The sequence below is a fragment of the Chenopodium album genome, chromosome 22 (assembly GCF_948465745.1).
Source record: "Chenopodium album chromosome 22, dcCheAlbu1.1, whole genome shotgun sequence".
NCBI classification, from domain to species: Eukaryota; Viridiplantae; Streptophyta; class Magnoliopsida; order Caryophyllales; family Amaranthaceae; genus Chenopodium; species Chenopodium album.
Window position 1 is genome coordinate 19,140,085 of NC_137855.1, and position 72,089 is coordinate 19,212,173.

The 72,089-nt window shown below is 37.6% G+C and overlaps 1 protein-coding gene, 1 long non-coding RNA gene and 1 other non-coding gene across 3 annotated transcripts; 2 read left to right on the forward strand and 1 right to left on the reverse strand.

The window, feature by feature from the left end:
• Positions 1–6,091: 6,091 nt before the first annotated feature.
• On the reverse strand, positions 6,092–6,199 carry LOC145606387 (small nucleolar RNA R71). Its single transcript, XR_014105277.1, has one exon. It is a non-coding gene; the product is annotated as a small nucleolar RNA R71 (small nucleolar RNA).
• Positions 6,200–22,966: 16,767 nt separating this feature from the next.
• LOC145603604 (uncharacterized) lies at positions 22,967–23,829 on the forward strand. Its single transcript, XR_014104881.1, has 3 exons — positions 22,967–23,073; positions 23,167–23,531; positions 23,651–23,829. It is a non-coding gene; the product is annotated as an uncharacterized LOC145603604 (long non-coding RNA).
• Positions 23,830–30,789: 6,960 nt separating this feature from the next.
• On the forward strand, positions 30,790–35,965 carry LOC145604835 (uncharacterized). Its single transcript, XM_081660806.1, has 5 exons — positions 30,790–31,041; positions 31,334–31,451; positions 31,528–31,964; positions 33,067–33,406; positions 34,756–35,965. Exons 1-5 carry the CDS (start codon positions 30,998–31,000, stop codon positions 35,758–35,760), a joined length of 1,944 nt encoding a protein of 647 aa, XP_081516932.1. The 5' UTR covers positions 30,790–30,997; the 3' UTR covers positions 35,761–35,965.
• The last annotated feature ends 36,124 nt before the right edge of the window (positions 35,966–72,089 follow it).

Genomic DNA, 72,089 nt, shown 5'->3' on the forward strand with positions numbered 1-72,089 from the left:
TGGTGAAAAAATGTGACAAGTGCCAAAAATTTGGCAAGCTCATCCATCGTCCGGCTACAGACCTGACGGCCATCCACAGCCCAATACCCTTTGCCAAGTGGGGCATGGTTATACTAGGGCCATACACAGACGCACCAGGCGGCAAGCGCTATATATTGGTGGTTGTGGATTACTTTACCAAGTGGGTAGAGGCGGAGGCGGTCAAAAACATCAAGACCAAAGATGTCATTTCCTTCATCTGGAGGAACATTATCACTCGTTTCGGGGTGCCTATGTCTATGGTTTTTGACAATGGTCCTCAATTTGAGACGCCTCAACTCAAGACTTGGTTGGGAGACCAAGGGGTCTCAACCTTCTTTGCATCAGTCGGCCGGCCTCAAGCAAAAGGCCAGGTCGAAGCCTTCAACAAGTTAATCTCAGACGGGATTAAGAAGAAAATTGAATGAGCTAGCGGCCTTTGGGAGGATGAATTACCACACGTCCTCTGGTCCATCAGAACGACTGCTAAAGGGGCGACTAGAGAAACCCCATTCCTTATGGTGTATGGTGCAGAAGCTGTCCTGCCCATTGAACACTATGAACCGACTCTTCGAATCATGTTGTATGACGAAGAGGCGAACTGGGAGGCCATGCGTCTAGCATTTGACTCACTTCTAGAGCGCAAGGGCAACGCTGCCTTGCGCCATGACATATACCGTCTGAGAATGACTCGGCCTTACAACAAAATAGTACACAAGCGTCCTCTCAAAGTGAGGGACTTTGTTCTTCGGAAAATGGAGGCAGTCGGTAGGGCGAATGAGCAGGGTTAGCTAACCCCAAATTGGGAAGGCCCCTACCGAATCTATGAGGAAGTAAGCGACGGCACCTATCGCCTGGAAGAACCAGACGGCAGGCAGCTACCTAGAACTTGGAATGTAAACAACTTGAAAAAGTACTACTTCTAAGTACGAATGTAAATTCCTCAAATTTTGTTATCTCAAGTTTTGTTAATGAGAATACGCCTTCATTTCCCAACTTCTCTTTTTTATTTAAGTTTTTTAGCGTCGCCTGTACAAAATACAGACGACCAATGCATTTGGAAAACGTCTGTCCCAACAGCAGACGCTCCAATCTGTCTGAATGAGCCGATTGTTTTAAAACAGTCGTTCCTACGAAATTCATTAAGTTTATGTCAACACTTAACGAATATTTACTTGATAATTTAAGAGGCCTATGGCCAGATAAAAATCATGATGAGGCCAATGGCCGGATATTAATAAACGAAAAGAGACCAAATGGTCACAGTCTGCTCCAACATGAGTATGACCGTCTGCTCTAACATGAATCAGATAACCGGCGACGTCGATTCGGGCGAATTCGTCGAAGAGAAGCATCTCCCATTTGGGTGGCACATTGTTATACGAATACATCAAGCGACCCTACCGAATGCTAAGGCAACATTCGCAGTCGTTTGTTTTAATCGAAGGTGAAATCTAAAAGGCCATAATTTTCTAACTGTTCTAGCACAGTCTAAAAAGGGTCAATGTTTCATAAGTAGAGGCTATTGAGGCATTAAGCCGGATGCGCCTGTTTTTGCTCTGGGGCAAGGCAAGCGGAAAATTCTTGTTAATTTACGAGTTAAGTTAACTACTTAGCACCTAATGAGGCCTTTGGCCAGATGACGCCTGTTTCTGCTCAGGCACGGAGCAGGCGGACTAACGTACGAAGAAAACTTGCTAAAACACTTAGCAAACTAAAGAGAGACCTGTGGGTCGAATGTGCCTGCTCCTTGCTCTTGAAGCAAGACACGCGGACAATTCTTCTTAAGCAAATTGGCTAAGTTACAAACTTAGCATCTTATCTCAACGAGGCCTATGGCCGGATGCGCCTGTTTTTAGCTCATGGAGCAAAACAGGCGGAGGGTTTCCCCTTAGCAAAATTTGCTAAGTTAAAAATTTGAGTTTTGTTTGTGCCAATGGCCGAATGAAAGCAATAATTTGCCAATTCTGGATGGCCGTCTGTCGTGTGGTTTGGGGCAATCACCATAGTGATTTATTGACTTAAAAACCATGCATACTCTTCTAAGTATCAATAATTTCTAAGTCAATCAATCCAATCAACCGACACCACTCGACATCTGTCCAGGGGCAAGAACATTCGCATGGTATACAGGTTATAATACTTAGCCAAAAAACATGCAACAAAAAAATTCAAAGGACAGCAATATGAATAATTTCAGCCAAACGGCCGAATGATTTCAAATTAAAAGCCCAATTGCCACCAGACGATTGGGTAAGATTATTTGTTGGCAAAGCCGGAGAAATTGTCAAATTACCCGACCCCTCGGTCGGTAAAGATACATAAATACTCGGCACACAGGCCGAAAAAGCAAATACATGGCCATTCGGCTGCAGAAACAGACATTAAGCTTAAATGATCAGGGGAGGTTCTCAGCATTAGCAGCCGGCCTGTTATCCTTCGGCTGCTTTTCATCATTCTTCTCCACCTCCTCCGCCTGATCTCCTTCCTCCCCACTGGAGGACGACTCCCTAGAAGAGTCGGACCCGGAACCTTCCTCGTCCTCAGCAGTAGCATTAGCCGCATTCTCAGCCTCTTCAATTAGGCGAGCGTCAAACTCCTTGCTAGCCTCGTCAAACTTGGACTTCCAAGCCTAATAGTCCGAGTCCGGCTGTACAGCCGCCCAAGTTGCCCGCATGATGGCATCGTAGTCACTCATCATTTCTTGAACAAGGGTTTCTCTCTCTTGATCAGCTAGGGACTCATACTTGTTCTTCAGCTGCTTCTCCTTGTTGGACAGGCACTGCTCCAGGCGGGTCACCCTCTGCTTGGCCTTCTCGGAATCCTTCTTGGCCTCTTGAAGAGGCTCAAGCTTATCCTTAAGACCTTTGATTTCAGTCTTAAGGGCAGTGATTTGCAGCCGGGCCGAGTCCAAGTCCTTCTTCACCTGCATATTGGCTTTCGCCTGGGAATACATCATATCAAGCGTTAGAAGCTCATTCTGAGCAATATCAAATTGAGCTCGATCCAAGACGGACTCGACTCGAGCATTAGCGGCTGTTACCTCTTTGGATTTATCCTTGAGGGGCTTCCTGAGCCCATGAACGCGCATCACGAAAGAGCCGAATGGTTAAAACCAGGCGGATAAAAACTTGAGCAAAAAAAAATGCTTAAGTTAAACTTTGTACCTCGTAGAGGTTCCCCAAGATGCCATCCAAGTCTAGCGTGTCGACTCCTCTAACAGCCGCCCTATCATCAGGATCAACTGCCCTCAGCATGGACCTGGCAATCTAGATTACAGTCGGCCTCTGCACAGGGACTGAAGGAGGAAAAAAGTTAGAAAAATAATACAAGTCTATCTAAATGGAAGGACAAAGAAGGCGAATGGTTTTTACCGTCGCACTGTACTTCTTCCTCTTTTTCCAAACTCCTCCTCTCTCTTGCTGAGCCGACAGCAGTGGTGGGTTGCTTGAATCCACCCTTCGATGTCCTCTGGACATCCGGTTTGCTGATCTCCCTATCAGCTTCGAGAGAAGAGGTATCTGGGCCTCTCTTTGGCTAGTGAGCTATTTGTATCCGGCCCTTGCCGGATGCGCTCACATCACCCGCCCTAGTGTTCTGAAGTTTAGGGTCGGATGGTTTGGAAGTAGATTTGGTAGGGGAACCCTACATCAACACAAAAGAGAAAAGATGTCAGAAACCATGAGGACAAATTTAGCATTAGTAAAAAATGCTAAGTATAGCAAGTCTTTACCTTGGGGGTGATCAGTGACATTTATGGCACTCATTTGATTTCTTTTTGGATGAATTTCATTTCATTTTATAACTCTTTTCTTTAGTTTTCTTTAGTTTTACTCTTGATTTCTTCATTTTATGCTTTTCGTAGTTAGTTTCTTTATTTTGTGCATTTTCTAGTTTATTTGTTGTTTTCCTCTATTATTTGCTTTTTCTCCTTTGTTTATAGGTTATGATCGTTTTTCCAAGGATTCTCGAGCTTCCTTTCAACGGTTATCATTGCCTTTGATGCCTTATGCTAGTGCCAAGAGCTCCAAGTCTAGAGGGACTCGATGAGCAAGCTTCAAGACCTTGTGTGTGCACCATTCATGCCTTGTGTTCACCAAAAATGCCAAGAAAGTTGCTGCCTAATTTGTTCCCCATCACCATCACCAATGGTGTGTGCACCGGATGAGCTAGGACGAAGAAAGCAGGGGAGTTCACCCACATAGGTGCGGGCGCACACGAGGGATGTGCGGCCGCACAGGTGGCGCGTGCGGCCGCACATCAGGCGCGTGCGGGCGCACCTAGCTGGGTATGTTCCGTGCGCGCCTTTCTCTCTCCTACGAGCGGCCGCACTGGCGTGGGTCTATTTTTGGACGTCATAACCGACTTCTCCTTTGTATATATAGTTATTTCCTTCTATTTTTGGCTAAGTTTTTTATTAAGTATTACATTAGATTTCATTTGCTTAGTTTTAGATTAGAATTTTAGAGAGAGAAACTCAACATTGAAGAGAGAGAAACTCATGGTTTTTGGTTGATGATTCAAGAATTCTCCATTGTAATTGATCTTTTGATCAAGTTTGTAAGGATCTCTCATCTTTGATTTCAATATAAGTTTGTTTTTAGTTGATTTCATTTGTTTTTCATATGATTGTTGATTGTTTGATGTTTGATTGAAGTTTGATTGAAGTTTGATTGATTTTTTATTTGATCTTTTGATTTCTAATATGTTGATGATGAAATTGATGATTAGTGTAGTTTTGATCTTAATTTCTATGGATAGTGAGTAGTTTACTTGCTAGGGTAATGGTGAAGCATGTATGCGTGATGGATTAGAGTAATTTGGGGATAATTAATGGAGTTGATGATGTGATTAAACTTGGTTGATGATTCATGTGCATGTGTGTAAGTGATTGAAGCTTGGCCATCTTTGATTGTTGCACTAGATTACATTATAGGCTCACATTGATGCGGACCATTGATTTGTGCCTTTTAATTTCACGATTGAGGTATCTTGTGAAGTTTGCTAGTTAGTGTTTAGCGTAGTTGGCGCTAGTTAGACCTCTAGGAGAATAACTTGGTATGCTCTTTTGGATGCATGTTTGATCTTCCCTCATATCAATTGACTTAGTTAGTTTGACCTCCCCCAATTACCCTTCTCTATTGCAATTACATGTGGATCCATTCCCCTAGTGCCTATTACATTTGATTTTATACAAGTTCATTTGCATTATTAGCTTTAGCCTTAGTTCTTGCTATAAACCCCGCTCTTGACTTCGAAGTAGCTTAACATTAGACAATAGACATTCAATTTCCATTCCCTTGGGTTCGACCTCGACTTACTACTATACTCATATAGGGGTTTGTTGAGTTTATAAATATTGTTTGATTGGGTGGGGAAGGTAGCCCAACGACCTACCGTTTCGTCTCCCGTCAAAATGGCGCCGTTGCCGGGGAATGGTGTCTTGATTGTGTATTGTTGTTGAGTCTATTCCACTTTATTTAAAAAATACAAAAAGATTTTACTCTTTAGGCTACACTTGTAGCCGTGCTACTAATATTTTCTTTGAGTTTTTCATGCATAGATCCCGAGATCGTTCCATTGTTCCCCTTGATCCGGAAATTGAGATAACTCTCTCAAGGAGGAGAGTAGCTAACAAGTCATTGGGTTATAGTTCTTCAAGCGAAGAAGAGATTGAAGAAGAGCAAGTCATGGGAGAAAATCCAAGAGTTGCCTTGAAGGAGCTAGGAGTGCCCGGTGCATACAGGTTTGAAAGCGGCATAGCTCCACCTACAACACCGGCAAACGACTTTGAAATTCGGCTGACCATGATCACCTTAATTGAGAGGAGACAATATAGTGGGGCTAAGAATGAGATCCCATTGAACCATCTTAAAGAGTTTGAAAAATATTACAACACTATCAAAGTCAATGGAGTTTCTCAAGAGTTTATCCGCCTCAAGTTGTTCCCCTTCTCTCTCATAGGAAGATCTTTAAAGTGGCTAGACAAAGAAGTGAAGCACAATTCCTTGAGAACATGGGATGATGTCACAAAATCTTTCTTGTCCCGTTTCTACCCTCAAAAGAAGACGGCGGAGGCAAGAGCTTTAATTCAAGGTTTCAAGAAAAAGCCAAATGAAAGCCTCTATGAAGCATGGGAGAGATTTAAAGAGTATCAAAGGGAGTGCCCTCACCTCGGAATCCCAACATACCAAGTGATCCAAATCTTCTATGGTGGTTTGAGTCCTCAAGGCAAGTCATGCCTTGATGGAGGGGCCAATGGTCCTATCATGAACAAGACCGAAGAAGAAGTGGTGGACATTATTGAGGATGTCGTGACCTATTATAGAGATTGGCAAGATGGAGAGAGGGACTCTTCAAGCAAGCAATCTTCATTGTATTCGGTGGACCATCTAAATGCGATCAACAACCTTTCCTCCCAAATGACAAACTTGGGAAAGGAGGTGACCGCAATCAAAGTCAAGTTAGAGAGCGTTTCTTCCTCTTCTCAAGCTTCGAATCTGCCCTCCCAATTTAAGGGGAGAGGTACTCCTTCTAACTCTCAACCCCTTCCACTTCACATAATATGCCTATGGGTTGTTTGTTTTGTGATGCATGTGGATCGTATGATCATGATTCTAGTAATTGTCATAATGAATGTGTTAATGAGCTTGATAACAATGAATGTGAGCATGTGAATTATGTGTCAAACAACAATGTTCAAAGGTTTGATAATCAAAGAGGTTAATGGAATAGGAATTACCAAAACCAAGGCAATTTTGACAACTATAATCATGGTGGTGGTTATAGAAACCAAGGGAACCAAGGTTCTCGTGGTAGCCATAATAACCAAGGTTATAGTGGCCAAAATCAAAGCCAAAATTATGGTAATCAAAACCAAGGTTATGGAAATCATAATCAAGGTAGTGGTAATCATAATCAAGGTGGTGGTAACCATAATCAAGGTTATGGTCAAAATCAAAATAGGGGTACTTGGAACAATCAAGGAAGGGGCAATTTTCAAAATAATGCTCAAAGAGGTCCCCCACCCAGATTCGTTCCAAAGACTCAAGGTGAAAATCCCTATTCACAACTCTTCACCTAGGACTAATTTGGAAGAATTGATTGACAATCAAACTAAGATCATTAACACCTACATGGCGGTTAGTGATAAGAACTTCAATGAGATGATGACTCACAATAAGATGCTTGAGACTCAAATAACCCAACTAGCAAACATCCTCAAGGATTATTCTAGTCCTTCTTCTTTACCTTCCCAAGGAGTGACCTTCGTGAGGGAGTTTCTTGTTCAATGGAGGGAAAAGATGAGAGGAGTGCTTTGGAGAATGAAGTTGAGAGGGTTGAGTTCAAGGAAGTCTATTGTGAGGATGAGGAAAAAGAAGAGAATGTTGTTGAAAAGATTTGTGAGGAGGAGAGATTTCCCGATCTACCTTACCCCCAAAAATTCTTAAGGTTTAAAATGGAAGAGCAATTTGGGAAATTCCTTGAAGTTCTTAAGGAAGTTCATGTTTCCACACCCTCTACCGAGGCAATTCCCGAAATGCCTAGGTACTCCAAGTTTCTTAGGGAGATTCTAGAGGAGAAGGAAGAATGTAATGAGGGAAAATTGGTGGAAGGAGGGAAATGTTTTAGTGCTCTTATCCATGGTGAGCTTCCGGAGAAAATGGAGGATCCGGGAAACTTTTCAATTCCTTGCAAGATCAAGAAAATGATGTTTGAGAATGCTCTATGTGATCTAGGAGCTAGTGTGAGTATCATGCCTTATTCGGTTTTCAAAAGACTTGATTTAGGTGAGCTTCTACCATCCAATATAACCCTTCAATTGGTCGATCGATCTATCAAGATTCCTAAGGGGAGAGTTGATGATGTCCCACTTAAGATTGGAGAGTTTGTTTTTCCCGTAGATTTTGTGGTGTTGGAGATCGAGGAAGATGAACATATTCCTATCATCTTAGGGAGACCTTTCTTAGCTAACTCGGGAGCTTTGATAGATGTGAAAGGAGGCCGCATTACTTTGAGATGTGGTAAACAAGAGGAGAGTTTTAAGTTGAAACCAATGCATGAGTCTCTATCTTTTGTGCAAGATATGGCATGTGCTAGTTTCTCTCGTTCTATTGACAATGTATGCATGATTGATTCTTCTACTAACAATGCTCTTGAGAATTTTGATGATGTTCTTGCAAGTTTTGATAGCATGAAGGTTAGTGAAGAAGAAATTGTGATTCCCAAGCCAAAGGATGAGGAGGAAGTTGAGATTCCAAGTTTGTTTGAGCTTATTTCTCAAGAAGAAGAGAAAGTTTCTATGGTTGTGGATGTTGAAGTTCCATCTTCATCGAACAAAAAGCCGAAGAAGAATGCTTGTGATTCAAAGAAGTTGAGAAAAAGAAAGAAGTTGAGAAAAGAAAAATGTGAATTCGAGAAGAATTCCATGGAGGTTTCTTCAAGCAACAATGGGAGGTTGCTTAAAAATGAAGAGGATTTTGCTCTCTCTACTACCTTGAAGAATGTGGTGTTCTTTGACCCTCCATGATTTGGAGGAATGGTCGAGCTTAGGACCTTAAGCAAGTGCTTCCCGGGAGGCAACCCGGAGTTTCTAACCTTTCTTTTTGATTTTTGAATTTTTCTTGTTTCTCTTTCTTTTATTACCTTTTCTTTTCTTTCACTTTTCTACTTGTTTGGATTTTTAGGATGAACTTTTCGGGATTGAATTTCTTCAAGATAGCATGATGAATGGAAGGTTTTTGCGGCACTTATCATGGTTGTGTTCGATCCCTATCGAAATTTGAGGTAAAAGGGGTAAGAATTTTAGGGAGGTAAGTTAGGAAATTCATGTTTTGAAAGTTGGAAGAAGTTGATGCCTAGTGAGTTTTTGTGGTGGGTACATGAATCTTTAACTTTGAGCTCACTAAAAATGTTTTTAGCTACTGCCTATGTTGTTGCTCATCACCGTCATGATTCATGTGCGCACCCAAGTGGTCAGTAAGCATCAAAAAACGAAGAAAAAAAGAAGTGAAAGAGGAGCAGGCATGTGCGGGCGCACACGCACATGGTGCGGCCGCACATCATCAGGTGCGGGCGCACATAAGGTGAGTGCGGTTGCACCCCTGCTGGCCGTGCTCCCCTTATTTCCCCTTCTTCTTCCTCTTTCATTTCCCTCATTCTTCCTTCAAAGCTCACGCATACCCCTCCTCTCAAACCCTTATGTGCGCACCACCTTCATCACCATTCACCATCAAAACTTCTTCAAATATTCATCAAATTCACTCCATTTTCATCTATTATCACTCACAAACCTTCCTACTCATCAAATTCCACACAATTTGACCCAAATAAACCCTCATTCTCTCTCCTCCATTGTTGGGTATAAATTGGGGCTTTTGTGTGTGCTTGCAATTGGAGGCTCTAACTTGGTCAATCTTGCTTTTTGTATGGTATAATCATCTTTCCTTACTTCAATTTTGTTAATTATATCATATATTTGCTAGATTGGATTTTTTGTATGAGCATGAATAGTATTAGTATGGGTTTTGTGATTTTTGATGATTGATTTTGATTTTGGATGTGAATTTGTGATGTTTGATGATTGAAATTGCACAACATTGTGTTGTTTGTTGATCTTGTAGCTCTTGTCATCATTATTGGTTGATAATTTTTTAGATTGAAATTTGGAATTTGGGTAGTAAGTTGTTGAAGTTGGTATTGGTTATTTGGTTGTTCTTTGGATTGTTGAAGGAGGTTGTTCTTGGTTATTCGGTGTATTTGGTTTGATTGGAATTGATTTTGGTTGAAGAAACTGTGAGTTTGTGTATTGAAAATCTTGGTAGTAAGGTGTGACTCTTGGTGTGGTGTTCTTTGGAATATTGGAATTGTTCTTGGTTGTTTGATTTGGTGATTTTCCCTAGCCTCAAAATGTCTAAAATCTTCAAGAAATTCACCAAAAAGCGAAAAACCGATGTTTCCATCGAGGAACCCCACCCTAGTACATCTTCCCGGCCTAGCACTTCTTCTAGGCCAAGCACATCTTCCAACCCCTCCTCTCAAACACGACCACCAACCCCACTACCTAAAAAGAAAAACCTCACCCCCGATCAAAAAACCATTTACCAACAACTCAAGGAAGAAAGAACCCTAAAACCGACCCGCCACTATCTCCAACGTGACATGACAAGTTTGGGGATAGATGAGGATGTGAGGTCTTTGTTCCGAAATTTGAGAATGGGGTCTTTCATCAACAGTGCCTACCGCACCTACAAGGAGCCAACATTGGAGTTCTTGGCTACCTTGGACCTTGTGCCCATGGGAGGGCAATACCGGGTGCGATTCCAAATTTTCAACCATTGCATCCTTTTGATCATTCGTTGGAAGAATTCAATGCGGCGTTGGATTTTGACCCTCATGGGGATATTTTGAATGTGGGGCCGTATATCTTCCCGGAGTATGATCACAACTCTTTGTGGGAGGATATTTCGGGTGGTAGTGAATTCATCACTAACAAGGCCAAGATTTCATCGGTGTACCAAACTTGTCTTCGGGTAGTACACCGCCTTTTGGGGTACGTTGTGTTTCCCAAACAAGAGTTGGGAAAAATGAGCAAATTAGAGCTCAAAGTGCTTTGGTTGGCCACCCGCCCAAGTATCGTGGCCGATTGAACTTGGGGTACATTTTTGCCCAATATTGTGTTGATTTGAGGGGCCGGTGCATGGGAGAGATACCATGCGGGGCATGGTAACAAGGCTTTTGACTTGTCTCCGCCTAGAACACTATCTACCCTTTTGCAAGGAGGTTGGAGATAACACTACCCTATATCTTGACTTGAAACAATTGGGGCAAATTCAATTTATCTCCAAGAGCTATGAAGATGGAAGGTATGAGTGGTTGAGGAACAACGAGCATTGGTGCTTCTTGCCCAACCCCGAGTTGACTTCTTTGAACCAGATCAACACCGAGAACATTTGGCATGTTCCTAGGTCCTTTCGGCGCCCCAACTTTGATTCCGAAGAGGATGATGATGATGAGGAGGAGGAGTTCCAACGAGTCCAACAACGTCAACAACAACAACAAATTCCACAACAACAAGTTCCACAAGAACAAGAACAACAAGGGCAACATGCTTATGAGAATGCCGACATGAAGGCTCTTAGTGAGCAAATGAGCGGATTGCAAATCCGTTTAGATGGCATGTATGATCAAGATTTCGATGCCGTCTACAACCAATTAAGAGGTATCTCGGAGATGCAACAAGGTATGTTTGCACAACAACAACAACTCTATGATGCGGAAGTTAACCTCGGGAACATTGTTCCCCGGTTAACTATCCTTACTTCCCGCCCCAACAAGGTCCTATACTTTCTTACGGGCATCCATATTGGCCGGGTCCTTCCGACCCCGATACCGAGCGTCGCTTCTACCTGGATGAGCAAGGTAATTACGATTACAAGGCTTCCGGTGGATGTGACTATAGGGGAGATCCTAACTACCCCTATGTCCATGAAAACCACCCCTACGAACTACGTTTGACCGACAACTTCACCGCTCTTGCTCCTTGGCAACAAGATCTTTTCAAGGGGCATTATGGGTGGCCCGAGGGTTTCAGCGGAGGATGGGAGCCTTATCCACCTCCATCCTTCGATGACCCTGTGGGCAACATTGACCCCAATGGGGCCGGGCCTAGTGGTAGTGGTAGTGGTAGTGGTGGTGGTGATAGTAGTAGTCATTAGTTCCCTTATGCTTTTTGTGCTTTTTGCCTCCATCCCTTATATTTTTTATGCTTGTTTTGTATTGCTTGGGATGTTGAGATGTATCTTTATCTAGCTTGGGGGAACTAAGGCTATGCTCGGTGGCCAATACTTGTTGTTGTGTACATACCTTGGTTGCTTGCTTGTTTAATTTGCTCCTCTTGTTTGGTTTCCTCTTTTTCTTGATCTCTATGCTACTTTCCTTGTAGCTTGTATGCTTGCCCGGTTTGCTTGGTAACTTGTTGTTGTGATGATGCTTTGCCTATGATGTTGTTGTTGTGGTTGCTCCCTTATATCCAAATCCATTTAATCCAAAACCCTTTGATCCAAATCCCTAAAATCCAAATCTTGTAGTTTAGCTTAGTTCTTTAGTAAGTTAGTTACTTTCTTGCTTTCCTAGATTTTCTTTCCTTTATTTCTTTTATTCTTTGATAGTTTAGCTTTTATTTTACTTAGTTGTTTATACTCTTTTTGCTTAGTTTACTTTCCTTTTATTTGTTATTTTCTTTCCTTTGTTTTGAAGTTACTAACCATTTTCTTTGTTTATAGCTTCTTTTATTTTTCTTTTTTTCACTTGGTCTCTTGAAGATGCTTTTGGTCATGTAATGCAACGAAGGTGGTTTCTACTTGCTTCGTTTATTTTTGCTAAGCTTGGAGCCCGGTGAGATCTTTCTTATTTTTCTCTTTATTTTTCTTTAATTGCATAGAATAGGATTAGTTTAGGGGAAGTTGAATGGTATGAGGATGAATGCTTGTTAACACGTAATGTGTTTGGGATCGATGACGATGATGTCGATCGATCACTTGTTTGTCGATTAGGACTTTTATGTGTTTAACTTGCTTTTTAGTCCACTTCATATTATTTCTCCTATTTTCCTTTTTCTATGTTTCCAACTCTTTTCTCTTATTGTATTTTATTTTTCTTTTCTTTTCTTTTCTTTTATTTTTCTTTTCTTATTTGTTGTATGATTTTGAGGCTTTATTTTTCATTTTTTTTTTCTTTTGAATTGGACTTTGTACATTGGACTTTGTCTTTTGCATGATTTTCTTCCTAGGTGGTAAATGTATGCACGGTTTGAGACTATGTTCGGTTGACTCTAGGATAGGTGTATGCTAGGGTAGTTGGTTTGAACTAGGAGGATCATGAAGCCGGATTCTACTTGTTTGTGGCATGCTTGGTAGTTGCTCCCTATAGTCAATTTGACACCATTAGTGAGTTTTTGCTACATCCATGTGAGGTTCATTATTTTTCAAGCCTTCAACCTTCTTTGTATGAGCGGCGTGGATCCTTGACTATGCAAACCTAATCTATAAAGCTTGATGTATGATTCTTAAACCCGAGACCGAGCTATCTAGGGAGGACAAAGGCACATTTTTCGGGGTGGTATTTTTTTTCATTTTTGATATAGTTTGTTATTTTCTTTGTTTTTGGGTTTACATTTGCCTCCTTGCAACCATTTGAGCCTATTACCTTCTTTTCAAGCCACATCTTTAGTTCTTTGACCTTTTGTTTCATTTTCTTTTTATTTGGTTTTTGTGAAGCACATTGATCATTTATGATGGAGTTTGTGGTGGATGAGTTGGTTTTTATGAGTGCAAGTTTGTGATAATGTTTTTCTTTGTGAATAATGGCATATGTTTGTGAAAAAGCCGTCCTACTTCATAAAAAGGCATGGACTAATAAATTGCATTATAGAAAAAGCCGTCCAAATTTAGCAAAAGGCAAGGACATTGCAAGTTCAAATAAAAAAAAAACAAAAAAAAATTGAAAAAAGTGAAAATTCAAAAATATTTTGATGTATTCCTTTCTCCTTCTAAGCATTGAGGACAATGCTTCATTTTAGCTTGGGGGAGAAGCGTTTACGCTTTTTGTATATATTTCTTTGTGAGTATAGCTCCAAGTAAGCTTGGGGATGTTGTTTTTGTTTGGTAATTTCTTGATTGTGGTGTTAAGGACTGATCACCCTTTTGCTTCACTTTTTAGGAAAATCACCAAATTTTAAATTTTTGCCTACCTTCACCCTTTATGCCTTACGTTACAACCTTGGGGAAAGATCTTTTGACCTAGATAGTTGAGTCACTATTCGGGGGAGGGCATCATGGGTCATTGCCTAAGGAAAGGGAATGCATAGTCGAGATTGTCGAGTAGCCTAAATAAATCTCTTTTTCCGGTTCCTTCGAGGGGAGATTTGAGACTAGTGGGGAGAACGCGGTAAGATTGTTTGGGATGAACGTGGTTTGTGATGTCTAGTTCCTATGCCTAGCATACCCTATGTTTCAATCAACCTTAGATATCTTGAAAAGTGCATACCTTAATTACTTGAGAAAGATTTTCATTCATTTGCATTATAATTTCTATGTAAGTCCATTTCGCAAAGGTTTTGTTTTCATTTTTTTCCTTTTCTTTTCATGGTTTTGCCACATGGATGTTTAGTGGAGAGTTATGGTTCAAACTCTTAGGACACCCTTACGAGACCTCACTAATCCTCATAGGCGACTTTGGGGTTTAAAGGGCTTGTTGTAGCTAAAAGCAACCGTGATTCCTACGACAGTGAGTCTTAGTGTACATTCTTATCTTGAGTCTTTCTTTTTCATTTTCAATAAATTTTTCATCCTTGATCTTTCTTGCTTTGTTTAGCTCGAGGACGAGCAAAAGTTTATCTTGGGGGAATTTGATGAGTGACATTTATGGCACTCATTTGATCTCTTTTTGGATGAATTTCATTTCATTTTATAACTCTTTTCTTTAGTTTTCTTTAGTTTTACTCTTGATTTCTTCATTTTATGCTCTTCATAGTTAATTTCTTTATTTTGTGCATTTTCTAGTTTATTTGTTGTTTTTCTCTATTATTTTCTTTTTCTCCTTTGTTTATAGGTTATGATCGTTTGTCCAAGGATTCCCGAGCTTCCTTTCAACGGTTATCATTGCCTTTGATGCCTTATGCTAGTGCAAACAGCTTCAAGTCAAGAGGGACTCGATGAGCAAGCTTCAAGACCTTGTGTGTGCACCATTCATGCCTTGTGTTCACCAAAAATGCCAAGAAAGTTGCTGCCTACTTCGTTCCCCATCACCATCACCAATGGTATGTGCACCGGATGAGCTAGGACGAAGAAAGAAGGGGATTTCACCCACATAGGTGCGAGGGCACAAAAGGGATGTGCGGCCGCACAGGTGGCGCGTGCGGCCGCACCTAGCTGGGTATGTTCCGTGCGCGCCTTTCTCACTCCTACGAGCGGCCGCACCGGCGTGGGTCTATTTTTGGACGTCATAACCGACTTCTCCTTTGTATATATAGTTATTTACTTCTATTTTTTGCTAAGTTTTTCATTAAGCATTACATTAGATTTCATTTGATTAGTTTTAGATTAGAATTTTAGAGAGAGAAACTTAAGATTGAAGAGAGAGAAACTCATGGTTTTTGGTTGATGATTCAAGAATTCTCCATTGTAATTGATCTTTTGATCAAGTTTGTAAGGATCTCTCATCTTTGATTTCAATATAAGTTTGTTTTTAGTTGATTTCATTTGTTTTTCATATGATTGTTGATTGTTTGATGTTTGATTGAAGTTTGATTGAAGTTTGATTGATTTTTTATTTGATCTTTTGATTTCTAATATGTTGATGATGAAATTGATGATTAGTGTAGTTTTGATCTTAATTTCTATGGATAGTGAGTAGTTTACTTGCTAGGGTAATGGTGAAGCATGTATGCGTGATGGATTAGAGTAATTTGGGGATAATTAATGGAGTTGATGATGTGATTAAACTTGGTTGATGATTCATGTGCATGTGTGTAAGTGATTGAAGCTTGGCCATCTTTGATTGTTGCACTAGATTACATTGTAGGCTCACATTGATACGGACCATTGATTTGTGACTTGCAATTTCACGATTGAGGTATCTTGTGAAGTTTGCTAGTTAGTGTTTAGCGTAGTTGGCGCTAGTTAGACCTCTAGGAGAATAACTTGGTATGCTCTTTTGGATGCATGTTTGATCTTCCCTCATATCAATTGACTTAGTTAGTTTGACCTCCCCAATTACCCTTCTCTATTGCAATTACATGTGGATCCATTCCCCTAGTGCCTATTACATTTGATTTCATACAAGTTCATTTGCATTATTAGCTTTAACCTTAGTTCTTGCTATAAACCCCGCTCTTGACTTCGGAGTAGCTTAACATTAGACAATAGCCATTCAACTTCCATTCCCTTGGGTTCGACCTCGACTTACTACTATACTCATATAGGTACTACAACAAAAGCACTTTTGTGCCACGGAATTAGCCACGGGAAATTAGATATTTGTGGCACAAGTATTTTCTGTAGCCATAAGAATATTAGTGGCAAACTTTACAATACAATTTTATAAAGTTTTAGCCACAGTCAATTTATCCCGTGGGTACATTTTAGCCAAACAAGCCCACCAAAAATGTAGCGGGAATTTTCCCTCCTATACGCAAGTGATTATTTTGGAGGAAAATTTTCAATATTGATAAAACTCATCACTTAAAAGCTTATTCTTGATAAAGTGATGTTTTTTAAGGACATATATTCTCTCACATATAAAACCTAACTTTCTTATTATATTTTTTAGGATACTCATACTCTAGAAATTTCCCACTCTTCCTCACTTGCCGCCATGGATATAGCTCCAATTTCCTCCTAGCTTGTAAAATCCTTTCCCTTTTGCTTGAATTAAGAAACAAACTTCACATAATTAGTGGTTCATTTCTTCAATTTTGGGAAATTCTATAAAAATTGACGGTTTAGGTTAATTTTGTACGCCGTCCACCGAGTGACGTTGGCTCAGATTTTCAATTCATTTCTTCCTTTAATCTGGTGAGTTGTTCATCTTCCCCCTAACTTTAGTTTCTATGTTAAAAAAAAAAAAAAAAACCTTACTTTTGAATTTCTAGGTATTTCATTTTAGATTGAATTGGGAACATGGTTAATCATTATTATTGTCAAGTTTGATGGGGTTTGTTTGATATGGGGTATTTAAAATTAAGAATTTTTCATGGATTATTATACAAGGGGCTTATCTCAAATCCCACTGTTAGTTAGAGGCTATATTATACTAGTTTTTTTTTAAAAGAAAAAAAATAATTTTTTTTAAACATGATCTATTAAATCTAATTCTAATAAATTGCAACATGCACTACATAATCAATAAATGCTCTTTCATTTTGGTTTTGTTTATTATAAAATTTGCTTCATTGTAATTGGAATTGTTATAAATTACAAGATATAACAATTACAAAGAAACTGAGCTCAAGTTAGAACTGAAGTGTTGTTTATTAAGATGGTGGTAATGTAAAAATTTACTTGATTATCATGTTTTGTCATAGAGTTTGCTTTGTATGTTTATAGATTGCCTAACTTTTGTATGTTGTGAAGTATTTACTTTATGCACATTATTTTTTATAGTGGGTCATGGTGGATTAGTTTAGTTACATGTCTAAGATAATATAATACGAAGTATCTATCTCTTGTTTTGGCTACATATACTTTATTTTTCTTAATCACTAAAGATGCAAAGTTTTAGCTACATATAATTTATGAGATGATTGCTTTTTTGACTAATTCTATCTGTTTTGTTGTAGTTTATCCTTGTGTCATTCTAAGTGGGATTCCAACCAAATTTATAATATCTACTTTGCGGTGCATTTGGATAAGGTATAGTCAACCTTTCATATCTTTGTATTATATAAGATGTCTATCAATAACCATCTTTTAGAATTAATTTTGATTATGTTTACCATATTAATTATAACATGTTTTTTCCTTTTGATTGATCATTAAATATTGTTATATATTAGGATTTTGATTGATCATTTGCCACACTACATGTTAATAATGTTTAAATAATGTTAATGATGTAGCCTACGTGAATAACATGGCCTATTGTTCTATATTGTTTTCATTTATTTTTCCTATTAAATTTGTAATGATATTTTTTTTTTTTTATATTCAAGATGGATTGTTCTGAAATTGTGAAGAAAAGGTTGGAGTGGATGTTGTTACCTGACACACTTAGTCCTTTATATAGAATGGGAATAGAAGAGTTTCTTGATTTTGCTTTTTGTGATTTTGATGATGAGGATGAATTGTCTTGCCCTTGTAAAAAATGTCATTTTTCTGAACACAAGAACAAAGACGAAATGAGAGCTGATTTGTTGGGCTATGGAATGGTAAAATCATATGTACGTTGGATATATCATGGGGAGTATACACCAGTACCAAAAAAAGGCTAAAAATGATAGTACGGAGCATTTTAATGGTGACATGTTCCAGATGATCCATGATGCATTAGGACATCCTGATGATAATCCCTTTGATAAAGATGATATGAGTGATGACATCAACACATCTAGTAATAGTCACAAAGAGCCTAAGAAGCCTAGTCTGACACATTAACAATTTGAAAAATTAATAAAAGATGTTGAACAACAGTTGTATCCTGGATGGAATGGTTTCTCAAAGTTGTCATTTGTGGTTAATTTGTTACAAATCAAATGTGTTAATGGTCTCTCTAATAAGTCTTTCACTAATATACTGCAATTAGTAAAAAAGGCTTTGCCTGAAGGTAACACTTTGCCAACAACATACCATGATTCAAAGAAAATTATTCAAGATTTGGGCCTTAGTTATGAAAAAATTGATGCTTGTGAGAATGATTGCATGTTATATTGGAAGGAGAATGAAAGTCTTGAGACTTGTAAAGTATGTGGTTTGTCTAGGTGGAAAGAAACAAAAAATTTCACCAAAAATCATAAAAAAATTCCTCGCAAGGTACTACGTTACTTTCCACTTAAGCCCAGGCTTCAAAGGTTATTCATGTCTTCTGATACTGCAACTAATTTGAGGTGGCATTCTGAGGGTAGAGTAAAAGATGAAATTTTGCGACATCCTGCAGATTCAGAAGCTTGGAAGACCCTTAATAAAGTTGATCCTACTTTCAATTCTGACCCACGTAACATTAGGTTGGGTTTAGCATCTGATGGCTTTAATCCTTTTGGCCAACAAAGAAGTGACTATAGTACATGGCCTGTTGTGTTATCTGTTTATAACTTTCCTCCATGGATGTTTACTAAACAACCTTATCTGATGCTATCTTTGTTAATTCCTGGGCCAAAAGCCCCTGGGACTAATATTGATATGTATCTTCGCCCCTTAATTGATGAGCTTAAAGATTTATGGGAATGTGGGATTGAAACTTATGATGCGTCTAAAAAAGAATATTTTGTTATGCGTGCTGCTCTTTTATGGACTATAAATGATTTTCCAGCGTATGCGAATTTGTCTGGTTGGTCTACTAAAGGTTATATGGCTTGTCCTACTTGTGGTAAGGGTACTTCTTCCTTTAGATTGCCTAATTGTAGGAAAATATGCTACATGGATTATCGATGTTTTTTGCCTCTTAATCATAAATTGAGGGATAGTAAGACATTTGATAGAAAAGTAGAGAGCCGACCAGCTCCTAAGCCTCTGTCCGGAGATGAGATGTTAGCCCAAATGAGTGGACTTGAGGATTTGAAATTTGGCAAAGATGTAAAACATCCAAAGAGAGCTGATAATTGGCGAAAGATTAGTATGTTCTTTGAACTCCCATATTGGAGTCGTCTTTTATTGCGTCATAATCTCGATGTAATGCACATTGAAAAAAATGTTTTTGATAACATTCTTGGCACATTGTTAGAAATTCGAGGCAAGAGTAAAGACCACATCAAGGCTAGACATGATTTAAAAAAAACTTCGAATAAGAAAAAAGTTGCATCCAAAGTTGATTAATGGGAAATGGCATATACCCCCTTCTATGTACACATTATCTCCAGGTGAAAAAGATAAAGTGTGTAAATTTTTGGAGGAAGTTAAAGTTCCAGATGGTTATTCCTCAAATTTTTCCAAATGTATTAAGAAGCGTAAGGTGTCAGGTCTTAAGACTCATGATTGTCATGTTCTTCTACAACAATTATTGCCACTTGCCATTTTTGGGATATCTTGCCAGCAAGTATATGATTTAGTAGTTGAACTTGGTATTTTTTTTCAAGGAGTTGTGCTCGAAATCACTTAACTTAGAGGATCTTGATCGTCTAGAGAATCACATTATTGTGACTGTGCAAATTAGAAAAGGTTTTTCTTCCATCATTCTTTGATGTTATGGTTCACTTGTGTGTACATCTTGTTGGTGAAGCAAAAATTGGAGGGCCTGTTCAGAGTAGATGGATGTATCCTATTGAAAGGTATGAAACATTTCTTTTGTTTTTATTCTGATAATTAACACATTTTATATGAATTTGCCTCACTTTATTTTATATGCTTATAATTTTATGCAGATTTCTAGGGAAGTTAAAAGATTATGTTCATAATAAAGCTCGGCCAGAGGGTAGTATTGCAGAAGGATATATTATTGAAGAATGTTTATTTTTTTGCTCAAAGTATTTGCATAATGTTGAGACTAAATCTAATCAACAAGAACGAAATTCTGATAGTGTTAGTGATGATTATGAGGGTCTTTCAATATTTGCACCGTCTGGCGTTCCACTTGGAAAAGAAAAATCAAAGTGTCTTACACAAGAAGAGTGGGAAAAGGCTCGAGAGTATGTTTTGAAAAATTGTGATGAGGTCCAACCTTTTCTAAGGTAATATTTTTTTCCCTTTTTTGTTACTAATTGTATGAAATTAGTGACTATTATTTTAATGCAATAGCTAACGACAAAAATCATACATTTTATATAGAGAATATGAACAAGGGCAGAATGAGAACGAGTTTCCAGAATGGTTTCGTGAGCGTGTATGTTTTTTTATTCAACGTCTATTCTTCTTATATAATATATTTAATAGATTAGATATGGATTTTTCACTATAAGATTTTTTTTGTTGATATCCTATTTATAGGTGAACAGTTTGCCGGACAAACATAGTCAAGTGGCAAAATACTTGCGATCATTATCTTTTGGTCCTTTGATGGGTGTGGAGCGTTACAATGGATATCTCGCTAATGGTTTTCGATTTCATATAAAGGCACTTGAAGAAAGGCGGACAAATCAAAATAGTGGAATATTAGTCGAAGGAGCTTCGGATGCAGGAAAGTTAGACTATTATGGGGTTTTAACTGAAATCATTTCTTTGCAATATTTAGATGGTAAACGGGTGGTCTTATTTAATTCTCACTGGTGGGATGTTAGTAATATTGGAAAAGGCATTAAAGTTGATAAGCATAACATTGTGAGTGTAAATACAAAGAGAAAGTTGCAAACTCATGAGCCCTTTGTTCTTGCATGTCAAGCGCAACAAGTATTTTATGTTCGAGATGGTTTTGATCCAAATTGGCTTGTTGCTATTAGAACACAAGCGCGACATAGCTATGATGTATCATCTGAATGCACTTTGAATCAAGATAGCCAGGAAAATGATTTAGATGCTTGTCAGCAAGATGAAATAAGGACTCCAACTATGCCATCTAGAGAAGAGGATGGAGACATAGTTCAAATTGTTGATGACACACGTGATGACATTGAAGAACTGGTTATTGAAGCTACTAAGGATAATGAGCCTAAAGATGAATGTGAATTGTTCAACGATGATTCCGAAGATGAGAATGATGAGTTAGAGGATGAGATTGATGCTGAGAATAGTGAAAGTGACGTTGATTGTGATAGTATTGGTAGTGATAGTGATGATAGTGATTCTTAATGACTAATGCCATGGTTATTTAAATGTGCTAATTGTTATGTTTCTCTTGTTGTAAGAGATTGTTTGTGAAATTTATATTATTGTAGTGCTTGCACATTTGCTTCTTTGTGGTTTAAGATTTTTTTTGTTACTTTATATAATTAGTATGATAATATTAAGTTACAGCTGTAACACATGGGGTGTAACTACAATGATTGTTTTCATTTTATCTAGTTATGGGCAAAACAAAATATTTTCCTACTTCTTCAACTAGGAACTCTCAAGATAATACCCATCTTGGAGATAATGAAGAGGATCAAGTGGTGATGGCTGCAAATACATGTAAGTACCATTATTTTTGTAAATTACTATTATTTAAGCTATACTAAGTATGAATATTTATGCATGCATATGTTTTTTCTTGAAAGCTACTACATTGGATTCTACGTCAAGAAGAAATGAAAATACAGCTAGTGTTGAGGGTGTTATTGAACTTCAAGAAACTGTTGAACCATTTAGTGAGGATGATGAAGAAGCCAATGATAATGACCTAAGGAGTGTCCAAATGGTGGCTACATAAACTTCTAAGGCGGTTGTTGAAGCATGTATGTAGTCACTTTATAAAAGTGTATGGTATTGATTTTTATATCTGATACCATTCTTTCAAATTGATATATACTAATTTTACTTACCTTATAAAGCTCAACATGGTCGTCCAGCAAAGAAAAAAAGAGGGAATGTTTGCTTAGAAAACTCATAAATCTAATGCCAGGAGAGAAACTACATGTGACATTTGATAAGGATTGTCGCCCGATTGGTGAGAATTCTTCTATATTTACATATTTTTTGGTTCAAACCGTTCGAAATCGCACTTGTTGTCCTTTGGGAGTTCCAGAGTGGAAGAGCATTGAAGACAATTATATTGATTTTGCATGGAATGTTGTGCTGGTATAAATTATTTTCAACCTTATTATTTAAAAGAATATATGTATATATGTATTTATTGAAGATGATTCTAATTTATTTTTTTCATCACCCACTACCCAGGAGAAGTTCACAATGGATCAACCAGAAATGCGAAAAGAGTTCATTCTAAGGCATATGAATGCACTATATCGTGACTACAGGAGGAAGTTAAAAGCTATATACTACGATGATCCTGAATTGATTAACCAAGCACAGAGGGAAAAAAATAAGCCAAAAAATGTTGCAAAAAGCGATTGGTTATACTTGTGTAAACTTTGGCACTCCCCAGATTTCAAGGTAGGTAACTCGCTAGTGTCATTCCTATACATTTCAGTTCATATCTTGTATGATTATTTGACAATTAAATACAAAGTACATTTCTTGTTATAGAAGCTAAGTCAAAGGAATAGAAAGAATAGATCTGGATTTAAGATTCCTCACTACTCAGGAACAAAAAGCTTTGCTCGAATTGCTGATGAATTAGTACGTATTATACAACTACATGTTTGGTTTTTGTCTGATCATACTTTAGAAGTTACAAAATAACAAATTATCTTTATTGCAGAGAAAGGAACTTAATCGAGAACCTACTCGCGCTGGAATTTTGATTGCATCGCGACAAAGAAGATCAAGTAAACCTGTTGATCCTGTGAAGTTTGCTGAAAACCAGGAAATTGTGGTATGGGTTATAAATTGTTATCTCTTATTTTAAATGGATTTTAAGATAATGTTAATGATTTTTTAATCCACTTGGTTGTCCACTTTAATGTAGTCAAAGTTGAAGAACTCCATACAAGAGAGAGAAGATGGTCATAATAATATGACTGATGAACAAATTTTTAAGGAAATACTTGGTGAAGAAAAACATGGATATCTGCGTGCTTACGGAAGAAATAAAAGCATTACAGATCATTTTAAAGAGAAACCAAGTCGTATCAATCTTGCTAATCAGGTTATAGAAGTTGAGAAAAAAGCTAACGAAAGAGTTGAAGAAGTTAAAAAGCCATGGAAGAAAAAATAGAGGAAAAGCTAGCTGAACGTGATCAAATGTGGGAGGAAAGGTTCAAGAAGTTGTGTGAGAAGCTTGGAGCACCATCAGCAAACCATGATCATTAAAACAACTTAATTTGATCACTAGTAAGTTTTTTTTTACCAGTACTTAATTACATATCTTTTACTTTTAAGGTTTATATGGAACACTAATAATTGAAATATTTTACATTTTTATTTTATTTATTTATTTATTTTTTCTGTAGGGATGACTATGTCAAGAACTTAGGAACTTAATGCTTCACCAGATTAGAAGATGCAGGGGATATAAAACGCCATTGAATTAACAATATTTTTTGAGATATTATTGGCAAATGATATCTTTTGTAAAGCATATGACTTTATAAACTAGTGATGGTATCATGTAATTTTTTGGGATTTTAAATATTTGGTATTAATATTTACAAGTATAAGTTAATGTTATTTTTACATGTTAAATTTAATTTATATCTTATAAATATAATATAATATAATATAATATATGTATTATATTTCTACCACAAATCTCATACAAAATGTGTCTGTTAAACTAGTTGGACATTACAGATTTTTTGGCTACTAATATCCATGGCTAAGGTTGTGTCAAGATATTTTATTTAGCCACAAGACGTGTTATGGCTATGTAAATGGTTTGAGGTATGAAAGATTGTGGCAATGTCACTTGATAGACATAAATTTACCTGTAGCTAATGTAGTCTTTTATTATTTATTTTTTTGGTTGCCATAGGATTGCTTATGGCTAATGTAATATATTAGCCATAATTTTACTTGTGCTCAGTAGGATATTAGCCACAAGATAACTCGTGGCTAATTGTTGATTTAGCCACAGGAGAATTCATGGCTAAGTGCTAAATCAGCGACGGGAAAAACCATGGCAGTAGTTCATGGATATGCCATTGGAGTTAATATACTCGTGGCTAGAAAGCTAGCCTCGGGGTTTTGTGCCACAGCAGACCACGACCAAAATACCCGTGGCTAATTACTTGTGCCATGGGAAATTTGAAGGCTAGCCACGGGTATACCCATGGCACAAGAAGGTAAATGTTGTAGTGAGGGGTTTGTTGAGTTTATAAATATTGTTTGATTGGGTGGGGAAGGTAGCCCAACGACCTACCGTTTCGTCTCCCATCAGGGGGTACCGACTGGTTTCTGCTCATCCCCCGTCTTGGTGTGGACAGTTGCCTCTGCCTTGTTGAGGACATTAGGTCTGTATCAAGCAGCAGATACAGCCGGCTTCCTTGATGCCGAGAGCTTCTCCATTGCTTTGTCTGCAAAAAGAACAAGTGTTAGAATCTTCACACAAGTATTGAAAAGCAAAATGATATTGCATATTAAACAGACGGCCGACTACCTCTCGGCATCTCAAAGCTTAGCCCACAGGCGGCTAAGAACACTCCCTCTTCGAACCATTTGTACAAGAGGAGATAACATTGAGGGACAACTTCCTTGTCCCCCTCTGCATTCGTCCTCACGGACACGGTAAACAACCCCTTGTCAAAAATTTCCTCTCGCGCTCGCCTAGGGAGAGGCGGCAGCGCATTCCTGCCTGCTAGGAGAGGTGGATTCTTATTCCACCTGTTGTACTTTTGGTTCAGGCGGCTGTCGGCAGAATGGACTATGTAGAACTTAGTCCTCCAATCCTTCCACTTGTTCTCCTTGCCAACAGCCATCATGAACCCTTGCAAGTGGTCAAGGTGTACTAGCCCTCACCTCCTCTAGCAGGCGCCCTGCTCAGATAATGCATGTGGGCGAACGCTTCAAAGCTCGCCTCCACCTGCAGCATCTCACAGGCGGCAACGTACCCCAGAATATTGATCCAAGAGTTGGGCACAAGTTGCCAGATACCCAGTTGGTATCCGTCGAAGATCCTCTCGACGGCCGGATGGAGAGGGAAGCGAAGGCATGCCTAGAAGGCTGCTTCATAGCAGCCGAATGCTTTGCCCTGATAGCTGGCCAGGCTCGGCCAAGTGATGGTGTCCTCCTTGTTAGGAACAGACAAAGAATAGCCATGGCCCAATACGACCTTGCGCCTAAAATTGGCAAGGCCGGATGCCATGGAGTGCCGCTTGCTGGGAGGAACATGGTGATAGTAGAGGGCTTTTTCCGAATGCCTGGAAGCACTCGGCTCGGCCCAGCTATCCCCCCTTTCCACTGCCAGGGACTCACTGGCAGAATCTATTTTGGTCCTTGCCTCCTCCAAAGTTAGGGAGGCATTGTCTGAAGAAGATGACGAGGCCGACTCGTCATCAGAGCTGGGGGACCGCCGACTGGGGCCAGCAGGGTCCTCCCCCAGACTCTCTTCCGGCACCTGTCCAAAAGGACCGGGTCTGTATTGTTCATCCGCCTCCCCCAGGATTCCATCACTGGGAGTTCCACTAGAAGTGGACGAATGATAATAGGTGGGGGTTGGAGGAAGATAAGAAGGGTTGTTTGGGTGCTCAGACACCTCGCTTGCAGGCGCCCTAATTAAGCCGTCGGAATAGACAATCCACCCATCCGAATGGTAGAGAGATCAATCGGAGTTATATATTCTTGCTGTTCTTTTAGTTCTGGCCATATTTTCCGGCATAGACACAGAAACGGTCGGATTCAGAGAAGTTCGCAAAGCAGGATCTTTGGCCAAGCATTCGGCACTGCTAGTTCTAGATTCAGCCGTCCCCGGTGACCGGCTGATCACTATCCTATGTCGTGCCACGCGCGATTGGGAAACCATTTTTTCGAAAACAAAGAAAAAATGAAAAGTAAAGCAAAGAAAACAGGCGTTACCTTAAGAAGAAGGTTGAAAGACGCTTGGTTGGCTGAGAAACAGTCGGACAGTTGGCCGAGTGTCGGATGCTTGTAAAATCAAAACACTTAAGGAATTTGAGATTCTTTGAGCAAAAAAGTCCAACATTCTCCAAAGATTCGCAAAGGTGTGAATCTAAGGGGGGGTCAAACCTTACTATTTATAAGGGGTAAAAACCCTAATTTTTTTCCCTCCAACAGTAACTTTTTGAATCCGACCACTCGGATACTGACACCTGTCACAGGCAACACGTGGCAAGCGCGTGCCACCCGTGAGGGGCAAATGATTTGGGTAAAAAACCCTAGCCAGTTGGCCCAATCAGTAACCGCCACGTGTCACTGGAAGGGGCGCCACCTTGGACCTTCCAGGGGCGACACGTGGCAGGCAGATAGCAGGTCCCTGGACTTGGCGGCTTTCAAGGCCCAAATCCCGAGGCCCTGCAAAAAGCTGCATGCCCTTCCCTAGGGCACAAAACCCTATGGAGGGCACACTTTCCAAGGACCCTATAAATAGGGAACATTCCCCTCTTTTATGGGGTACGATGTTCTTTACGAGCACACTTTTTTAGGAATCTTCATTGATTGAATACCAATCATTGTCTGAACTGTCACTCTCAAGAGAACAGTACACTCGAGCTCGGAATCCGAGCAGATAACCTTTCATTCCTCACGTTTACGTTCCGAATCCTTACTAACTTAAGCTTCGGAGGCGGACCACCGACCATTCGGTGCTCTGTTGTTTTGCAGGTACAGGCTTCCGAGTTGAAAATCCACTCTCCCGAGGGACACAAAAAACCTCGAAACAAACCCCGCCATGTCCGGGGGCCTAGAAGTAGCATTTGCACCACAAGAAGGACTTGGTGAGAGACTAGCAGCGTATTTGGCATTCATTCTTTGACGGCTGCTGACTGACCCCCCGGAAGGGTTTACCATTGTCTTGACTCGCATAAAGTCAAGCGGCCAAGGAATCTCAATCTTACCTTTGGAGTCGACTCTCGCCGTCTCCTCTCCTCCAGCTGCAGCACCACCTGGAGCTTTGAGTCGATGCCTCTGGGGCATCCGGCTTTTTCTTGCCTTCTTTCTCTGAGTTTTCACTCAGAGACTTCATGGCAGCGGGCTCTTCCCTCCAACTACTGGGCACTCTTTGGTAGCAGAGCTAGAGACTGATGAGCCTTTTCTCCCGGCTTTGGCAGCCTGTGCTTTCAATTGCTCATCCCCAAGTCTTTTTAAGACCTTTAAAATGGAGCGGGGGAGGATGCCAGTAGAAGCCTACAAAACAAATTGACTTTTAGTCATCCGGCATCAAAAGGACTTGAAAAAATTCAAGATAAAGTAAAGATGATCTTACCCCTCCTTTCTTGGCCTCAGCGACTGCTTTTTTCGCCAGCACCGACTCCTTGCGGAGCTGTGCGGCAGATTTGGTCAGAGTCTTTGCATGGTCAACCATGCTTCTTGCTTCCTCTACAAAAGACAAAGAAAAAAGGATTAGAACAAGAATAATTGAAATCATTGAAGTATGAAAATGCAGACGGCAAATTGCCGTGTGGGTGAGTGAATCAACCCTTAGGAAACATGGGGCTCAACCCGCAGGCGGACAAGAATCTCTCGTCCGAGAAAAATTCGGATGGGGGATCCAGTTCCTTGGTACAACTATGTGAGACCCATCCCCCAAGGGCTTAGTTGTAGTCTTGAAAAATTCTGGCTCTATTATTTGCTCCCGGGCTTTAGTAGACAGAGCCAGGTGCACGCATTTTTGGCCCACCAAATCCGGCTCCTTGTTGTAGCGTTGGAGAATTTCATTCAATTTTAAAGAAGGGGAGGAGACCAAGTACCACTTGTCCTTCCAACCTCCCCATTTGGACACCTTGTCCAAAGTCATCAAATACTCCGGGAGCGTGGAGATAGTATACCACGCCCCGTATCCGCCTGGGGCACTCTTCAGGTAGTGCATATGGGCGAATGCTGTGAAGCTGGGCTCAATATCCTGGAGCTCGCAGGCGGCAATGTAGCTCAAGATATTGACCCAAGAATTTGGTGTCAACTGCCACACTCCCAAATCGTACCCCTTCAAAATCTTGCGGATGCCTCTGTGAAGGGGGAAGCGGAGGCCGGCTTCTATTACTGCCTCATAGCAAACAAAGTAATTGTTTGCGTTGTCAATATCGTCCCCCTAAGCCATCACAGCATCGGCATGCGGGACAAGGATATCTCATCCCTCTCCAAAGGGATGTTGCTGCTTGAAGGCTTCAAAGCCACTTTCTAGAAGAGAGATATCTCCTGGCCGTATCCGGGTTTTTATAGGATCCGAATTTACAATCGTCTTTGCTGAACGGCGATATGCCTTAGCAAGGTCCTCTTGGTCAGAGCCGGATTCCTCTGACCTCTCAGCGACTTCGCCGTCTGAGTTATGCGTTTGCTCTGGAGAGGAGGCGGTTTCCTCACCGTCTCCCTCCTTCATTTCGTTGCTAGAAGATGAGCAAAGCATTTCTTGGGAGTCACTTTGCTCAGGACCCTCATAGTCCTCTTCCCTCACTACTTCATCAGCGAGCACTTCCCTAGTGCGCCGCCGCCTAGGCTTTGTAGCCGTCTGTTTTACCCTAGCCATTATGTCCTGCACAGACATAGAGAGGGAAGAAGCCGGAGATGAGCAAAGCATTTCTAAAACTCCAGACAAGGCACCCCCGGTTCTAGACTCAACCGTCCTAGGTGACCGGCTAAATGTCCTAGGCAGTGCCGTGTGTGCGGATGGAGAGTCCATTTTATTTTCAAAAAACTAATGTATACAGCCGGAAATGGATGTATACAAGCTAAAAGAAGACAAGAAGACTGAAATAAGGAAACGGATAGTTACCTTACTTTAAGTTTTGGAAATTTAAAAACCGCAACAACCGGTGACCGGGTGACTTCGAAAGAGCACACGGAGTTCTTGAATTTGCTAGAATGCAACCGGAATCAGAGCCTCTCTCTCTAAGAATTCTCTTTCTCTCTCTCAAAAGTCAAAATTTGTGAAAAGTGAAGAGGAGAAGGGGGGGTAAATCTCTATTTATAGGGGGTGAAACGGGGGAAATCCCTGTCACACCTCCGTTAAAGAGCCGTTTTTCACTGTTCACCTTCTAAGGTGGACACGTGTCATAGGCGCCACGTGTCCTGCCACGTGCCACCTGCGAGGGGCAAATGTTTAGGGGATTTTTACCCTAGACACTTGGACCTATGAGGGACTGCCACGTGTCAGAGGCTGGCAAGTCATCTCTAACCAATCTCTAGCTGGCACGTGGCCTTCCCAGATATGTTTCCAGAATTGCGGCCTTCAAAGGCCCAATTCCCAAAAACTGCACTTTTCAGGTTCAGCCCACCTGCCCTAGGTCAGAATGACCTAGTGGAGGGCACTTTTCCCCATGACCCTATAAATAGGGAGATATTCCCCCATTTTTGGGGTATTCACAATCATTTATTACATCCATTTTCTCTCTCATTAAAGAATACCTGAGCTTGGAATCCAAGCAGATCCCCACCTTAAATTCCGCACTTTGTGTCCTTCTTCAAGTTATTAACTTGAGCGTTGGAGGCGGAGCACCACCCAACCAGTGTCTCCGTTGATTTTGCAGGTACAGAGCCAGCAGGACCAGTCTTCGAGTTGTAACTCTCCCAAGGGACAAAAACACCCAAAACAACTAATATGATTAACCTACTACATTAAGGGGTCGTTTGGATAAGGTTAATAATTAAAGGGAAAGGGAATGAATATGTCTCATTTCCTTTGTTGCTGTTTGTTTTTCATTTTTTCATTCCCTTTACCCATTTTTATTTTTGACTTTACCCAAAATCCTTCTATCTTGATTCCCCCCCCCCCCAAGCCTTTTCCATTCCCTTTCCTAAGCCACCACTACACACACCAACCACTACCTTACCCACTTACCCCCACCACACAACCACCTCGCTAGAGCTCGTGTAGTCCTCGTCGGATCTCGCCCAATCCTTGCTGGCAGGTGCCGCACCATCCCATCTCCAAATCAGAACCCGTCGCACCTCCCTCTAAAAAATTCTCCCCGCCCTAAAAAACTTAACTTACCCACGAAAACCCATCCTCGTCCCCTTAAAACCGCCGGCCGTCACATCCCTTACCCTCGAAACCCTAGCCGCTAGGGTTTCGAGGGTAAGGGATGTGACGGCCGGCGGTTTTAAGGGGACGAGGATGGGTTTCTAGGGTTTTTCGTGGGCGGGGGAAGGTTTTCCGGGGGGAATGGAGGGGTGGTGAGAGGTGGGAAGGTGTGGTGACAGGCGGCGATGGTGGAGGAGGTACGACAACGAGCGTGAGGTGGTGGTTGGGCGGTTGAGTGGTTGGAGAAGTCACTACCACCAATGCACAACCCCTCATTCCCATGCCTTTGATTTTTAAAAACAAACAACATAGTATAAGGAAAGGGTTTCATTCCATTCTGTTTGATTCCCTTTGTTCATTCCATTCTGTTTATCCCGTATGAACCAAACAACCCCTAAAAGTTTTTTGTATCGCAAAATTTATTAATACTTTTAATAGAGTGCTCACTTTCTTAAAAAAAAAAAGGGACCACTATTCTTGATTGTTTCTCTTTTGACAATTGAAGAACTTTCCTTCTCAGCTCCCTCTAGTCTGCACTTTGCAGTAATGAAAGTGAAACTTCAATCCATTTTTCATGCGTAGATTACTAGATTGATGCAACTCTTGGCTCGACTGATCGTTTCGAAATCCCAATTTGGAATTCCACAGTTGCTTTCTTGAGCTCCTCAATATGCAAAATACTTCAGATAAAAGTCAAGTTAAACAAGATGAAAGGTGAAATGATCCACTCTATTCTGCAAATTTGGTTTAATTGTTAGCTAAATCATTTTTTTGTGTCGATTTAAAATATGGGTTTAGTGTTATTTCGTTGTTTCTTTTATAATTAGCTCAAATCATCTTTAGGGTTCTTCCCCACATTTTGGTGATACATAGCTGGAATTATTATTTTTTTTAACCTTGATTTTCGGATGAATTTACTCCTGAGTTACTAATTTTTGTTTACTGGTATGAGTGATAGTTTAGTGAGCTATGATAAAAGATTGACTAGTTTATTACCCTTAATTAGATCAAATGGTGAAGAGGATTCAAGGATGATTACAATCGAATATCTTCGGGCGAGGTTGCTTTCAGAAAGATCGATATCGAAAGCAACCAAAGAAAGAGCTGATGAGCTTGCAAAAAGGGTTAGTTGTTTGGGTTTGTAAATGAACTTTTGTTTTGTAGATTGCCTTTTTCATGTTAGTTATGCAATATTCATAGGTTAAGGAGTTAGAAGATCAGCTTAAAGTTGTAACTCTTCGGCGAAAAAGGGCAGAGAAGGCAGCTCTAGATGTATATTCGTATCTAGATAGTCTTGGAGTTACTGACATTTCTGAAATGTATGAGTCCGATTCCAATGAAGATGAATCTCAGTACCATTCAGATATGGATAATGGGGATACAACCAAGGTCAATAAGGCCTTTGGCTCCTTGGAAATTGAGCAAAATGATAGGGAGCCATTGGGTTCGGAGCCGGAGTCTACCCCTTCATCCGGTAGATCATTGTCTTGGAAAGGTCGCAAGGATAGTACTCGACTGCTGGACAAAAAAGGTCTCAAATCTTCCATCCGAAGCCGAACTAGTCTTGCTCAAGTTAACTCTTCTCCAAGGCACCGCCTTGGTAAATCATGCCGCCAGATCAAAAGAAAAGAATCAAGGTACATGTTTGTAGTCATTCCCAAATTTGATGCTGTTTTGATTCTTGATTATATACATATATTATGTTAATTTTTGTGTACGTGGTAGCATCATTTAATCTGTTTACGGCCAAAGGTTTCTTGCTCGTAATTGGCACTGAAGATCTGTTCTAGCTGAGTAATTTAATTCAATTGGCTGCAATTGCTGGAATTGTGTTTGTATGTAGCTAACAATCCCATAGTGAGTAAGTTGCAGCCTTATCAATATCATTCAACTTGTTGAAGTCCTAAAGTGAAGTAAAGTAGTAAACTAGACAAAAGTTATTCTAAACAATTATGAGTTAACCACCAGGAAAGGGCATTCCTCATTTGGTATCACTTTGCTTCAACCTGATTAATTTGGTATCACTGACGAATTCAAGAAGACAATTTAATGTAATAAGCATAACCTAACAGCTTGGAAGCATTCAGCCCCATGCCAACTCAATTACAGTATCAAGCAGCAGTAAATTACCACTCCACACAAATCAGCAAATGATATTCCGAGGGGAAAATAAACTATATTAGATGAGTATGAAGAGTAGTGCATGATGATTGGAAACCCTTGCCAAATCTCTATTGAGATTCTCGTAGCTAGCAAAACTCATGAAATTTATTGATCAAGATCAAAAGTAACTATGGATCAAGGTCATGATTATGACAAGTATTCATTCACCCTTGTATTGAGGCACATTACTCAGTGTTGATGTAAACACACAATAACCTGTCTTTCAGACTAAACACAGAAGTTGGATATAATTTGAAACTGCTGAAAAGTATATCCAATACTCTCTGTTTTTTTGTAAGGGTTTCATTTTTGGCTTGCAAGTTTTCCAACGCATAACTTTAAACCGTTGATATATTTAATGATTTAAGGAAATTATAAAAATTTAATGTTTTGAAATTAGACATTGAAAAGAACCCAATAACATCTTACATTATGATGTTTGATTCCATATATATTAGAAACACAACATGGTCAAACCGATGTGTGAATAGTGTTAAAAGTAGTGGAACAACTAATAAAAAAACTGAGGGAATTTGTAAATTTTAATATTGAGCAGTTTTTTGGTTTATGCTTCAGGTCAACAATTGAGGAGCCCAAACATGATTCTAGTATGTCTAATGCTCAAGATAGCAATGCTATGGACAGCTTGGACCGTGGTCTTGATTGTTTGGATTTCCAGATTGTGGGATCAAGAAAATCTCCTGAGAGATTCGGCCAGAGAGGTTCTGGAAAGGATAAAGTTTCTTGCTCCTTTGAAACTCAAGCACAGGAATATGATGCTGGTAGTTCATCGCATGAACATGAATGTAGTGGTGAGATGGAAAGAGCTCGTCAACATCAAGCACAACTCATAAAATGTTATGAAGCTCAGGAAAAGGATCAAAGAGATTGGGAAGAAAAGTATGGAGAGAATAATGTTAGTATGCTACTTTGTTTATTGTTATTCTTATCCCAAAATTTCATTGCATATGGTTTTTCCCTGTTTTTTGAAGTCCTTGTTTAGATGATGATATTCCATGATATAATGTCTAGTTGTTCAATCCTCTAGATGAATAGGATGTTGTTGGTTACATTGAGCGGAAGAGTGATAGATATTCCTCTTAAGCAATTTTATTTTTCATTAGGAGATAATTGTGTATATTGTTTAATCAGTTTGAAAGAAGAATAAATGATTACATTGATGTTCCAATAATATTAATTCAGCAATTTCCAGAACAATAAGTGTTTTAATTTTCCATAACAGCCCTGCCCCTAACCCCTTGAAAGGGAAACAAGTAGATAATATTGTGTAGAGTGCATCGTTTTCTTTCCCCAGCCAAAAGGAAAATAAAGAGAATTCCTGACTTGTTTGAAACTTTGTTATCTGACAATACCTCTATAGGATGTTTCAATTACTACAATCTGTGCTCTTGTGGTTTGTAACTGAGTATTTTTTAGAGCTACATAGCTCTCTTGATTGTTTTTCTATTGCATCTCTTTGATGAAATCTATGCAGCTTTTGTTTGAATTGCTATTTGTGTTGCTGGAGAAAAACTGACCAACAATTTCAGATTCAGCAAACAAGGTAGGCTAAGGCTATGTTCAATTCAGCTTATTTAAGCAAATATTTGCTTGTCATTAATATCAGATCAGGCTAAACCACACCAGATCTTTTTATTTGTGTTTACTAATATATCGTTAATTTTGTAATAAAAAAATATTAAAATTTCATATTTGTATAAATTAATACATATCAAATGACAACTCATTTGTAAAACCCATGTTTGTAGGGTTCATGATGAGACCAAATTTGAAGAAACATCAAAAGTTTAAAAGGATTATTTAAAAAGGATGTGAGAAAGTAATCCAATATTGTGTTTCTAATCTCCTCTTTAATTCTACTCAAAAAAAAATCTCCTCTTTAATTTTACCAGCTTTTTATGTTAGTGCCATGTATTTGTTGAACTTGTATCTTGTGCTTGTTGCATATGGGATGAAACTACATAGAAGATGTTGGACCTGTTCAGTAAATTTAGCAATTGCCAATTGGTGTAACAATCAGCAGATTTTAACTAAGGGTTAGCTGTTTGATATATGTTGTTAAAGTACTTAAATGCTATGTAGCTGAACTACTGAACTTTAGTAATCTGGGATTAATGCTAGCTTGTACATTGTAATTTTTCTATGTTTCTGTATTTAATTAATACAACATTCAAATTAATTTTGATGGCTAGAATGTAGAATTTCTTTAAATCTTGATAAATCTGAACCTTTTGAATTTTGTAGGATTCGTGTGAACCTGGTAGTCATTCAGATGTCACAGAGGAGAGAGATGAGAACAAAGCAACAGTTCCTGAGCTCGTTGACGTTGGTGCTTGCCAAGACCACAAAGTTGGGACGCAAACCAATTCTCTAGGAAGAAAACTATCGATAACCCATTTCAATAGTTTCAAGCTATCTCCTGATGCTACTAGAGGTAGTACAGAGAAACATAAATTCAGTGAGATGCAGCCTTGTGGATCTCCTGCTCCTGAATTTGCTTTCTCTGCAGCAAACAATAATCAATCTTTGGAACACACAGCTAGACATTCATTACAAGGTCATGATGACCCATCATACCGTGGTAGTGTTTCCTGTGAACTACAGCCACCTTGGAAAAATGACTCTCGTGCACTTGTACCCCATGAAGAACCATCTTATAGGGTGGGAACAGTACTTGAGGCCCTTCATAAAGCCAAGCTACTAATTAAACAACAAATTAATAGTTTTCCAGACACCAAGATATCTGTTGGCAGAACAACTGAAACTTCTGTTCCAGCAAACGGCAATGTGGATTGGTTAAACATTCCTGTTGGATGTCCTGGACTTTTCAGAGTGCCATCTGCTCCAGATTGTCAATCTCTCAGTCAAAGTACGTTACCAAGTTCAATTCACTTATCAGAACAAACCAGTTCTGCTATTGACACAAGACCTCTTGCAGTACAAGGCCACCAATATATTTCCTGTCCGATGGGTTCCCAGCTTAGTAGTCCTAGTGCTGATTCCCTCTTCTCTACTCCAGATATCTCTAATAGGCAACCAAGATTTGACTTTCAGTTTAACACCAACATATCATCTTCCGGTAATTCCAATGAATTGACAAGTTCAGTCTTTCCAGACTTCTTCCCACATATGCCGTCACACCAGATGATGGGCAGCCAGTTCGCGAGGAACAATGATGGAATACCCCCATATGGATATCCTTCGTTTCAAGATCATGATGTCATATCAAATACATATAGAGATAGATAGTAAAATCATACAAATTGCTTGACCTTGCATTTATTGTTGGGTTAATTTACTAATATAATGAATTAAAGTACATTACCAGAATTGATATATAGTGCTGGCTTCTTGCAGTTGCTGCATGTACTGATGTATATTTGTTACATTGTACAAGTGCCATATTGTTAAATTGATTATCTGATATCTGTGTGCCATTATGCTTCTGCTGTGGTTGATGATCAGTTTTATTCGTGTATTTTCGTTTTTGTTTGTTGAAATCTGTCTGATTTTTTTACATGGGAGTATATCAACAAAGAAAATTTCCATTCTATATGTAATGTACATACCTCCAAATTAGCTTTGTGTCATATAAGTCTTTAGATAGCTCTCATCCACTGGAATCTGTATTTATTTCTTGATATATGTTGTACTGTTTATCAATTTTTTTTAATTGCAGATGATCAAATGTCTTTGAAACCCAGTAAATTAGCTGCAGGCCAACAGAACAATCATTTCATCCTTGTCGTTATTCAGTAACTCAGTATTATGTTCCAGGGACAGAAGGGATGAGTCAGCCTGTGTAGTGAATGCTCCGATGCAGTGCTCTAGCCAACCTCTTGAGGGAGTGCTCAGCTGCCACTATTGTAACAGTTTTCAGTATGAACATTTTCAGCTCTTAGTCTTAGCAAATCACTCTAATAGCAACGGCTAAAATTGACTAAATCTAACTGAAATGTTTGATAATTATCATCAATCTGGAAACATGTAACGAACAATTCCCTGTAAATTGTTGTCTAAAACTGAGATTTTCAGAAATTTTCTGTAACAACTACTTGAGGATTAGCATTTAAAAAATTAGATCATACTGTTGGAGTTAGGGATGATTGATTATAATTAGCTGTCTGCCGTTATCCTAACATGCTTCACTTTATTAGTGGATAACACAGCTCTTTGTGTCGAATGGCCAGATGGGCATATCGATTCATTGATTAGACGGCCTGGTCCTGCAGTCCTGCTGATTTTGTGTACAGGTTTAAATTTAGATTTTACGGAATATACTCGTTCCTTTGATATTGCATTGTTTATTTCACTTACTACCTCCGGTCCAAATTACTCGCAATTTTGGGGTATTATTTGTGAGATATAAAATATTCCAAAGTTGCGAGTAATTTGGATCGGAGGTAGTATATAACATTATGTGTGTTGTATTGATGTTTTGTTGTAGTATCAGATGTGAGGCACATGGCAAAAAATTGGAATGCTACTAAAAGTTCATCTTTTAATAATTATTGATAATCACTTTAGGTATCACTTTTTAAACTCCAAATTCTCAATGTACCCTTACTAATAAACACATACTCCGTATTACTTTACTCTATGCTTGCAATTGCAATCCCATGTACGAGTTTGTTATTGTATCTCTCTCCCTTTAATTTTTTGTCCCCTATTATTTCATGCTCTCTTCCCGTTGTAATATTAAAGGAAATGAGGAAGTTTATATTTTTGTTTTGTAATAAATTATATAAAAATTCAAGTCTCTTAAAATATTTCAATTTAAAATATGGGTAATGTATAAAATTAGGGATTCATGACAAAAACACACCTACATAGTGTAATTAGTGTGTTTTTGTCACAATTTTCTAAATTTAAACAATTTTCAGAGTATTTTTAATGCTTATATGTAACTCTTAGAGCTATGTACAACATTTTCCTTAAAATATACTTCGTACTTCAGATAGTACTTTGTTGGGATGGGGTGCATTTTGGTATATGACTACGTTTATTAACTAATAGAAGACCAATCTCATCTAGAATCAGAATGATCTTACTCATCTATACTTGTCTGAATTATTTATACGAGATATATAAGTCTCAAATTAAATAAGTTTTTATTTTATTTTAGTGAATCAAGAATGATACCAAGTATCTACATTATACATTGAATTTTGTTCACATCACTTTACTTTTATTATAATTTTTGTAAAAAATTTGAACTCATAACAAAGGCATCTTTAATGAAATAATAATAGAAAAAAATATGTTCAACTTGTACAAGACAGATTTTAATTTATCAAGTAGCTATTAAAAAATTTAAACACAATTCAAATCAAGCTCAATGATTTTTTTTTTATTTTCATTCAAAATTGTTCCAATTATACATATATGCAACAATTGTAGAAGGATGATTTACAGATTAATTCTCAGGAAAAAATCAGTACATTAAATCAATATTGAATTATTGACAGAATAAAAGAATTATTCCAACAATTCAGAACAAAATTATACATAAAATATTTCATTTTTAAAATAAGAAAATTATATTAAAAAATCATTTGGACCCAGCAGGTTTAGACCCTCCACCTCCTTTAGCATCTGCAGGTGATGGCACACCTTTAGAATCAGTAATAGGCTTAACCTTAAATCTCTCCAACTTAATACTTTTTTCATCACCAAAACTCATACTCCTTTGCCTAATCATACCCACCATTCTACTCTTCTTCTTCTCTTGTTGTTGCACATTCTTCATTTCGCCGAAGATCGCCTCTAAGTCTTGCCTGTGTACCGGCATTACTTTGTTGAATATGTCTTTCCTTCGTACGTATAGCTGCCTAGAGAAGTCCAATAACGATACTAGCCGAGGATCAACAAATGGAAGCATCGTCGTCGTTGTTGAGAGTTCGTTGAATGGTGTCCCTTGGAAGGGTGTATTACTTCGTGTGGTGACCGTGGAAGTAGTCTCGATGTGATGATCATGATGGTCTTCGTCGTTTTCCGGTTCGATTACGGGTTGGTGAAGGAATTCTGGAGATTCTGGAGACATGTAATCTTGTTGTTGTATTTCTGGGTTTGATGGAGTTCCACAACAATTTCCCATGGCTTTTGAGTTTGATTTGTTAAGAGGGTTGTAAAATTGTTTTAAGTTGGATAATTATATGGTATACTTCTTGTACAAGTATATTAGGACATCTTCCTCATAATAAGTCGGAGTATGATACAACAAGATTTTTATAGAAATAGTATATTATATGTATACGCAATGTATTATGCTTTGTGAATTTGTGATTATAAGAAATTCGTTCTCCGTGATTAAGCAACAGAGAAATGATTAAAGTAAACTTTTAAATGTGGACGTTAATGCCGCGTAATATGTTTAAGGTCTTCACGTCCACATTCAATTAGTTTCTACCTTTTAGAAAATCAATTACTCCGTATTATTTCATACAGACGGGTGTACCATGCGCATAATATACCCGGGAGAGCATTACCTTATAATTTAAAGAACATGACTCACTACAAGAATCAGGTCGAATTCCGACGGATTAGTTCCGACGGACAGGTAATTCCGTCGGAAAAGCCGAAATTTCCGACGGATTTATATTCCGTCGGATATTTCCGACGAATTAAAAATTTCCGTCGCAAATCCGTCGGAAATTTCCGACGGAATCATAATCCGTCGGAATATATGCCCTTTCCGACGGACTTTTCCGTCGGAAATAATAATTTCCGACGGATTTTTATCCCGTCGGAAAATACTTTTTAAAAAAAAACAAAAAACACATTTAAAAGTGAAACCCTAAAGCAGCTCCCTCAATCTTCCCCTTTTTCTCATTCCGCCTCTCACCTTACCCTTTTTCTTTCTCTCACCTCACCTTCCCCTTTCTCTCTCTTCTCGATCTGTTCCTCTTCCTTCTCTCATCTTTCCTCTTCTCTTACAGATCTGTTCCTCTTCCTTCTCTCCTCTTCTTTTTCCTGTTTCTTACCTCCGCAACAAAAACCACCACCGCTCTTTCTTCTCACCGCGCTTTCCCCTCTTTCTTCCCACCACCGCGACTGCAACAACCACCACCAACATCAACCTCAAACAACACCACCACTGCAACAACCACCTCCAACATCAACCTCAAACAACGGCGCGAAACAACAACCATCGTCGCAACAACACCACCGCGAAACAACAACCACCGTCGCAACAACACCACCGCCTCTTTCAACAGCCACCGTCGCGAGTATCTCAAGGTCTCCGCAACAACACCACCGTGAAAAAACAGCTACCGTCGCGAGCATCTCAAGGTTTTTTTGTAGATCTAGTTTTAACTTAGGTTAAATTGTAGATCTTGTTTTAATTTTGGTTAAATTGTAGATCTTGTTTTATTTTTTGAACATTTTGTAGATATAGTTAATTATTTATGTAAATGTTAGTTTATGAATTTACTAAATAATTGTAATTATCATAGTTAATTGTCGTTTTTTCTTTTTATTTAAATTCTGATCTAATATGTATATCTATTGGTTTGGATTTTTTGTGGTAATTGTATTTTTTTTTTAAATATTGTTTGTTATTTTGGTGCTGTGGGGTGGAGTATAGTGGTGTTTTGAGGTGGTGTGTTGTGGTGGAGGTGCAGGTGTGGGTCTGGTGGCGGTGGTGCCACCAGATTTTTTTTTATTTTTTGTAATGCATTTTCCGACGGAAATTCCGTCGTAACTTTCCGACGACATGAATCCGTCGGAAATTTACGACGGATTTTCCGGGCAGGAAAACCTCTTCCGACAGACCGATTTCCGTCGGAATTTCCGTCGGAAGAGTGGTTCCGACAGAAATTCCGTCGTAAAAGGTCATTTTCCTACGAACTGTTTTCCGACAACTGCTTCTGACGGAAATTCCGTCGGAAACGCCTTTTCCGACGGAAAACGGGGTGTCTCCGACGGAATTTTTCCGTCGGAAATCGGCTTTTTTCTAGTAGTGACTTATATATAAATAAATAAATAAATAAATAACATTACTCCTATAAGTAAAATAACATATAGCTTATTAACTAATAAATGCTAGAAATTCCAACGTGCTCGATGAGCGCAGCATAGCTAGCCATTTGAGAAAAATTATTATCGATGTTCTTTATGTCCTATGCCGGTTTGTGTATAATATTTCATCAAAGCTATTTGCATGTATATGATAAATGTGTTAGTTGGATGTTGTGTAGTTATACACTATTCTAAACTTTAGTTGAGCTACTTTAAAAGAACGCCCACATAAAGCAGCAACATATCATTGTCCAGCGACTAATGTTGTCATGCAATTAAACCATAACACCCATTAAATATAGAAAAATTTAAACTCTATTATCCATTCTTCGTTTAATTTCTAATTAATTGATGGGTTTTAAGAAAAATTACTGAATTATTGTTAAATTTAGAAACAATATGAAATGGGCCTGGGCAACAACCCGTACGAGGAGGAGGAGAGTTAGGTCCACAAACAAGGCTTTGGAGCTTCCATACTAAAACCAATTGGCAGTAGTAGGAGGTACTCATCTACCTTATAAAGTGAAACCTTCTCTCCTCTTTCTCCAATGTGGGACACTGATAAGTGGGCTACAATGGGATTCAACACTCCCCCTCACTTATGAGTGTCCTTAGAACTTCAGAGCTAACTGGATAAGGCCAGATCAATAATCCTCTTAGGGGATGGACATCCGGTCGAGGTAAATCCTTATCCAGTCGCGATTAAATACCCAGTTTAGAAGAGACCCGCAACCCAGGCTCTGATACCATGTTAAATTTCGAAACAATATGAAATGGGCCTGGGCAACCCGAACGAGGAGGAGGAGAGTTAGGTCCACAAACAAGGCTTTAATTTGGAGCTTCCATACTAAAACCAATTGGCAATAGTAGGAGGTACTCCTCTACCTTATAAAGTGAAACCTTCTCTCCACTTTCTCCAATGTGGGACACTCATAAGTGGGCTACAATGGGAGTAAAAAGGTAAACAAACATTTTGAGGGGTATAATGGTCCGTGCACTATTCATAAGAGCATTCTCCTACTTTTTATAAGGTAGGGAAAAGAACATTACCTATAAATATTACATATAAATAAGAAAAAAATAATTATAATAATTTATTATACATTACAAACAGACATAGAGTACATCATGATATCTGAAAAAAGAACATTACATGTAAGTAGGGGTGTGCAAAAAAGGACCGGGCCGCTGGATTCCGGGTCGGTCTTCGGTCCTCAGAAATTGTTGATTCCGGATTTCCAGTCCAGACCGAAATGGACCGAAAAATGTATATTATCTATTATTTGGGTGAAATTTTAAATTTTATGTTTAAATTTCTAAAAAATTTAGGTATAAAACTTGTAATTTATAAATTTTTAGGTGCAAAATAGGAAAGCGCGCAAATAAAAACAAGACGTTAAAAATTATGTATACATAATTGGTTGGGCACAATAGGTTAACCATACCGTTTAGTCTTAACTGTACTGTTAACCATTATGTCGGTTAATCAAAAATGCGAATTGTAACCTTAATGGTACGATTACAAGTTAACCGCTACCCGTTAGTAAATTTTAAATCAACATTGTATTTTAATACAAACTTTAAAAACAACAAATATATTCATGTTCCACTTAAGACTATAAACCAACCGATAAACCAAATACATTAATGTAGACACCCATTTGTGTCTCCCCAAAACCAAACCCAGTGATGAATACCTGTCACGTCATACCATAATCGAATAAGGTGAAAGTGTGGAAAAGTCAAGTGTTGCGGTTAGTTTTTATTAAAATTCTCTTCTCTCTATTTCGAAACCATTTCTATTATTTGAAAATAGCCAAACCAGTTTAGTTTGGTCCATAATTAAGGTCCAATAATAGTGTAGATGGATGGGGTTCGAAAAGACCTTTCCAACGATATATTATAAGCCCAATTCCGATGAATATTGAGGAAGTTATGGCCAATATACTAATCTGGGCCCGGTTAATTATTTAAATACGGCCCAATGATCTAGAGGAGGGCCCAATGTTAATTCTTATTCCTAAAATTATTAGGATTAATTATAATTTTCTAGAAGTTTCTAGAAAGTTCTTTTTAATTCTAATATTATTAGATGTATAATTAATTATTTTAAAATAGACTTTTATTTGGAGTAAAATATCGTTTTATTATCTTAAAAATACATATTTTATCTTCTTTACGGATTCCGTAGATCAAGTTGATTAAAGATCGGATTCCGCGTGAAGAAAACGCGCTAATACAGGTTGTCGCCAAACGACAAGTCTGTCGCCGCGCGACAGACCCTGTCGCCGCGCGACAGACATTGTCGCGTCGTGACAGAGTCGATTCCTGGCGACAGCGTGTAGTTTTATTCCTTATCAAATTCTATGTTTTTTCGGACTATTTTCATTATAAATAGGGTCCGAATCCTTGTTTTCAGAATCATCAATTCTCTCAATCAATTCTCATCATCAACTCTCATCATCAATAACCATCAATTCTCTCTATTCTCTCTCTTGAGCAATATATGCTTTCTTTCTCTCTCTCTTTCTAAACTAGCTTTTTACACACAATATTCCGCATTCACAAGACTTAGAGTCTCTTAGCCAAGTTCGAAGTTGCCTTCGCCCTAGACGTGCAAGGTTGATATTTCTGAGGGTTTGGTCCAAAACTAGTCTAAACTTTTTAACTCTTTCTTTCAATTATTCAATTTGATTCTTTAATTATTCTTTATTATTTTCATTGAAGTTTACTAACTTGTGTATTTTGTTATTAGAAAGAGGTACGAGGCTTCAAAGTAAGTAGATTAGCTTACTCTCTATTTCTTTCACAATGTAGATTGCATGCTTATTATTGTTTAATTCCTAGTATCATGTTAGGATGCTTTTACTGCTTTCTAGTATCATGTTAGGATGTTATTTTATGCTTTCTAGTATCATGTTTAGAGTGCCTTTATTCTTTCTAATATCATGTTAGTACCATGTTAGGTTTAAAGCTTTGATCTTTATTGCTTAGTGACATGCTAGGATTTGTTATTAATCTTGTTAGTATCATGCCTAGGATCTTGCTATTATATTTAAGCTTTATTATTATTATGATTACAATATTGATTATTATTTATGTTGCTTGATTTATTTTATTGTTATTGCTTGATCACACCTTTTATGATTGTTAAAGGGAATTTGTACTTGAAATCACGCTTAATAAGATAATTAATAATTTGGTTTAGGCTAATATGATTTTAACTCAAGTGGTCGCCAATAATAGTCTTATTTGTGCATTAATATTCAACCAACATAGATAAACAGGGTAGGATTAATATAATGTTTGTATGTTATTCGAAAAGTGCGCATGAATACGAGCAGAACAAAGTAGAGGCCTATTTTATAGGGCGGGTCCTTTCTTTTGTAGATTGGATTCGTACCCTCATCCCCGGACCCTATTTGGTTCAAGACCTTATGGAGTAGTTGATGGTCCTTTGGGATTGTCTTTTGGGTTTACAAGTTCCTAAAATTTGTTGGCGACTCTTTTTGCTCTTTGTCTTTCCCTTTGGAACGCCACCGTACTTTAGTGTATGATCACAGTGGGGTTCAAGTTTGGGGTTATCATAATGCTTGAAATATTCCCTACAATTACAAAGTTTAAAAACTAAGTTTTTAAAAAAAAAAAAAAACATACAATCTAATGATATTACTCATATTATATTCAATTGTAATATTCAAATTGAGACCATTGCATAGTGGCAGACCAACAATGCATCTTTAAATATATTCCCTAAAAAAATAAATAAAAAAGTATGTATTTATATTAATGGTTAACCGTTTGCTAAAAAATGTAACCGTAACCATAACCGTTAACCGCTATATTTAGCGATTTGGTTAAATGTAACCGTTTAATTTAAACGGTTTGGTAAATTAACCGTTAAAACGAGTCGATTATACCGGTTAACGGTTACGGTAAGTGGTCACGATTTTTTTTGCCCATCCCTAAAGTCGAAAAAGATATTAAAATGCAAAAAATAAAAGAAGTGAATATAACCGATCCAAAACTGGACCGAATCGGAATAAACAGGTCTAGACCGAAACCCAGATGGGTTGATTAAAGTCTGGTCCCCGATCCTGAAAAACAGGCGATTTCGGGTTCCAGTCCATTCTGGTCCGATTTTGGACTGGTGCACAGCCCTACATATAAAATAAAAAATGTATGTTTCTAATTAGTTCTCTATATTCGAATCTCATCCCTCTCCACTTTCATGTGAAATATTTAGCACAGGGTCGGGTATGCGGATGACCCATGCTGCATCCACACTTCAAGCCCAACGGGCTCTCGTGTGAGGGGGTGTGATAGAGTATCAAATATATGTTTGAGCTTCAACCGGCCAACAATTTAAGCTTTTTGGTTGAATTGGTCCTCTAATACAACCCTATCATTGAAAAATAAGATGTTTTAGGTCTAATAAAACTAAAATTTATAATAGAATCATCAAAACCTCGAAAGAAACATTACAAATTTATATTTTCAAGACAAAGATTAAATTTTTCGAATCCACGCGGTCTAGTAAGTAAAAATATGATATTACATGAGAGATGATACACATAAACTTCCAATGAGAAGCAAGCTGTCGTCGCCGCGTCACTGCTAGGTAAAAGAAAAATGAGGAAAAATTAGGGGAGAAAACTAATTGGTTATAGGCACCTAAATGCAAGCAGTGGCTGAAGAGAATACTTGACACGAGGTGGAAGCTAGGTCGTTGGGCTAACTTTTCTATGTTAAAACAAAATTTATAAACTCTCGACACATCTTTATACAAGTATAATGGCAAGTCAAGGGATCGAACCCAAAGGAATGGGAGCTAATTACTTTTGTCTCGGTCAAGCTATCTCGAAGTCAAGGGTAGGTGTGTGTGTGTAATCTAAGCAACAAAACAAACAAACAAGCAATAGAAATCAATATAATGAAACACTAGGGTTTAGGATCCACATATATTAGCAATGAACATAGCAAATTGGGATAGGAAGTTGACTAAGTCGAGTGATGCGAGGGAAGGTCGATTATGCAATCGAGAGAGAGTGATAAGCTAATCTCCTATAGGTCAAACTAGCGCCAACTACGAGAAACACTAACTAGGAACCTCACAAATCACCTCAATCGACAAATGTAGGGCACAAATCAATGGACCGTATCAATGCGATGCTATAATGCAATCTAGTGCAATAAATCAAAGTTAGCTACTCTTCAATCTAAGCACACATGCACATAATCAAACAACCAATTTAATCACATCATCAACTCCATCAAAATCCCCCAATTTACATCAATTCATCACATCATATGTGCTTCACCATCACCCTAGCAAGCTAACTACTCACTATCCATAGAAATTGCAATCAAAACTACACTAATCAACAAAATCATCATCATCATCATATCAAACAAGCTAAAATCAATCAAAACTTAATCAAACTTGAACAATTAACAACACAAATGAAATCAAGAATCAAAGATTGCATTAAAGTAAAGAAATCCTTACAAACTTGCTTCAAAATCTAGTAGAATCAATCTTCAATCATCAAAATCAACGGTTTCTCTCTCTACAGTCCACCTCTTTCTCTCTCTAAAATTATCCCTAAAAATGATCTAATTAATCTCTAATTGAATTCTCTCTCTAAAACTAGAAGAAAAAACTATATATAGTAAAACTAGCTAGGAGAAATTAGTTCGATCGTCCCAAAAAGACCCCGAAAGATGCGGCCAGTGCAAAGGTATGGCGTGGCCGCTCTAATGTGGGTACGGAAATAGGGCTTTCAAGAGGCGCGGCCGTGCCTAGGTGAGGCGCGCCCGCACCACAGGTTGCGCGGCCGCGCCTTGGTCGCGCGCGCCCGCACCTGGGAGCAGGGGACTCCTCCCCTTCTTCGATGATGCTCATCCTCGTGCGCTTGTCTTGGTGATGGTGATGAACATTAAGATAGGCAGTCTTGAAATGGCTTTCACGGTGGGTTCAACACCAAAATGGTGGCCCCACCGCATGCGTGCACCAACTCATAAACTTCACCTTTGTATTCCTTCACACTTGAGCTTCAAATGGCAAGCAGGAGGCATCCAAAATGATGTGAAATGAGGGAAGGAGACTCGGGAATCTTTGAATCACGATGTTAACCTGAAAAAACAAACGAAAACAAGCAAATAAAAGAGAAAAAGGCAAAATAAACTAAAAAATGCGTAAGAAACATAAAACCAAGCAAAGAAATGCAAACTAAGAGAATAAGTAACAAAACTAAAGGAAAACTAAGGAAAATAGCCATGAAAAGGCATGAAACTCATCCTAAAAGGAATCAAATGAGTGTCATAAATGACACTCATCAATAATTAGACACCAAACATGTACTTAATGCATACTAATCCCACTAACCTCTTTGCAATTAAAAAACCAACATATTGTTCAATTTATCTTTAAAAACTAACAGCTACATAAGACATCTGCAAGCATATATGGGAGCCATTAATGACGGGAAGTTTTCCAGCGAAGAGATTTTTTTTTTTTTTTTTGTAAAAACTCGAGAGCATTATGAGTACTTCATTCTTGTATTGAACTAATACACTCTATACTTGTATTGAACTCATTTTCAGTTCTCTTACTTCGTTTGCTTGGTGCATTAAAGTCTATAACTTGACTTTTTACTTATCATCAAGTGTGGTAACCTTGAATTCTAGTCCGATTGAAAATTGTTAGATAGTTACATACATATGGTAACCTTATTGTTTTTCTGAATTTGTTTATAAATTTCTACTTTATTTATCAACATTATTAATATTTGATCAAATTTCTACTTTAACAGCATTCTCATATGAGAAGAAATTCATTTGTTTTTTCCCATGTTACCTATTCAAACTTGCTGATAAGATATTATCTTTACAAAGAATGTGCTATTGTTAAAACTGATGTTGATAAGCCTGAAATTGATGATGGTTGCTTGAATGTAAACTCGACTTGCATTGTGTTGCTCCTAATGCTCTAGACTCTTCATCTTATGAAAGATGTTTGATTTATCCTGATTCTGTTGTTGGGAACATAAATATATAACCTACATAAGTGAACCTATTAGCTCAAATTGTAAAGTGAATTTAAAAAAAAAAAAAAAAAAAAAAAAAAAAAAAAAAAAAAAAAAAACTTTAAAACAAACCTATTAGCTCAAATGGTATAGCACTATGCGAATGCAGAGAGCTGTAGGTTTGATTTTTACATAGGTTATTTGTAAAAGTAAATACAAAACACTCTTAAATTATTCAAATATCATTGAAGTAAATCAAAGTAACTAAAAAAGTAAATGAAATTAGCTCTAAAGTATACGAACAATAAATAAGCTGAAATGCTTAATAACTATGCAAACGTTGTTATAGCACTAAATCTTTTGAGTCATTATTGACTTTCATGTCCTAATAGGATGAGTCTACATATGGAGTTCAAAGTAAAGGAATTAAATTAAAAGTAAATAAAACAACATTGAAAGTAAACAAAAAAAGTAGAAACCTAATTAAACAAATAACTAAATTTTATTATAAAGCCTAGTCCTTCATATTACACAAATGAACCTACGTGGGATTTGAACCCACATCTTTGTGCAATTACACAATGGTCTAACTGTTGAGCTAGTAGGCTTGCATATTTAACATTAAAAGTAGTAGTAATAATAATAATAATAATAATAATAATAATAATAATAATAATAAAATCAAAAATAAATAATAATAATAATAATAATAATAAATAATAATAATAATAATAATAATAATCCGTTTATGGGGCGATTAGGGTACGATCAGGTTTCTCGTCATCGTCAATAATCCGGCAGGTTCCACGTTAGTTTTCCGGCAGGTTCATCGGCGGTGGTGCGGCATATATAGGGCAGCAACGACTCTATTTTCAGGCGGTTTCCTCGTTCAATTTGGTGCTGTTTTAGGGCGTAATTCAGGCAATTTTCTGGCGTCTTTGCTGCAATTTTGATTGGGCTGCGTTTGGGCTATTTCAGACGTGTAGTAGGGGCATTTTCTGGCGTCATCTCATTCCTTTTCCGTGCGTGTTTGCTGCAGTATCCATCCTCTGTTTTCAGGCGGTTTCAAGCGTAATTAATGGTGTTTTCAGGCAAATTTTCTGGTGTGTTTTTGGTGCAGCGTCGGGTTCCTTTTTTGGTTTATGGTGATCGTCATAAAGCGCCTTTCTAATCAGGTCTGTTTTCTGGTTTGTTCTGGCAGTTTGTGGCTAGTTTTGGGGTGTTTTTGGGTGCAATTTCAAGCGTTTATCATGCGCAAATTGGGTGTGTTTCCGGCGTATTTTCTGGTGTGTTTCAGGCGTGTTTACTTGCTGTTTTCTGGTCAGTTTTCTGGTCGATTTTTGGGCAGTTTGGCAGCCATTTTTCTGATCAGTTTCGGGAAGGTTTTTGGGTTGTTTTCTGGTGTGTTTCTGGCAGATTTTCTGGTGCATTTCAGGCGGGTTCAACAGTTGGTTCAGTGGTATTTGGGGCATATTTCTGCAGTGGTTCAAAGGAGGTACTTAGTTGGTTTCTATTTTGGGTTTCGGTGATCAATATTTCCAGCGATTTTTCGATATTGGGGGCTGTTTTAGAGCAGTTTTGGGTGCTGTTTTTGCAGCAGTTTCTGGTCCAGTTTCGGCAGCTCTTGGGTGCTGTTTTGCGGCAGTTTTTGGTGCACTTTCGGGCGTATTTCAGTTTTGGGTGGTGCATGTCAGCTATGTCGGCTGCCGTTGTGAAGTTTCATTGTCCCGTTGTGGGTCTTAGTGGTTGTCAAGATGGGAGTGGAAATGGCCTTACTCGACGTTCTCTAATCAGACATCTTAGTGATCGTCATTGTTGTATCGGTGCGCGAGATATCACCCGTCATTCTCTTACTTCTAATTTAGCTATTTATAATGAGGAAGAAGTTACTTTTAGGCGTATGGGGATTTGGTTATGTGGAGTTTGCTATAAAACGCACACGGTACGTATTAAGTGTCGTCATGGTAAGGATGAGGATGTGTCACCCCCTGATGAAGGAGATGGTATTGTTTGTTTTGTGCTTCATAATTTCACCAAGCCGCAATCTCCTTCTTCTCCTGCTCGAGTTACTCGTATGGATGGATTGGTGCGAGATCATAACGGTGGTTTTGATGTGGCTCTCCTTGATTGTTTATTCTCTAAGGGGTTTCGCTCTGTTAAGTCTATCCCTCCAAAGTGTCGTTTGAGGTTTTCTCGGGTTCTGAAAGGTGCTGTTGATAAGGTGATCTCTTAGCCTGATGACATTTCTAATTGGGTTTCTTTGTTGGTGTTACCTCTTTGCATCCTTAAAATCTTTCCCGCGGAGTAGTCGTGAGTCTCGGTCTTCGGTAAGACGTCGGCATCAAGAAGAGAGTATTTCCCGTGCTATTTGTTCTTGGAGTGTAGCGGGTGGTAATTTGCAGCTTGTGAGGGAAATTTTGGCAGAGGATTCTCCTAATTTGTCGACGATTGATGATGAGGACATTGATTTGGAAGAGCGTAATATTAAGCAGTGTCGTAGGAAGATTTGCGATGGCCATTACACTGCTGCAGTTTGGGTTCTTTCTTCTTCAGGTGTTGCTCCTTATAATGACGCCACTCTTGCAGATTTACAGTCAAAACACCCTTCATCTCCAGCTCCATCCTTGCCTGATATACCTATTGATCACCTTCATCTCATTACGACTTTTGCTGTTGTTTTGGATCGGATTAGGAGTTTCCCTCGTGGCACATCATGTGGTAGGGATGGTTTGCGTGCTCAACATCTTATGGATTGCTTGAGTGGTGCAGCTATGGCAGTCTCAGATGAGTTGGTTGACTCTATTACCGGGGTGGTTAATCTCTTTCTAGCTGGAAGATGTCCTATTGAATTAGGAGAGTACATTGCTAGTGCTCCTCTTACGCCACTTGTCAAGCCTGGTGGTGGTATCCGTCCTATTGCTGTGGGTACGGTTTGGCGACGTCTCGTTTCGAAGGTGGGTGCTGTTATGGTTGGTCAGTCTTTAGGGAGTTACTTTGATGGCCTTCAATTTGGTGTTGGGGTTTCTTCAGGTGGTGAGGCAATACTTCATGCGGTGAATCGGTTGATTGAGGATCATGGTTCTGATGTTGGTCTATCTATGTTGTTGGTGGATTTTCAAAATGCCTTCAATCTGGTTGATCGTTCGGTCATGTTACGTGAGGTACGTCGTCGTTGTTCGGGCATTTCACGATGGGTTGAATTCTGCTATTCTAATCCGGCCAGGTTGTACTATGGGGACCAAACCTTATGGCCATCTCAAGGGGTGCAGCAGGGTGATCCCCTTCGTCCTTTGCTTTTTTCCTTGGTTTTACAACCCCTGGTGTGTAAAATCAGAGAGACTTTTGAGGTATGTCTTCAGGCTTGGTATTTAGATGACGACACGATTATTAGTGACACTTTGGTGGTGGGGCAAGTTCTGTAGTTGATTATGGAGGAAGAACCTCGTTTCGGGTTATGTCTTAATGTGGAAAAAACTGAAGTTTTCTGGCCAACAGAAGACCCTCGAAGCAGGTTGGTGGGAGTCTTTCCACCTAATATTGCTCGACCTTTGCGTGGTGTTAGGTTGCTTGGAGGTCCCGCTAGTTCCGATTCTGGTTTTAGTGGTGAGCTTGTGATGCAGAGGGTAACCAAGACCATTGCCTTTATGGATAAGGTCGCTATGCTCGATGATCCTCAGTGTGAGCTGTTGTTACTTAGGGCATCTACTGGAGTTTCAAAACTCTACTTTGCATTGTGTACTTGTCCTCCTAGTACTTTTGAGGTGGCTCAGCGCACTTTTGATGGAGCTCTTCGATCTTCCTTGGAGCGTATTGTTACTGCTTCGGGGCCTGGGTTTGGTGATTGCCAGTGACGGCCTGCCACCTTACCATTTGCGTTTGGAGGGCTTGGTGTTTATTCTGCAGGTGATGTTCGTCACTATGCTTTTCTTGCTTCTCGGTTACAGTCTGCCAGGTTGCAGACACAACTTCTTCGACATGCTGGCATTGTTGGTCTTGGACGAGCCTGTTGAGTCTGCTTAATGGAACAGTGGAGTCTGACATTTTGAGTAATCCTAGTGAGGTCGCTGCCCCTAAACTCATGAAGAAATTGGCAGATATGTATTTCACAAAGGTTACCGCTTCTGCAGAATCTGCTTATTCTTTAACTCCTCGACAATCAGCATTATGGAAATCACAGCAGGGTGATCACACCTCTGCTTGGCTTCGGGCGGCACCTATTTCGGGGATGGGTCAAACGATGAACGCCAAGACTTATCGCTGTGTGTTGTCTTATCGGTTGGGTGTTCCATTGTTCTCTATCTCGACGTTGTGCTCTGCATGTTCGAGGGTTTTTGCTGGAGATATTTTTGGTGATCACGTGGTGTCTTGTGCTGGTATTGTGGGTATTAAACATCGGCATAATGTTGTTCGGGATACCCTTGTTGATATTTGCTATCGTTCTGGGATTTCAGCGAGAAAAGAGGTTGACATTGGGTTGGCTGGAGGGAACGACGAGGCCCTCAGACCAGCGGATGTGTTGCTTTATTCATGGGATTGTGGTCGCGATGTCTGTGTTGATTTGACATGGTCTTCTCCTTTGACTCAGTCAGGGCTATCTGACTTCATTCCTGGGCGGGTTGTGTCTGATGCAGCTCATCGGAAGCGGGTTAAGTATGAAGATCGATGTCAGGCGATTGGATATGGTTTCATTCCCTTCTCCTTTTCTTCGCTTGGGGAATTAGAGAAAGAGGTTGTTGCGTTACTGAAGCGGATTCAGAGGTTCTCGATGACACAAGACATTGGGGCTCGTGCTGCAGCTCATATCTTTACTAGGGTAGGATTTGCAATAGCTAGAGGAGTGGGGGCTCAGATTGTATCTCGGCTTCCCACTAATTTATTGTAGGTTGTATGACTTTTGTTTTTGAGAAATAATAATAATAATAATAATAATAATAATAATAATAATAATAATAATAATAATAATAATAATAATAATAATATTAATAATAATAATAATAAATAAATAAATAAAAGAGAGAGAAAAACAAATTCTCCACAATATCAATGAATAACCAATATTTTCAAATTGTCATTTACGCAAAGATAATGCCTCAAAACATGAAATACTAAACGAGACTGGACCATACCTCACTGATAGCTAATTTTTAAATTGTCTAATTTCAACAAACAAAGACTTTAAACAAGAGCAAAATAGCACACCTTTCAGGAAAATTTATGTGATTATTAATGCTTAGATTTGAATTTTTTTAGTTATAATGCTAACCAAAACTAGCTCCATTTACCCACACATTAACTCTGCACGTAGCACTACCATCAACTATCCATAAACACAAGTATATACCACACTCAATCACTACCACTAACTTAAAATTAACTACCATTAACTTAAAAGTAAATGAAACTAACTCAAAAGAGAATAAGATAACTCGAAAGTAAATAGAATTTCACTGACATCTAGGCAATTCTCCAAGCTATCACAAGTTAGCAGAATATCCAATTTGAAAAGATCAGCAGCCACTAAAACAGTCTTCATCTTTAGGCTTGATGAGGAAATGAGAAGGATGTTAGCTTACCTTTCTCTAAGTAAGGATCTGACATTGCAATGAGCAATTGTAGCTTTCAAAAAGCCGGTTGTATCTTCCTTGAATTCACGGATCATAAAATGATTGAACACCTCATTATAGCCCTAAGCAATTGTGAGATCAATTTACAGACAAATCTAGATCTGAAAACCACAATCAAGCACCAATATCAAATTACTTCAGAAAAGAAAATCAAACTGAAATGCTGCAAATTTAGCAATTCAAATGTATAAACTATACCAAACAAATTAAACTTATTACAACCAAATGACAATAGAACATAAAATTACAACCCCAAACAATATGGAATCATAAATATGATTAAAATAAGTGAAAACATATATAAATCGAACAAAAATTATAAAAAACCTAATTTCAACAATCAAAATTGCAAAGATGCAAATATTTAGTTGCAAAATCCCTAAAATATCAATTGTAAACACAAATACTCAAACAAATTATTGGCCGGGAAACCCTTAATTTTCGCAATTAAATTTGCAAAAACTTATTTCAAAATCGAATTGAATCAAAGCAAACGACAAAATGAAAATAAATCAACTTACCTTCCCATTAATTTGCCTAAGCAACAATGATCAGTGATGAGAAATTGCAAAATTGACAACCTTCGATGAGATTGGAGAAATCAAAATAGCGGGAATTTGCAGGAAGAGAGAAAAACGTAATGAAGAGAGAGAAAATGTGAAAGTGGCGTATGTGTTAGAACGAAGGTCATTCAATGCTGAAAATTGCAAAAATGCCTTTAATGGGTGGAATGTGAGCCGTTAGATTGAGCGCGATCAACGATCCAGATGAGTTCCTAGTTGCTATTATAGACCTTGTGTAAGCATCGTTCGAAGCGCGCCTACGTTGAGCATGTGTGAATATGCTTGGTGCTTATAGGAAGTGGAATTTACATACGATTAGGGACAAGGAAAGTAGGGAGCCGCCAACAAGTTTTTTAAGGAACTTGTAAACCATTCACGGATCATAAAAGGCAACCACGAATAAGGGACAACGATAGGCAACAACGATTGACCCGTGAATGTTACACCCCATTCATAATCCATGAGATTACTAACTTCATATGGTTCGGAACAACGAAAGGAGGATCGGGGATGATGGTACGAAGTGAGTCATGGAGTCATATTCGCCCGTGTTGGCCTCTACGTACTCGATTCTTTTTTCAAAAAGAATTTCCTGCGATCTCAAAGGCATGCAAACAAAGATTCAATTTGCTCGAAACTATTATTAGGCTAAATTGGTTGAATATTAATGCGACATATAATTATAAAATATTAGTGATCACTTGATTAAACAACAAGATTAAAAAGGAACCTTAACCGGTCGTCCAAATTATCTTATTAGGCGTGATTTTCAAATACATGTTCCCTTTAAACATGCAATATGGTGATTAATTATTTATTATATAATAAACATTAATATTAGAACCAATTTAACCATAATATCGTTAGTCAAATCAAACAAAAATAAACCTAAACATGATACTAGCAATAAAAATAATAATAAGAGTAATTAAGTGAATTAATTACTCACTTTGCGTGTTTCCTTGAATTGCTACATCATGAATAAAATGTTAGTGACTTAATAAATACTAAATCAAATCGAAATAATTAAATTAAAAGTACAGTTGATTTGGTCCAAACCCTCAGTTAATTCTACCTTTCACGCCTTGGTTTAAGAACAGAATCTCGGGTTAAGTGTGGACTCCTTGGAGTGCTTAGAGGAAGTATGATAAGAGAATAGCAAAGGCTAGAATTTAGGTTTAAGCAAGAGAGATAGATAAAAGAGAAGGTTTTAGTTTATAAGAGAGGAAGAGAGAATGATTTGGTGCCCCGAAACTGAGGAAATCAGATACGTATTTAAAGAGAAAAAGATTAGGGTGAAGCACAGAATCCTAGAAGTGAAGCGCCGCGAATAAAATCCCTAGAAAAGCATCGTGTCACGGTGCAAAATACCGTGACGCAATGCACAGTGCCGTGACACGTCAGCAAACACCGTGGCGCGACATTTTTGCCATGACGCGGCAAAACCAGCTTATTATGTGTTTTTAAAACTACGATAATTTTTGATCCATTACTTGGAATAAAGCATATAATAAATCGTTCGAAATCTTATCAAGTATACTTTCCAACCCAATTAGAATCAAGTAAAATTTTTTTTGTAGATTTTAAAAAATGGTCGTTTTAGTGAAAGGGTGTCGGTTTTGCACTAAGTTTAGTGTTTTGCTCATATCTTCTTCGTTTTAAATCAGAATTGGGTTTATGATATACCGTTGGAAATCTTATTGTAATGTCTACCCAACCAAATAATAATTGGATAAAAAATATAGGTCCACGAAATTAGTTCAGCTCGGCTTTGTGGTGTGTACATGAAAAGAAGAAGATAAGTATTGGCTTGGGGAAATGGGCTAAGAATTGGGTTGGTACATTGAGTGGAAATATGGATTTAAGCACTCTAAAGATTATATACTCAACCCGACCCATAATGGTGGTGAAAGGTTGTTCATCATCGGGTTTGATTTTGGCGAGATATTTATATATAGGTGTCTACAGAAGCCCCAATTTGATAGAGTTTGTAGAAACGTCGGTTACAAAAATGATAGTCAAAGTAGTTGATAGAGACGGAGAATGATTTGAGACGTTTGGCGATCCTAAATCACTCTTTTAGGCTGAACCTGCAGAAAAATGTTAGTTCCACAGATAAAAGAAAAAGGGGTAGAGTGCGCATCTGACACCAGTGATAGGTGGCAAATAAAATTGGTAGTTTTCTATGCCTAAAGAAATCCACTGGATGAAGATCGTCATGATATTTTCCATGCTTGAGGAATGTTGATATATGATATAATCGTTGACTTTTCCTTGAGAGGTGGCAACGACCGAAAATTTTCCATTACTGAGAAAAAGCTTGTCTAATGATGAGATTGCCAGTCTTTGTCAATCGAGAACCTTCCACCGTGAATCATCTTCGCCAAAAAAAAAATTTCCTTCATTTTTGTCATGAGATGAGTGGAGGTTACTGACTTTCTCCCGAAAAAAAAAGACGTGAAAAATAAAGTCTTGTTTTTAAACATCCCTCGATGAAAATTTTGAAAAAGTTTTTGAACTTTCCCAAAAGAAAAGACATGAAAAGGGAAGAAGTTTTGAACTTCCTCATTGAGCAAGACGAAATGAATCGTATGGATTGATTTGCTTATCTTGAAAATAATGTATACATGATGCATGTTCTTAGGCCAGGAGGCTAAGGGCAATTACATCATGTGACACAGTAGATGAATGAACTTAGGTCATGGAGCTAAGCATCATATATAGTGTAAGGAAATGATCTTGAATGCCGCTTAGGTCTAGAAGCTAAGCACGTACATGGATGAAGTGATTGTCGAGTATTTCATAATGAATATTGCTTAGGTCAAGGAGCTAAGCACGATGTGGGATGCATGAAACAATGAATATTACTTAGGTTTGGAAGCTAAGCAAGTATATAATGTTTCTTTGGATGTTGTCCTGAAAGATGATGAAACATGCAAAAGGGAGATGATATAATCATGTATGTGTGAGTGATGTGTGTGAGAGTGATACTAAGGTGAGGTTGGAAAGGCTCTAATGATGGAAAGAAATGTGAGAAGAGTCGAGATGGTGACTCTTTGGGCTGGGTAGGCTAAGTGGCGTGGGTTCAAGTCCCCAAGTCTAGCTTTAAATGGGTAGGGAAAAGCATTGGATATTCTTTGACTCGACCATGCATGTGAATATGGATGTGGCCACACCTCGATGTAAGGTTGCGACCTACGTATCCATTAGGAATCAGACTGAACGTAGCTCTAACCAAACTTTGCACAAGTGTATGTACACCTCAAAGAGGTCTTTCAAGGGTTGTAATGTGTTTAAATTGATGGTTTAAAGAAGAAAAGGGTAAAAGGCTCAAGACTCAAGAGAATCCCCAAGATGTGTAATTGTGAATTTGAAAGTTTTGAATTTTTTTGCAAGTTTTATTTTTCATGTTTTGTTTTTTCTTTGAATTTTTTTCCACATTCTTTTGAATCAATGTGGGCAATCTCGAATCATGCGGTCCATTACTCACTTAGCATTCATGTTTCTCAGGCACGGTACCAAGCACTCGATGAGAGACGCAATTCGATAAGTGTCCATATCAAAGACATTAGAACACTTGCCCTTAGACATTATTTTATTACTACTTTGCTGCACTTTTTTATTTTTTTTTTTTTATTTTTTTTTTTTTTGCTTATAAGTTACGCACCTGCCCATCCCTTGGTTAGGTACATGTGGGTTGAATAAATAAGGTCAATTGTTAGACGAGACTCAAAGTGGTTAATGAAGAAATGGATATGTGATTGAATGGTTAATGGGGAATGAATAGGTTGCAAAGATGCCTCAAGTCATTGGTGTACCTTGTCTTTGGTTCGGCAATGAATTTTTATTTTTATTTTTACTTTTTAAGTATGCATAAGAAATATATGATTAAGATATAAAGGACTAATGCTCATTTTATTGATGGGAATGGTTTTAAACACCTAAACACAATAGAGTCTACGAAGAAAAAACCTATGCTAGACATAAAGAGGGGAATAAAATCTTGCATGATCAACTCGTCGTGCGCCTTGTCTTTATTACTTCTTGCCGCCTAGAGGGACAGGGAGTTTGTTTGCATCAACTAGATCTTGAATAACGTCCTTCAAACTCCAACATTTCTCAGTAGTGTGGCCCCTTCCTTTATGGAACTTGCAGTGGGAATTGGGATTCCATTTGGCGCTCCTTTCTTCGGGTTTTGGCTCTAGAAATTTCCCAATAGGTGTGATCAATCCTTGACCGTAAAGGCAATCAAAGGCCGCATCATAAGTCATTCCTAAAGGAGTATAAGTTCTCCTTTTCTCGGGCAATGGAGCATCAAGAGCTAACACTTCATTGAGATCAACTTGGCTTATATTGTTGGTAGTATTTTCGTGCTTAGAAGACGAAGAAGAAGGAAGGTCGTTCTTCTTGTTTTTCCAAGTGTTTTTATTGTTACTACCAGCAGTCTTTATCAGCTCGTCCTCGATATTGATGCCAATGTCGTATACAGCTTCAAAAGTGTTCAAAGGCAAGAACCTAAGGTGATGCTTGTACTTCTAAGTTAGGTTATGGATAAAGAGGTGAACCATCTCTCTTTATTTGGGGGGAATCTACCAAGAGTGCAGCCGCTTCCCTCCACCTATTCAGATAAACGGTGAAGCCTTCATTCACTTTCTGTTTGAGAATGGAGAGTTCACGTTCAGAAGTTCTGGCTTGAATCTTACACTTGTAAAGATTCATGAAGCTTTCAGTGACATCTTGCCAAGTTGCAATGTGCTTAGAATCTAGAGAGTAAAACCATTGGTGGCAAGCATGCTCTAAGGAGAGAGTGAACACCTTAGGGAAGAGTGTTACATCCAATCCCTTGAGGGCCATGGTTGCAGAGAACGCCTTTAAATGGAACATTGGGTTGTTGGTTGGCATGAACTTGGAGATATCATCAGTGGTAAACTTCTCACGCAGTCTGTTCTTCATATCCAAAGGAGTGGGAGGCTATTCCACATAGGTGAAATCCTCAGAAATCTTGCTCATCTGCTTTTTCAATTTATCAAGAGTAGCAATAGCGACCTTGTTTTGTTACATGGTAGTGACCCTAGTGGTAAGGGTTTGCATCATCGCAGGCAGTGCCTCGATGGGTTTGTTTATGTTCTCAATATTTTCCTTAGTGGCCATTGGGACGAATTGAAAGTAGTTTGAAGGTGATGAGTGATGTGGAGATGGAAAAATTTTCTTTGAACGCGTCTTAGGTCTAAGAGGTTGATGCGATAATGACTTGAACGACCATACCAATCTACCCCTGATCCTTGACCAAAACTGTGAAATAAAATAAATTCACTTAATGGTTTGACGCACTGATCAAATTGGGAAATGAAGAATGAAAGATAAACATTTGAGAACACGTGAGACAAACTCCACTCATTTTCTTATGACGGAAAAAAGGAGGTGCATGAACCTAGTATACGATCATAAACGACATGATGCGACTAGAGTCGAAAAATAAAGGAAGTGTGTGGACTATACTTGACTCGTGAGTGACTAAGTGGTTTTAAAAGACTTGTGGTATGATCGCATGGCTAGACATGTAAACAGTAACCAAAATTACATCGCCAAATTGTAGGCGTCGTGAAAAAACGAAGGACGCAAGGACCAAATAGCACAGAAGATTAACAAACAAATTAACGTGATTAATTTTGCAAATTTAATGTTTATGCTATTTACTAGGTGAAAACAGTCCATTGGCAATCGTTAGTCATAAATAAGATCAACCACAATCAAAGACAAAGAAAATTAAAATTAAAAAAATAAAAAATAAAAAGGTTGGACGCTAAAATGACACCTAAACTAGACAGGCTATAGCATTTTGGTAATAACTTTTTATCTGTGACTCTGATTGGGAAGAAACCAACGCTAAATGAAAGATAAAACTTGGGGCTACAGATCCATAGGTTGCATGACACGTAACTACTTCTAGAATTCCAGATATGACCCAAACAAGTTGACTATTGTGCAGTATACGAGACTCAAAAAAAAATCTATGACCCACCCTAACAAAAAAAAAGTTTTGAAAGGAGAAAAAAATAAAAAATAAAAAAGCCAACGATAGAAAAATGCACACATAAGCACATAGTCACACACATGATGCAATGAAGTTCGCAACCTAAAGTCAAGTTGTATGTTCCATTATGGTCATGCTTTTGGGTGTCAAAGGGTACCATGGTTAAGAGTTTGGAGGCGTTAGCAAGGCAGCCTCCCTTGAGAGTGTATGCTAACGGGTGGCTCCGCGAATTCGTGACGTAATCGAACTCGACTCCATGGTTTGGGTGGATTTAAAAAATCAGATGAACCTTTATTGTCATGAACATTTTCAAGTTGAAGAGCTTATATCCCCCGGGCTAGCCACATACGTAGAACACATACTATTGTGACAAAATAGGTAAGCTAAAATGCATATGCACACGCGACAATGCCAATTAAATTGAAGGAATACAATTCAAGAATTTTTAAAGTCTCATCCACTCATCACAATTAAATACCAATCACTCAAATTGATAAATAACCAAGAATCCTCCCTAATGGAGTCGCCAAATTGTAAGCGTCGTTCGAAGCGCCTACGTTGAGCATGTATGAATATGCTTGGCACTCATAGGAAGTGGGAATTGACATACAATTAGGAACAAGTAAAGTAGGGAGCCGCTAACAAGTTTTTAAGGAACTTGTAAATCGTTCACGGATCATAAAAGACAACCACGAATAAGGGACAACGATAGACAACAACGATTGACCAATGAAGGTTACACCCCATTCATAATCCATGGGATTACTAACTTCATATGGTTCGGAACAACGAAAGGGGGATCGGGGATGATGGTACAAAGTGAGTCATGGATTCATATTCGCCCGTGTTGGCCTCTACTCGATTCTTATTTCGAAAAGTATTTCCTACGATCTCAAAGGCATGCAAACAAAGATTCAATTCGCTCGAAACTATTACTAGGATAAATTGGTTGAATATTAATACAACACATAATTATAAAGTATTAGTGATCACTTGATTAAACAACAAGATTAAAAAGGAACCTAAATCGGTCGTCCAAATTATCTTATTAGGCGTGATTTTCAATTACATGTTCCCTTTAAACATGCAATATGGTGATCAATTAATATTAATATAATAAACATTAATATTGTTATCAATTTAATCATAATATCGTTAGTCAAATCAAATAAAAATAAACCTAATCATGATACTAGCAATAAAAATAATAATAAGAGTAATTAAGTGAAGCATGGAACCCTAGAAGTGAAGCGCCGCAAAGAAATTAACCTAGAAAAGCACCGTGTTACGGTGAAACGGTACACAGTGCCGTGACACGGTACACAGTGTCGTGAAACGGTACACAGTGCCGTGACACGTCAGCAAACACCGTGGCGCGGCATTTATGCCGTGACGAGGCAAATACAGTTTTTTACGCGTTTTTAAAACTATAATAACTTTTGATTCATAACTTAAAATAAAGCATATAATATATTGTTGGAAATCCTAACAAGTAGACTTTCTAACCCAATTCGAATCAGGTCAAAATCTTTTGTATATTTTAAGATATGGTTGTTTTAGTAAAAGGGTGTCGGTTTTGGGCCGAGTTTAGTGTTTTTCTCATATATTCTTCGTTTTAAATTGGAATTGGGCTTATGATATACCATTGGAAAGATTTATTGAAAGGCCTATCCAACTATATAATAATTAGATCAATATTTTAGGGCCAAGAAATCAGTTCAGCTCGGCTTTTTTGTGTGTACACGAAAAGAAGAAAATAAGTAATGGCTTGGGAAAATGGGTTAAGAATTGAATTGGTATATTAAATGGAAATATGGATTTAAGCACTCCAAAGATTAAAAACTCAACCCGACCAATAATGGTGATGAAAAAGTTTGGTTTTGGGGACATTTTTAGGTGTCTACACCTAGGTTCTCACATAATCTTGATACATACACCACACACGCACGCACGCACGCGCACACACACACACACAGATATATATATATATATATATATATATATATATATATATATATATATATATATATATATATACATAATGCATATAATTATACCGTAAAGATAGATTTAGGTGTATTAACGCCACATGATCACTACTACAAAAAGGGAAATACATATCGCCTGAAATAGGGTATACAGAGTGCCTCTAAGGTGCTCCTTTGAGGGGGTGCCCTATAAAGTCTATAGAACGCCTCTGAGAGGCAATCTATATTTTATACATTACAGAGCGCCTATCTTAGATAACAACTTTCTATTCCGTGTATAAAATAATTAAAAAAAACAAGGAAAAGAGAGCGTTCATCAAAGAATAAGTGCTCTATAGTTATGTAAAAATAGAATGCCTATCATAGATGGGCGCTCTCTTTTCGTTACTTTTATTTTTTAAAAATTATTATTATTATTATTATTATTATTATTGTTATTTTTTTTTGAATGAAAATAGTAATAATAATTCGTACATAATTAATAATAAATTATATGAATTAATAATAACAATTTATTTATCAGAAAGTATAATTTTTTCGCTCTTTGCCTCAAACTAGGGGCTAAAAAAGTCTGGACATCCCTACTTCTCTCTATTTACATATTTGAACACGCTATTTATGCTGCAAAATCAATGTCATGCAAAGCTTAGCACGAACCATCTTAATAACTTTAAATGACAAAGGGAAGAATACCACTTCCTATTATTTGACCAAGATAATTAATTATGTTACTTGATCAAACAATTCATGATAAACATATGCAATATTCCAAAATTAATATTAAAAACCTTGGGGCTTCAAATAAACATGAGAAATATCCCCTAGCATATGTATACATGAATTGCAAAAGCCACCTAAGGTTACACTTGGGGGCTATAAAAATATAGGTCGTCTAACCTAAACTTTCGTTTTGAAATAAGACCATATTTTGGAAAGTGATTAGAACGATTTTATAAATTATTCTAACACTTCACGCACCGAACCTAGGTTTAATAAAATTCATTTTCAAACTACGGTGCTTATTTAATTGAAAGAACTTCACTTTCAATTAGCAAAATATAACAATGATGACAAACACTAAAAAGAAAAATATAAACAAAATCAGATATATGAAAGTGTGCTCACATTTTCATATCTTTGTTGAAATAAGTTGCAAATTAAATTACAACTTACCTTCATCAATCTTGGACAAAAAAGTCACACTCAATTACGAGTTAGAATTTTCTTTCCATTTTGGGTCCAGTTTTGAAAATAATATGATTATGTATTTTGCCTACTAGAAAAAGTTATTTTCAAAAAAACTTTCATTTAAATTATTGGACCCTTTTCACATTTTGAATTCTAGTTCGTAACAACATGTTTCTAATAAAAATAGTATTCAAAATTTCCTTTTTGAATTTTTGTTTTGTCAAATATATAAATTTTTAGATTTTCAATAACCGTTTGGATAATACATGTATATACATCAATATTTCCAAAAGGAATGAATTAAGATTCGACTTCTTCTTGACTCGGACTTGTTCTCGCTTAGTTATCCTGCGAATATTGGCTAAGGGATGGTAAACAAACCACTTACAAATCAAAGATTGATAAGAACAAAGAAAATATTTGATGTTCTAAATCAACTTTGAGAAAAAAAAATCACCGCAATGATCTTTACAAACGTTTAGACATTAGCTAAGATTACTAAACCTTAAACACAATTGTTTTTGATCTATAAACAAGCAAAGAACTAACTTGCTTTCTTGAAAATGACTTTAACTAAAAATGCAAAAGCCATGTCATCCTAAATATCTCAAAAACAAAAAATAGGATACATACTGTAACACCCCCAAATGTCCCTCTACGAAAAAACCTGTATAATACGTATAATTATACCGTAGAGATAGATTTGGGCGTATTACCGCCGCATGATTACATAAGGCTACTCAACTTACTAAAAATAACAACACTTTGCAGCGGAAACTTCAATACTCTTCTTTATTAATAATAACCATAATAGTAACCAATGTGATGAGTACTCAAAAGTAGATACAAAGACCAAAATTCCTAAATAGTGAAACCAAATCCCGAGACTCCAATGCATCATGTATTGACTCCAACCTGAAAATAAGCAACACTGCTTACCATTATGGTAAACATGGTGAACCAAAACAAATAAGAAGTACGAGTTAGCAAAATATGCTAAGTACAATAAGTGTAAGATATTTAAACTCAATTTATTCGCAAACATGCTTTAAAACCAATTTCCAACAAATAATCCAATAATTCCAAACTCATGGCTTAAAACTAATCCTCAATAATTCCAAAATCAATAATCAATAAAACCAAATCCAATTATTTTAAAACCAAATCCTCATATTAAAACCAATTCCTCTCCCAAGTGTGCATACCCCCCAAGCTAGTCTCCTTATGTTACAAGGTTATTCTCGAGGAAAAACCTGGTCATGCAAAGTCCAAGGCCTTATCAATAAACCAAATACGCATAGTGGGATTACCAACATGCTTATAAAGCATAAATAATAATAAATCCATGATTCAATAAATCCTCTTTTAAATCCAATAATTCAACCTTTAATAATAATAATTCAAACTTCTTTTAATAAATTCAACATGCTTTTAAAATCAATCCTTTGTAAACATGAATAATAAATCAATTAATCAAAACATGTTATAAAAATCAATACTCCAATTTAATTATTAAAACCAATCCTTTAAACATACTTTTAATTCATAAACCATAATTCAATTCAATTTAATTCAATTAACATAAATCATTCAAACATGTTCATTCAAATCGATCACTTTCAAGGTATCTAGCCACCTAACGTACCTTGATCTTCGCTTAGCCCGCAACACTTCAAAAGAACTATCAAGCAGCTTGATCAAAAACACCCTACAAATAAATATAACCTTAATCAATATAAGGTTAACAAATAATCACAAATAATTAAATTAAACCCTCCCAACTATATGTACATGAACCTCTTAAATTAATTCAACATGAACATTATTAAAATCTGATTTTTTTTTTTTTTATATATAGTTAAAACTACTCATAATAATTTTATATTAATCTCCCATAATAATAATAATAATTGAATAAGAGAAAAGGAGAAGAAAAGAATTGGATTTTGGCGCAGAAAATAATAGGCAAAACTTGCAGAGGCTATAACTCCTTTGATATAGCTTTGAATTGGGTGATTCTTGAGCCTAACCTCAAGGATTTTTCGAGAGGAACAACTTTCTGTGAAACCTCAATACCCCCAAAAACTGACCAGAAGTGCCCGAAAATTGGCTTCAAAGATGAACGGGATGATTTGTGTAAAATTGAGGAGAAGAAAAGAAGAGAATTGGTGTGAAGAATGTGAGATGTATGAAGGGGTCGGTATTTATAGGCTAGTATGAGCATGAAGTATGGTAGGAAAATGTAGGAAGAATTATGGTAATTAGGGTTTAAGAGATTACTTTGAGAAGTGAGCAAAGATTTAAGGAAAGTTATGATATTCGAAGGGATTGTGTATAATTGAATACGAAAGGTATGTATGTCATGAAAAATATTAAAGAAAATTGGAATTACTTGGGGAATAATTAAGAAGATTAAATGGCAAGAAAATATAATGATTGGATATCAAAAAGATGGAGAATTATAATTATGGAAAATAGGAGATTTTAAGGAGATAATTAAAAATACAAATTACCAAAATATATTTCCCAATTCTTCATGGGATCGCCGAAATTTTTGAGCTTTCCTAAGCTCATATTTCTGACCCTCCTATTTAGTATCTAGGAAATTATTTTGTTAGTTTTAAGGAATTAAAAGTAATTGTGTAAATAATATTTATTGTAATAAATAATTAATTAATAAAGTACCAAATATTCACCAAATAATTTAACTAATAAAATCAGATTTTACACACTAGAAATCCGAAATTATTAGTCAATTAAATGGGATTTTCGGACCTTATTAAAATAATAATAAAATATAGCTTTTTCCTTAATTAAAATATTCGAAATATATAAAAAAATCTTTTTTTGTAAAATAGGATAAATGGATAATAAATCTTATCCAAAATAATGATTAGTTTTCAAAATACTTTTGGCGCCAAAATTCAAATATTATTTTGGCTCCAAATAATAAATTTACTAAAATACCCTTTTATATAATAATTCCTAATTAATTAGGAAAATACGTATGAAAATACGAGGTATTACACATACATAGGTCCATCTCAATATCATGATTATATGAATGGCCTAAACAATAGCAAGCCATTACAATTACCCCAAATTGGGGGCTTCAAGACTTGTGAAATAGCAAGAATGCACATAACCCAACACATGGGGGCTCCAATATCAACAAAAAACAAAATGAGATATTCATGTCATTCGAGCTACTTTCGAGAATCGCCTAAATTACGAATGGTTTACGTAGATCTCAAGCCTTACAATTTTCAAACGTATCACAATAATTTAATAATCACGTTGTTCCTTTGAAAACTAAGTTTGCAACTGAACTTGGCCATTAAACGGGTTACATACTCGAGCTATTTTCAAGTTCAACTTCAAAAACTAAACTTAGTGCATAATTGTCAATACTTCAATTTACTGTAGAGATTAGAGAGTATGACTAGTAAAGAGCAAAAGAAACAAAATCATGATGCATAAAACATACTTGCTCATACGAAAGTTTAGTACTCAATCATTCATCATGAAAATTGTATCAAGACACATTATTAACATAAGACAAACAATTTCATGAGTTAGAATGTAAATAAAAGACTCCTAAATTCTAAATTAAGGAGTCTTCATTTTAAATTATTCTCCATTGTTGCATACATTGGAATTTCACAAGGAGGATAACATCTACTTTCTCGAGCTTCAAAACAGTGACAAAATTCGAACTCAAAAGAAAGAATTCAAAAGTAGCAAGAATAGACGAACAAATTTAAATAACATTTCATTTTTCCTCTTACTCTTGTTCTAATGAATGACTAATATTACTAGACTTAGCAAATTTCTTTGTTAAAACTATGAATTATCAAAAGAACGATTTAAACACACTAGTTTAATCGTCTCCAAGATCCAAGTTGTTATCATAATAACACGAAACACGGGATTTCTTGACCCATTTTAAGCAACATGAAAATGGTCTAATTATTAAAAACAAACAAGTTATCGAAGTCACTCAACATTGGGGGCTACAATATTCAAAAACATAAAATAGGGGCTCAAAAGCCCGAAGTATAACCAAATTACTCTAGTTCGATGATGTCTTCAAGTATTTCCTAAACTAACTAGTTTTGAGCAAATCTTGAGATCACAGTTTTATAAGTGAATAATAATAACCATCGGTTAATTTTTTATCATTGATAAAACCAATTTTGCAACTTAAGCATGAAAAAAAATAAACATGAGTCGCAAGAACAAATTCATGCTATTATTAAAGTTCAAAATTTCATTTATAATTTTAATGCATAATTGTTGTTCGTTCTAAACATTTACATTAAAATTAACAAGTATAATTTATGTGAGCAAAAAAGAGAAATAAAGTTCAAGAACAAAGTCATAATTAGAATGAATAAAAAAAACACATATATGCTTGACATGCTCATACAATATCAATACTTTACAACTTCGCATGAAATTTGTTGCAATATATTTCTTACAACAATGACAAACAAACAAATTCATGAAAACAAGTCGAATAAAAAACCCCAACTTCAAGTTAGGATTCTTCATTCGATTTCTCCATTTTATTGACCAAGATCAAAGTTTGGTAAAATAAAAGGAGCAAGATTTACTTTCCTTATCTTTAAACGACAGCCAAAAAATGGAAAGAGATCAAAATTGGAAAAAAGAGTAGAAGAAGAAAGAGCTACAGATCGCACTTCTCCAACTCTTTTACTAATTCAAATGTTGCACGCAACTCATCAAGTTGTGTGTGGCATCCAAGCGCAACCTAGTTTCTTGCGCGCGCCTGGCCAGTGCGACTTACTATGTTGTGTGCGAACACTAGTCACTTAAAAGACCAGTACTCAGATTTCGATCCGTTTTGAATTTTTTTTCCCAACGATTTTGTACGTTGTTAGACATAATAACGCGTGAATTATCGAAATCTTTTAAAATTGCTTTGCATCCAGTAGTTTCTTTCCTTTTTTGATAGTTTTTTGCATCATCTTGCATGCACACCGTGCTTTGTGCCTTCCCTAAGCATACGTTTTGAACGTTTTTCCGTAAGAGTGTCTTAACACGTTCCGTAGTGGTGCTTTATGTAAAAGCTCCCATAGACAGGTTTGTCATTTTACTGTACTGACGTTATAAATGTCCGTCTTTTCTTCTTTTTTCACGTCCAAAGCAAAAAGGAAGACGTTATCATGCAGCGTAAAAATGCAAGGCGTTATCATACATCGTAAAATTGTATAGCGTAGGTGTTGTGGAAAATTTCACCACTTCCCTAGCTTTGCGAGATCTACCTCTCGGAACTAAAAGGTAGAATTACTTCACTTTAGGCGTTAGCTCACGAGTCGACAGGCGCGCCGAACCATTCAGGAACAGACACTTCTTGATTGGAAGCAAATACGGTAGTTAGTGAGCTTACTAGCTTACCGGACAGTTAGGGTGTTGTCCACCCCCTGTATAAAGAGCGACGAGACGATGTCGCACCTATGTATGCACGTGCCCCCAGTCATGAAACACGTGTACTAGCTCATCTTGTGGAAAAAACTGCTGAGAGAGTTGCGATTTTCTTCTCTCTCACTGGATTTAGATATATGCCTCCAATCTTGAGACATGTATTTCTATCTTGTGTACATCGAGTATTGCGTTTTGACAAGCGAATAGTCAAGAACTTTATTCTGGCTACGAAAGCCGAAATGTTAAGGTTGCGAAAGCCGAAAGGCTGCGAAAGCCAAAACACCCCTTTTATCATCTTTACACCTGGTTAAAATCAGGCTAAAGTTTCAATGACATATTGGGGACTTCAAACCAACGATGACATGATTGAGAGGAAATCATCCCCTTTACTCCTTTTTTAAACCGATCTCTTCTCATGATTTACATCACCTAGAACACCTTTACTTGTAAAAGCGTTCTACAATTGCAAAGCATCAATCTAGATTCTTTAGCGCGTTAAGACTAGAACTAACTTTTTCTAGCCTTAATAGCTACTTGTCTCAAAAACTTAGCAAACCAAGGATCGTTTTGACATCCTTAACATTTCTGAAAGATCCTCTATTCTAAGGGAACTTCACAGAATGAGTCTCGAATTTATTTCCTTGACTACTTTGATCATCGTCTATTCTAGACTCAATCAAAGTGGGGGCTAACTGTAGACACCTAATTTGGCCTCTTGTTTCGAAAAGAAGTGCAATGATGTTACAAAAACTCGTTCTTCATGCTAGATCAAAGTTGAAATGTTTATGGACTACGAAAAGCATTATGAAGTAATTTAAAACCCATAATTGAGACCAATTTATCTTAGAACCTTGTTCAATTACTAATTAGGCCTAAAACATGTTCATACATTTTTAAACTTGATTAATAACGGACCCAAATACGTCAAATGCAATGATTGGATCCTATGGAACCTACATTGTTGAAAACAGAGCCAAAAGATAAACCAACCATCAAATTCCCATACAAGGCCTATACAAATGGAAAGCCCTTTCAAAGAGCTTTCTCATGGTACATTATAATCCCAATTCCAAGCCAAAACGAAGCAGTTATGATCAAAACACTAAACCAAACCCTAAAACCGACACCCTTGCACTCCAACGGCCATAACTTTTGATCCATAACATATTTTAATCTAATTCCAATGGGATTGGAAATTAGACATTTAGACATTTTCAATAATATCTCACACGCCTTACTCCGACTCCGCAATCAAATGTTATGGGAGTTTTAACAAACGCGTTTTCGTATAAGGCAAACCACAAACCACCGCAACTCAATAAGTTGCGCGCGCCTGGCGCGCGTGACTCATTGAGATGCGCGCGGCACCCAGCACGACTCAAAGAGTTGCGCGCGCCACTTGACGCCGTGACTCTAAAACCCTAAACCTAGATTCCTACGCCTATAAATAAGGGTCTTCATTCAGCACTAAGCAGACAGAAAAATCAGAATTCTAAACCCGAAATTCTGAAATCCCTAATCTCTCTCAAACCCTCTTACTATCATACTACTTTTCTCTCTTTCTTCCCAACTACCCTTCAACCCTAATCCATCCATTGAAGCTCTTGAAGGTACGAAGAAGAGAGAAAGTCCATAAACGCATAAGACGGAGATTCAGCATAAAAGAAGAACAGTTAGTTTCCTGAGCACTTAGATAAATCACTTTTCTTTTATTGTTTAAATAAATTTAATTGATTAATTAGTTTTGTTTGATCACTTTAAACAAACTTTTAATTAACTAATTCACATAGTACTCTTTTGTTAATCAAGACTAGAATTTGAATAATTGATTGTTGTTTTATCACTTAAGACAAGGCGAATCTTATTTATTTATTGTTCTTTCACGAATATTGATTAAATAAGAATAACGACTTTTGCAATGTAATTCCTACATGATTAATGCGTGTAAATAAAATCAACTAACTTAGTATTTAGGTATCACGTTGCATATATTGTTTGGTGATGAAACTGTGAAAAAGGAAGAGCTAGTAGAGGCAGCACTAGGGCTTGAATAGTGATTCCTCCCTAAAAGAAACGTTATTTTAATACCCTCGCTCCCGAACTCATTTCTGGTTTATGTAGACCAATTTTGGGCATGGGTTAACTTATGATTCGTGCTAATTATCCCATGAACTCCACATGGGAGAAAGGCATGAACGAGGTTTATGAGTTTTCCTAAAACTCATTGGCGACTCCCTACTTGTTTCTTATAAACAAGCGTGATGACAAGATCAATTCTAATTCAAGGTCCCCCAAATAGTCAGGAATTCAAATCCTAATACACCCTAACAAGTGTAAAGTCTTAGGCTTTTAAAGGGTCATGGGCATCTAAGGAGAAGGAACCCCTACGATGGGAACACCCTCCTTACAGTACTAACCTTTATTTTTTTAAAAAAAGAGAAACAGCGTGAAAAAGATAAAATCGGTGAAAGAAAGTGTTGTGTCACGGCACTGGGTACCGTGGCATGACATTGAGTACCATCAGACAGCGCTTGGTACGGTGTCACGACACTTTGTACCGGGGCGTGGTATTTTGGATAGATTTTACGCATTTTTAAAACTTTGATAACTTTTGATCCATAACTCAGAAAAAGGCATATAATATATCGCTGGAAAGATCTTGATATCTTTTTTCCAACACAATTTTAATTAGTATAAAAGCATTTTGGATTTTAATATATGGTCGTTTCAGTACAAGGGTGTCAGTTTTAGGCCAAGTTTCTGTCTTTTGCTCATATTTTTTTGGTTTTGAATCGGAAATGGGCTTTTAATACATCGTTGGATACATTATTTCAAGGCCCATCGAACCAAATAATATTTGAATCAAACTTATAGGTCAATGAAACCATTTTAAAACATTTTTGGGTTGTGGTCACGAAGAGAGAAAAATGGATTATGGTTTTGGGAAATGGTTTAGGTGAATTAAATGGAAATATGTTAGACAAAATATGGATATGGTTTTAAGAACTACAAAGATTAAATACTCAACCTGGCCAATAATGGTGGTGAAAGGTTGTTCCTCATTAGATTTGGTTTTGGAGAGACATTTGTAGGTGTCTACAATACCCTTCGTAATTTGTTGACTCTTAAGAAGTTTCCTAGCAAATAGGTTAGGATCAACGCTTGGATTTGGGAGTCTGGTGTTGGGACTTGATGAAGGAAGGGGAGTAATTTGCTTAGTTATGTTCTGTGCTAGTTAAAATCTAGGGCTTCTTCTAACAACAAGTGTCTTATAGATAGTGTGGTGAAATGGGAGATGAGGGTAACTTCTCACCAATAGATAGAATCTATTTCTTTGGCCTTACCCTTGCCCTTTACTTTAGCCCCAAATGAACCAGCTTTGGCCTTGCCTTTGCCCTTAACCTTAGCTTTCTCACAAGTTTTCTCAAACTCCTTCCTACCCTTAGTTTTTAGACTAGCTAGCATTACTATGTTCATGTACTCCGATCCTCTTGTATATCATACCAGAAATCCTCTATGTCATGATTAAAATTTCTACTGTCAAGCTCATCTAATAAGGGGTTGCTAGCAGGAATTACAGTACTACATGCGTCACCACTTGACTGGTATTTCAATCTCATTCTCCTCCTAGGTTTTAGTTTGGTTTTCAGTTTTCTCATTATCAGAAGGGTAGCTTGATCAGA

Excerpts from the sequence above, each read along its gene's own strand:
- LOC145604835 (XM_081660806.1), top strand. The coding sequence starts at position 30,998 with ATGCAAAATACTTCAGATAAAAGTCAAGTTAAACAAGATGAAAG. Across the intron at positions 31,452-31,527 it reads CTGATGAGCTTGCAAAAAGG|GTTAAGGAGTTAGAAGATCA; the intron begins GTTAGTTGTTTG and ends CAATATTCATAG. Across the intron at positions 33,407-34,755 it reads AAAAGTATGGAGAGAATAAT|GATTCGTGTGAACCTGGTAG; the intron begins GTTAGTATGCTA and ends TGAATTTTGTAG.